The following is a 69,387-nucleotide window of genomic DNA, read 5'->3' as shown; positions in this document are numbered from 1 at the left end:
GTCCCGCCAAAAGCTGGACATCTGGTCACTAGTATAAACAGCTCTAATCAGACCAATGGCTTGTGGGTTTTTTTTTCTCTTCTGCTTAAAATCTTTTCTTCAGTGTCCAGTTTCTAAAATTAGCACATTTTGTTTAACTTGTGATAGCTGGGATTGCCAAAAAAAAGGCTTGTTTCCCATGAGAAGCTGTTTATACTAAAGTGACCAGACGTCCCGCTTTTGGCGGGACAGTCCTGGGCGGCAAATGTGGTGGTTCTGTTGGAGGCGGCGGCAGCAGTGGTAATGCAGTGCCCAGCTCAGGTGGTCCGAGTGGAGGGGGAGGCGGTGGCGGCGCTGCCATGTGCAGGTGCACCAGCGGGAGCTTTGGCGGCTTCACCTCAGCCGCAGCGCCGGGTGGCAAATGTGGTTCTGTTGGAGGCAGCGGCGGCAGGGGTAACGTGGTGCCCAGCTCAGGTGCTCCGAGTGGAGGGACAGACAGTGCTGCCGCTGCCACGGATGGGGGCACCAGCAGGAGCTTTGGTGGCTTCTCAGCCGCAGCGCTGGGCAGCAAATGTGGTGGTTCTGTTGGAGGAGGAGGCAGCATATAGACCAAATTTTTAATCAAGAACACCCCCCCCCCCGGTCAATGGTGTCCCACTTTACCAATGTTAAAATCTGGTCACCTTAGTTTATACTTAAGTAAAATCAGGAAACCTATGTGTGATGCTAATATTAAATATCCATGGTTTATTTGGTCAACTTGATTAAAATTTGAATCTTTTGTTCATGTACGTGGTATTCTACATCACCTGTGGGCATATTGTGTATACCTCAGGGGTGGGTTTCAACCGGTTCGCGGCGGTCCTCGCGAACCGGTTGGTCGGCAAACCCAGAAGTAAGTAACTTCCGAGAATGGCGAAGGGCCCCCCGCCCCCCCGCGCTCCTTACCGGTCTTTGAAGGATTCTGCACTTCCACGCAGGCGCATGGCACATACAGCGCCTGCGCAATTCTCCGCAAGGAGCTGGATGGCACATACAGCGCCTGTGCGAGTCTCCGTGAGCAGCTGGAGCACCGCGCAGGCGCTAAGACGCATGCGTGAACTGCGCGCGTGCACGAGGACGCCACCGGCCCTGTTCCAACCGAACCGGTTGGAACGGGATTAGCAACCCACCCCTGGTATACCTAATGGGGTTTATTATTTATTTACCATTTATAAAATGTATGGGCTGCCCATCAAGGTAACTCTCGGTGGCTTGCAATTAAATCAAATAATTTGGCAATTTAAATAATTTTGCACCCTAGTTTTTTTTTTTAAAAAAAACATCCCTGATTGACAAACCTATTTATTACAATTCTAAGCTAGTCACCAAATGTAACATAGATAATTATAGGTTAATTTTACTAAATACAAACATGAATACTACTTTTTATGTAAATGTGGCATGTGTAGTCATACAATTAGAAATTTATTAGTGCATTTTTCTTTAAATAGACAGCTAGATCAAAAGACATTGTAAGTAGTCATTATAAGCAGTGCCTGTTCTCGAATTTTAATGAGGAAACCACCTTTATTTTGAAGAGAGGATGAAAAAGATCAGAAACTGTCCTAGGATCTGTGAGGAACTAGTAATTAGTGCAGGTGTAGGGAGTCCAGGTTTATACCTACCATGATCCATACTTACTGAATAAATTTGAGCAGTTGTATTTCTTGGCCCAATCATCTCACATCATCTTTATGGGGGGAAATTAGAGAAAATAATGTGTGCTAATTATTGAGACCACGTCATGGTTGTCTACCTACTAAAAGATCCTGATTGGGAAGTCCCACAATTATACCTAAATTTTGTGCCATCACTATGCCAATTATAAAGTTTTGCATCTGATTGTTTCCTCAGATGTACGGTATGTAATTCAGGCATGAGCAGGTTTTCATGTGCTGGGTACTGTATTTTTTTTTAAACTTTTCTGTATTTAGGCTATAATCATGTAGTTTAATAAATAAAAACTGTTGAGTGTGCTGCCTTGAGCTGAAGGAAAGATGGGGATATATACATCTAATGCAGTGTTTCTCAACCTTGGCAACTTAAAGATGTCCGGACTTCAACACCCAGTATTCCCCAGCCAGCTGGCTGGGGAATTCTGGGAGTTGAAGTCCGGACATCTTCAAGTTGCCAAGGTTGAGAAACACTGATCTAATGGATATGTACGGTTGCACAACTTGACTTCCTTAGACCTTCTAATAGGTTGGAAATTCCTTAACATGCTAATTTCCAAATACATTGGATTTTGACTTCCAACACCCTTGGCCTGCAACATTAAGATTTTTTCCCCATGTTTAAAATAAGCATGGAGTGTTGCCACCAAAAGAAAAGCACACCACATGACTTCCTTGTAAAGCAGAAGCTGTTTAAGAATTCTTGAGCCAGTGTGGGAGTTCTGGGAGTTTTAAGTCCATAGATCAGAAAGGGCCATGGTTGCTCATGCTTGGTATATGGCTCCCACTATCTGTTGCCATTGTTTATGCTGAGTGGGACTAATGGATGTTGAAGTTTCAAATATCAGAGGACACTTGGTTCAAGAAAACCAAAGTATTAGGAAGTTCTTAACTCTGAAGCCTTTCACTGATCAAAAAGGACTATGGATACAGCATGTATAAAGTTTTCAAGTCAGGCTGAATTGCTGGTAGCTTCATGAATGTGTCTAGAGCAGGAATTCATGAATTCTGGGAGCTGAAGTTCAGAGGTCATAAAGGAGCCATAGTTATCCACCCCTGTTCTAGAACAGGGGTCACCAACCTTTCGGACCACAGGGACCACTAAATTCATAATTTTAAATCCCATTGACCACTAATATGATCTGACTAATGACCAGATGGATGGGCGTGGCTAGGTGGTCATGTGACTGGATGGGCATACTCAACTTGATGTCACTCATGTTGAAGGGTGCCTCGCTGGCTTCTACTTGCCCCTTCCCTCCCAGCCACTCCTCTCCTGCCTGCCCGGGCTCCTTAGGCCCCAACAGGAAGCAGTTGTTGGAATATCAGCCACCAGGAGAAAGAGTTGGCAAAACAGCTGGCTCAGTTCAAATTGGATCTTACTGAGGAGGCTCAGCAGAAGCATCTCACTGAGGACTACAAGCATAGGCTTTCCAAGCAGAGGGAAGACCTGTGGGAGTGCAAGGCCAGGTACTGGTGCTTGGAGGCTCAATGGGCTGAGATGGTCAGTCAATTCCAGGCCATGATTCAGTTCCACTGGAACAAGGCCCTCTGGCTCTTGCCACCAGCATCACTTCCCTCCACCATTCACCCCAAAACCCGTACCAGAAGACTGAAGTGGACCCCAAGTCAGAATTTCTGCCCCCCTTGGACCCGCACAAAAAAAACCTTAAGGGGGAGACTCTCTGCAGCAACACAAACGTTCATTGGGCTTCGGGGGGAGGAGCCTGCCGCCGTCGGGAGCTCAACGGAGCTCCTGTCAGGACTCTGGTTCGTATATCTTATAAGATCTATAGATATCTCCCCTTTCTGGCAGAAAGGGGCAGGGAGAAGGTCAGTCGTTAGGATCTCTTTGTAATTCATAGCTTTTTTTTTGCTGTGAATGGAGAAGAGGTTCAACATTAGCTGAGCCTTTACTCCGGCCAGTTTTCCGCGCTGCCTTTTTTGCAGCCCTAGGCAGATTGCCCCCCCCCCCAGGACAAAGCTAAGCTATTTAAATGTTAATCCGGCGGGGACCATTCCTGAGGAATTTCTTCCATTACTATTTAAAATACCAGCTTCAACTTCGCAAAAGGCTCCCTTTCTTTTTTAGCTGCGTCACAAGATGGCGATCTCGTAGCTTTTGTGTTTGATGTGACGTACTTAGTCAGCCCTACCCTCCTGAAGGCTTCTCCGTACTAATTGCTAAAAGATTAACTGAGGGGAGCAGAGACTTTGATTTTTGGCTCGCTTGATTGCTTGTCTTTTATTTTTACTCTGGAATGGCTCCCAAATCTAAACAGAAGCGCTTCCTTAATAACATATCTCCAAAAACTGCTATGAAGCCGCTACCCTTGTCTCCTACACCCTCCACGGGAGATTTGCTAACACAAGAATTTCTTCTCAAAACGCTTAATGATTTCAGACAGGAAATTAATCAACTGATATCGGATTTATATGATCAATTTGATGCTAAAATTGCTCAGGCAAAGGAGGATATGATCGGAGTAATGACAGTCATGACAGATTATATTGCTGAAACGGAGGACAAATTGGAACTTTTGGAAGAAACTAACCTTAATTTGATATCCAAAATTCAAACGTTACAACAGGAAATTGAAACTGCTCAAAGACAACTTGTCATGATAAATTATAATAAGACTGCCTTTGCAATAAGAGTTAGAGGACTGCGTGAAAACCAACAGGAGAATTTGAAACAGATCTTCTTTGAGGCTTTCAGCCGCTTGGTGGGAAGTCCGGGATTTAACTTTGATTGGCAGATTCAAAGAATTTACCGCCAGAATTCGTGGGTAGCAAAACAGCGACAGCTTCCGAGGGACATAATTATATACTTTACCACAAGGGAATCCAGAAATGAGATAATACAGAGGCTTTACGGAAAGAGGTTGAGAATTGTTGGACAGGACTTGATTGTTTTCAAAGAGATACCATCTCAAATATTAAGAACAAGGAGAGAGTACGCTTTCTTAACCGAAGAACTCAGAAATTCTCAGATTCCATACAAATGGGAAGTCCCAGCTGGTATTACAGTTACATTTGGCAACCAAAAACACCACATTAATTCTGTCTGTGAAGCCCGAGAATTTTACTACGAGACCTTGAAGGCGGGACTTCCTGATTCATCCGGACCTGGAGAGAGACAAGGAGAAGGAGAAGACAAACAGCGAGACACGTGGCTACAAGGCGGAGGGTGTTGCTTTCCTCTTCCGGAAGGGCAGAAGACTAAAGAATAAAGACTAAGCGATGTTCTTAAAGCTTTATGATTTCCGTCTGGGATAAAATGGAAAAGTGGTATATTGATGATGAGACATGGAGACTGAAAGAAGCGTTGCTGATTGTGGACACATATTGTATATAAGATTTGTCTGAACTCTAACTCAAATTGCGCATGAATTATTTTCCTAGGCGAGGAGAGCGGAGATTGCGATCTTTTTGAGTTGTGGTCTTGGACGAACGGAGTTGGGAGGCGCGTGGGAGAGGGAAGGGTAGCGAAAGTTTAATTAGACTACTTGGGGCTAGAATGCAAGCTGATGTTTGTTTGAGTTGCTATTTCAATATAAGGTCAAGAAAGATTGGTCGGAGAGTCTTCAGGAAAGTGGAGTAAATATGGGAGGAGCAATGGACGCGGATAAAATATATATATGGACATGGATAAAGGCAGGGTGGAAGGTAAAAAAATTTACATGTGGAGGTGGGTAAGGATAGAAAGGGAGGTGTTGGAAATGAAAAATGAAAGAAGTACTTGAGTTTAATGGTTTTATAGAAAGGTTTGGATATTCGGATAAAAAAGAGATAAATTAAAGGTTTGAATAGATAGACAAGGCAATGAGACTTTTAGTTGGGGAATCCTAATTGATCAACTTACCTGGCTCTAATACAGTTTGAAACCCTGCAAGTAGTAAAATAATCGAAATTTGGAATGAGCTACATTGTTTAAGATTTACAGATAATGGGAAGCTGTAGTGGGTTTATTGACCCTTCTCTGTTTCTCCTTTCTTTTTGGGTGTGTGTGTGCTTTTTTTTTCTTCTTTATTTTTTATTATTCTCTTTTTTTTTTGGCTTTTCTTTTCTTTTATTTTTTTAATTTTAAAGTTAGCTGGCCTTATTATACTCAAATGCTTGTTAAAGAATTATGCCGGGTATGGGACCTGCGAAGCCGTAAGGGGGTTAGGGAGGGGGGATTATAGGGGGGAGGGGGGAGGGTGGAATTACAGTTTCAATTCTTAGAACAATAAGAATTCACTTGTATACTGCGGCTCGTTTTCCTTTTCTTTTTCTTTTTCTCTTTTATTTTTTTAAAAAAAAAAAAACTGATGGATACACCAAAGTGAGGAGAAGAGGGAAAGAGGAGGGAGAAGTAAAGAGGGAGTGAGAGGGAATGTAAGGAGGGTGAGATGGAGGGAGGGGGAGATGTCTGAGGGGGAAGGGAAGTAGAAGAGGGGAATGCTGGAGGGGTGAAATGAAAGTTGGAGGGGGAGAAGAGAGGGTGTATGGGGGATTGAAGTGTTATGTTGGGGTTTTTTTTTCCTTTCTTTTTCTCTTTGTTTTTTTTGTTACGTACAGTATATAAGTGATTGTATAAAATGAAAATGAAATAAATAAAATGTATTTAAAAAAAAAAAATAAAGAAGAGATTAGACAAAAAAAAAAAAAAATCCATAAGACATAACAAACGTTCATTGCACGTATCCAGCCCAGGGGGTGTAGTTTGAGGACCCCTGATTTAGTGCAATATAAAAAATGCAAATAATTTTTCTGTGGACTATCAAAAAAAAATTCACGGACCACCAGTGGTCCAAGGACCACCAGTTGGTTATCACTGCTCTGTAATATATAGTTTTCATGGCAGCAGTATGTTGCGCTATCATTATTTTTCATAAGATAACAGCTCAAGTCCTCATTTATTAATTATATTTCAAAAGAAAGTTTCTCAATCCTTTGCCAGGAGCCTTTTTAATGAAAGTAGTAAGAGATTTTAATATTTTTGTATTGAGTAACTATGCCTACAAAGAGAGGGGATGGGAAGTGAAAGGGAGGCATATGCAGTAAAAAGTTTTCTACTTTTTGGCACGTTTAATCTTTCACCCAGTTAAAGAATTGAAAATAAGGTTTTTATTTAGTGTTGTTGAACGTAGCCCACAATAACAGAATAACAGAGTTGAAAGGGACCTTGGAGGTCTTCCAGTCCAACCCCTGCTCAGTAATAATAACAATCACATACATTGTAATACACACACACACACACATATTTAGATAGGCATTAATGCCAACAAAGTATTGCCTGAAAAATAACGTAAGTAAATGTCACCAGTTCTTCTGGACTTAGCTCTAAGATCTCAAAGGAAGATTACAAATCCATTTTCATTTTCTCATTTAGCAGTCGCCTTGTGGCTCCTTATAATGATTTCCTCGAGTCGTGAAGTATGCTGGGAAAGGATTCCAAGTCTATTCGTCCTTCAGGGAGTCAAGGCCTTCATGAAAATCAAAATGAGGACCTTGTCAGCTTTTTCAATATGCACAATTTTAACAAGATGAAACTGGCATAAGGAATTTTGGTAATGCTACCAAGCCATATTTTTTTAAAAAAAAAATCTGGAAAAGTCGAATCTTGCTACCCTAATAGGCCATTGTAATATTTCTAGATTAATTTCAGCATTAAAGTGAGGTAATTGCAGCACTTAGAAATTTATCAAAACCCCGAGGCAGATCAATGGGGAGGCTTTGAAAATGCTAATTGTACCTGCATGGGTAAGATTATGGTTGTAATAGTATTAACAACCCTATTAAGGAACAGGGAATTGAGGAGCAATTTATAATATTGCAATCATTCTCTGAAGAAGTGGTTAAATAAAAATGTAATATATAGATTATGTTGTTTTTATTGCTGTTAGAAGATGACTATTTATTGATGCTATCCGCCCCGATTTAAATATATCTCATTTATGAAAAATACTTTTAATTACACTTTTTAAAAAGAATCCTATAAAAGAGCAGACAATACAAGGAAATCTCTCTGCCATTTCAATCCCATTTTTCAACAGTTGTCACTGATATATTGTATGATGAAAATTAAAACGTAAAACTATCCACAATATTAAAACTCTGTTTAAGATCTAATTGCTAACTATTTGCAAGAGAAAATTAAAGTTACATGTCTTAGCTCCCTGGGAAATCCTGGGAGTGAGGCAGAAGCGCTCAGATGATCTTTCAGAACTGAAGAAATACAATCATGAGCCTTACGTTTCAAGAGTAGTCCTACATGTACGGGTGGCAATTTCCTAAATGTATAATGTTTAATTGTACATTTCTCCAAGCATGCACTTCTTGTCATTGTTGTCACTTGAAGATCCAGACCCAGCATAGTATCAAGGACGTTTCCAGAATGTTCTTCTAAATGTGCCTACTACTGATAGTCCTCAACTTATGTCTACAATTGGGACCAGAATCTCTGTTGCCTGGTCATGCCTGATTTTATGACCAATTTTGCCATGGATGTTAAGCATTGCAGTTGCTAAGTGGATCATGTGGTACTTAAGTGAATCTGTCTTTCCCCATTGACTTTACTTGTTGGAAGCCAGCTGGAATGATAGTAAATAACAGTCTCATGACCTTGATTAATACATGCTGGTTGCCAAGCACCCAAATTTTGATTATTTGACCTTGAGGATGCTGCGTTGATTATAAGTGTGAGGACTAGTCATATGTCACTTTTTGTAGTGCCAGTGTAACTTAAATTGATTGGTAAACAAATGATTGAAAGTTTTAACTTTCTCTTTGGAAAAGTACTCTTTAGTCTATTACATCCAATAACCTTTGAGGCCCGCAATACTTTACTTTTTGAGCACTTTCCTGTACTTCCAAACATTCTCCTACAGTACTCCTTTGGGTCCATAGTCAGGGCTGTCTTAACGCATGGGCCTGATGGACACTTGCCCATGGGCCACACAAGCATAGGGGGCCCATACTAATCTGTGTATGTTAACCCTTCATTGCACTTTGTATCATATAAATACAGCAACTGTATAGCTTACTGAGTATGCTTGTGTTTTTCAACACCAATTTTGTTGGAAGTGCCAATAAAATAAATATATGATTAATTTTATAGACCATTTACATTTTTATTCCTGTGAGTTGTTGTCATAGGAGCCCCAGTACACTGCTTTGCCCAGGGCCCATAATGCTGTTAAGACAGACCTGTCCATAGTATAAGGTGACCAGACGTCCCGCTTTTGGCGGGACACACCCGCCTTTTGACGCATATTCCCGCGTCCCGCCCGCTTTTTAAAAAGGCACGCTTTTTTTGGCGCGCGCAGCTCCCGCCCATCAGCTGCTGGGCTGGCTCATCGTTTCGTTCTATGCTACCTACAAATTTAAGCCAGCCCAGCCTGCCGCTCATTGATTTGATTTGCTGGACTCCAGCCAATCAGTGAGCTGGCCAACCAGCTCACTGATTGGCTGGACTCCTTAGCTGAGGGCGCATGCGCGAGTTTCCATTTTTATTTCGTCTTTCTTTCTTGTTGGGGTTGCAGCTGCTGCGCTTACTCACTGGTGGTGAGTAAATAAATAAATAATGTATTATTTTATTCTGATAATTTTATTGTAATTTTATTATAATTTAATTTTATTTAAGGAGAGAGGAGGAGGGGGGGGAAAAACACCGCCGTTGCTGGTCGCCGCGTGCTCCCTTCCTTGCTGGGGCGGAGAGAGGAGGAGGGGGAGGGAAAAAACACCTTTTTTTCCCTCCCCCTCCTCCTCTCTCCGCCCCAGCAAGGAAGGAAACTCCCCCCGCCGCCCGTGACACCCCTAAAGGGAAAGCGGGAAGCCAAACGCGGCTTTCCAGACTCTTTTCCCAACTCCCAGACTTTTTTTCTGGGTTCGGGGAGGAATAAGAAAGAAAACGAGCCCTTTATTCGCACCAAGAACTTTAACCGGGGCATTATAATTTTCTCTGGAGTTTCCCACAGGTGCGAAAACGGCCCATCCGCGGACAGAAGAAGTTGGGGAAATCCGTTCCAAGGGCGAGAATGCAACTTTTGCTCCCGTGGGGTTGAGGGGAGGGGGGGAGGGCAGCGCTCTGGAAAGGGGTGCAGGGGGGGGTGAAGGGTGGGTGGGTCACGGAATGCTCGCGCCCAAGTTGGTTGCAAACTCGCCCGGTTTGGGAAAAGCCGACCCCAAAAGCCGACCCCAAAAACCTCGGCCTGCCTTCCCAACCTCCTTTTAAAAAGAGAGAGAGAGAGAATTTTCCCAAAAACCTCGGCCTGCCTTCCCAACCTCCTTTTAAAAAGAGAGAGAGAGAGAATTTTCTCCGATCTGCCAGGTTGCCCAAAAAGCGCGTGGGAAAAAGGCTACTCGCCCCCCCTCTCTCTCTTCCCCCCCCTGCCCAGAATAAGCCAAGAAAACGGCCCATCCGCAGACAGAAGAAGTCGGGGAAATCCGTTCCAAGGGCGAGAATGCAACTTTTGCTCCCGTGGGGTTGAGGGGAGGGGGGGGGAGGGCAGCGCTCTGGAAAGGGGTGCAGGGGGGGGTGAAGGGGGGGTGGGTCACGGAATGCTCGCGCCCAAGTTGGTTGCAAACTCGCCCGGTTTGGCTCCGGGAGCGCCTTCTTCTTTTTCCAGTTCAGCAAGAGTTAAGGCGGATTTTGTGTGTGTGTGTGTCACAATTAGGTGCATAAGGGAGGGGGCGTTAAGAAGGCTGCGGGAGAGCTCTGCGTGTGTAAGGAAGGGGGACAGGAAAAGCCGACCCCAAAAACCTCGGCCTGCCTTCCCAACCTCCTTTTAAAAAGAGAGAGAGAGAGAATTTTCTCCGATCTGCCAGGTTGCCCAAAAAGCGCGTGGGAAAAAGGCTACTCGCCCCCCCCTCTCTCTCTCTTCCCCCCCCTGCCCAGAATAAGCCAAGAAAACGGCCCATCCGCGGACAGAAGAAGTCGGGGAAATCCGTTCCAAGGGCGAGAATGCAACTTTTGCTCCCGTGGGGTTGAGGGGAGGGGGGGGAGGGCAGCGCTCTGGAAAGGGGTGCAGGGGGGGGTGAAGGGTGGGTGGGTCACGGAATGCTCGCGCCCAAGTTGGTTGCAAACTCGCCCGGTTTGGCTCCGGGAGCGCCTTCTTCTTTTTCCAGTTCAGCAAAGAGTTAAGGCGGATTTTGTGTGTGTGTGTGTCACAATTAGGTGCATAAGGGAGGGGGCGTTAAGAAGGCTGCGGGAGAGCTCTGCGTGTGTAAGGAAGGGGGGACAGGAAAAGCCGACCCCAAAAACCTCGGCCTGCCTTCCCAACCTCCTTTTAAAAAGAGAGAGAGAGAGAATTTTCTCCGATCTGCCAGGTTGCCCAAAAAGCGCGTGGGAAAAAGGCTACTCGCCCCCCCTCTCTCTCTCTTCCCCCCCCTGCCCAGAATAAGCCAAGAAAACGGCCCATCCGCGGACAGAAGAAGTCGGGGAAATCCGTTCCAAGGGCGAGAATGCAACTTTTGCTCCCGTGGGGTTGAGGGGAGGGGGGGGAGGGCAGCGCTCTGGAAAGGGGTGCAGGGGTGGGTGAAGGGGGGGTGGGTCACGGAATGCTCGCGCCCAAGTTGGTTGCAAACTCGCCCGGTTTGGCTCCGGGAGCGCCTTCTTCTTTTTCCAGTTCAGCAAAGAGTTAAGGCGGATTTTGTGTGTGTGTGTGTCACAATTAGGTGCATAAGGGAGGGGGCGTTAAGAAGGCTGCGGGAGAGCTCTGCGTGTGTAAGGAAGGGGGGACAGGAAAAGCCGACCCCAAAAACCTCGGCCTGCCTTCCCAACCTCCTTTTAAAAAGAGAGAGAGAGAGAATTTTCTCCGATCTGCCAGGTTGCCCAAAAAGCGCGTGGGAAAAAGGCTACTCGCCCCCCTCTCTCTCTCTTCCCCCCCCTGCCCAGAATAAGCCAAGAAAACGGCCCATCCGCGGACAGAAGAAGTCGGGGAAATCCGTTCCAAGGGCGAGAATGCAACTTTTGCTCCCGTGGGGTTGAGGGGAGGGGGGGGGAGGGCAGCGCTCTGGAAAGGGGTGCAGGGGTGGGTGAAGGGGGGGTGGGTCACGGAATGCTCACGCCCAAGTTGGTTGCAAACTCGCCCGGTTTGGCTCCGGGAGCGCCTTCTTCTTTTTCCAGTTCAGCAAAGAGTTAAGGCGGATTTTGTGTGTGTGTGTGTCACAATTAGGTGCATAAGGGAGGGGGCGTTAAGAAGGCTGCAGGAGAGCTCTGCGTGTGTAAGGAAGGGGGACAGGAAAAGCCGACCCCAAAAACCTCGGCCTGCCTTCCCAACCTCCTTTTAAAAAGAGAGAGAGAGAGAATTTTCTCCGATCTGCCAGGTTGCCCAAAAAGCGCGTGGGAAAAAGGCTACTCGCCCCCCCTCTCTCTCTTCCCCCCCCCTGCCCGGAATAAGCCAAGCCTCAATGAAGCCAAGGCCGCTTTCTCTCCCAACTCTGGAAAGGCAACAGAGGGACTATTGAGGGGAGGGGGGGCTTCTTCAGCCAAGCACGCCGGAGTTCGCTGCTCCCCCACGTCGCCCTCACGCTGCCTTCCTTCTGAATGTCCCTTCTTGCATGGCTCCCCCTCCTCCCCATTCGCCCCAATTTGGCTGCCTGCGGATGAAGGGGGTGGGGGTGGGGGGGAGATGTGGAGGAGGAGAAGGAGGCGCTGGTGGGGTTTTTAAAAAAAAACTTAAAGGGGGGGGGAGAGAAATCCGTTCGCATGGCAGCCAACACAGCGGTTCTCATCGCCAGAGAAAAGAAAGTTTTGTGGGACTTGTCAATCACGGGGGCCTCCCCACTTCTTCTCCATCTCTCCCCCCACCCCACCCCCACACACCTGCGAAGCTCGCTATATTTCTGGCCGAGCGCGCCAGTTTTAAAGGCGCGGGGTCTCTTCCCGGGGAGGGGAGAGGGCGGCTGCGGGGGGGGGAGTAGCGTATGGTGCAAAGCTTTTCAATTGTGCGTCTTCCAAACTGCCCTCCCATCTCTCCGCTGGGGGGGGGGGGTGTTGGGGGCGCGAGGGTCGATTGGTGGTCCTTTTCCCGGTCCGCTTCCTTTCAGAGGAAGTCCCCCCCCCCGCATCTCTGGGATCGAATTCACACGTTCCCACTCAAGTGGACTCCCGGGTCTTGTGAATCTGGCCGGAGTGTTGTTGTTGTCCGTCCCCCCCCCCCTAACAAGCCAGGATTTAAAAAAACAAGGAAGCCGTGTTTGGAGTGGACACGGAGCCGTTCTCACGACCTTTCCCACCCTGTAACCTAAGGAAAAGGGAGTGTGGAAGAGAAGGAAGAGTTAAGGCTAGCCCGCGGCGACCAGCAACGCCGGTGTTTTTTCCCTCCGGAGGGGGAGGGAAAAAACACCGGCGTTGCTGGTCGCCGCGTGCTCCCTTCCTTGCTGGGGCGGAGAGAGGAGGAGGAGGCGGCAGGAGTTATTCTGGTGGGGGGGAGGCTCGTCGGCATCTTCAGCGGCAGCCCTGCCCCTGTGAAAAAACCCGAAGATGGAGCAGATGATGTCGCCACCACATGACTGGAGGAGGAATTCTGGGAGTTGAAGTCCATAAGTCTTAAAGCTGTCAGGTTTGAAGACCCCAGGGGTTTTTTTCCCTAAAGGGTTAGGGGTGCAAGGATCTTGTAACTTGACAGCTTTAAGACTTGCATGCTTCACTGCCAGAGTTTCTGAGCCAACGTGACTGGAGGAGGAATTCTGGGAGTTGAAGTCCACAGTCTTAAGCTGTCAGGTTTGAAGATCCCTGTGTTTTTTTTCCCTAAAGGATTAGGGGTGCAAGGATCTTGTAACTTGACAGCTTTAAGACTTGCATGCTTCACTGCCAGAGTTTCTGAGCCAACGTGACTGGAGGAGGAATTCTGGGAGTTGAAGTCCACAGTCTTAAGCTGTCAGGTTTGAAGATCCCTGTGTTCCTAATAGAAAGAGTTCAGGTTTCCAATCTAACTTAACCTTTGTTATTTCTTCCAACCAATTTTTGATCCTTTTCCAGAATTTTTTTGCCTCTTCACAAGTCCACCATAAATGATAATATGTGCCATGATGTATTGAATCACATTTCCAGAAATTTAGCGAGGTATTTGTTGAAATTTTGGCCAACCTTGACGGTGCCAGATGCCATCTATAATAAAGCATTTTGTACTGGTTTTCCTTGTATGGGATTGATAGTGTCATTCTTAAATTTATTCCCCAAAATTTTTCCCATTTGTCTAGTTCAATGTTATAGCCAAAGTTCTGTGCCCATTTTATCATTGGTTCTTTTACAATTTCCTCTTCCATTTGATACTTCAAGAGGAATTTGTATATTTTCCCTATCATCTTTCTGTCCAGACTTTGAATAATTTTATCCAATTCGCGTGGTTCTGTTTCAATACCATATATTTTAGTGTCTTTATTGTATTTAGTTTTAATTTGGAGGTAGGTTAGCCAATCACCTTTCATATTCTGATCTGCCAATTCTTCAATTGTTTTTAAATTTCCCTGTCTGTCAATTAGATCTCTGTATCTTAGAATTTTGTTCCAATCTGTAAAATTTGGGTGTGTCGTTCTTTCTGTTGGTGATAGCCAATTTGGGGTTTTCACATAGTGGATTTTTTTGATTTTGAGCCATTGTTGCAGTAAAGTTCTAATTAAATGATTTTGAAAGTATTTGTGCGTTTTATGTTTGTCATTCATTCCATAAGAAATTATGCCAGCCTGCCTGCAGGTCATAGCCTTCTAAGATCAGAATTCTTTTATTCTTTAACTCAATCCAATCCTTCATCATTGTCATTGTTACTGCAGTTGCGTATATATAGGCTCCCTGTGTGCTTCAATCCATCCCTACGAAGATCTGCTGACTCTGCCTGCCTGCTGGTAAGTGAGCTGGGTTTTTTCTTTTATTTTTTTAATGTATTTTAAAATAATATTTTATTTATTGTGCATATGATTTTTAAAAATAGTGTTATTCTGTGTTGATTCTTTTTTTAAATTGTCTTAAACTATTTAAAAAAAGATTCTATCCAAAATAAATTGAAACAAGCCATTTTTAAAATTTCTATGCACAATACTTTGAAATGGACTCAGGAGTCATGATTGACACTGAGTGAATTTGCACTTTTAATAATCAGGAAGATACAATGGCATTGAAAAAAGTGACTGATGACCATTTTTCACACTTAGCGACCATTTTCACACTTAGCGACCGTTGTGGCATCCTCATGGTTACGCGATCAAAATGTTGATGTTTGGCAACGGATTCGTATTTCTGATGATAGTTTGAAATGGTGACAGTATAAATTATTGCTGGTGAAATACTTAACAATGGTTTTTAAGGATTTCTTTTATTTATAGAATACCTTTTTTATTATTTTGGGGGGATTTTTACTTTTAAATTGTTTATAAAATGTATTTACTACAAGAAATGTTCCTTTTTGCAAATGTGATCTTTGCAAATCTTTGTGATGCAATATGTTCAGACCAGGTTTATGTGTCTCAAAGTGGCTGCTATTCTATGGGCAGGCCAGGTTGGTGCAAGGCAGCTTTGCCAGATTTGGTGTGTTTCACCCTCATTGAATTTTATATCGTATAAAGAATGGAAGGAGGAAGGAAGAGAAAAAAGGAGGAAGGGAGTGAGTGAGGAAAGAAGAGGATGGAAGGAGGGAGGAAGGAAGGAAGAGAGGAAAAGAGCAGAAGACAGATAAGGTGAAGGTAGATAAGCAAGAGGAATGAAGGAAGAAGTGAGGAGTCTCGAGGAGGGGGAAAACATTTAGTGACCAAAGTTACAATGGCATTGAAAAAAGTGACTGATGACCATTTTTCACACTTAGCGACCGTTGCGACCATTTTTCACACTTAGCGACCGTTGCGACCATTTTTCACACTTAGCGACCGTTGCAGCATCCTCATGGTCACGTGATCAAAATTTTGTTTGGCAACAGATTTGTATTTATGCTGGCTTCAGTGTCCCGGGGTGACCTTTTTACAAAAAAATTTTTTTTTAATCAACCCCCCCCCCCCCGGTCAAGGGTGTCCCTCTTTTCCAATCTGAAAATCTGGTCACCTTACCATAGTAGTCATTTTCTGAAGAAACTAAATTGCCTTTTTGACATCCTCTACCATAGGATTGCACCATTTCCTAGACCTGTTCATTCCTTCTCTTTTCAGTAAGGAAAAAGCTGGAAGCAACTATGAAACATATTGGTTCAAGTTTCTCATTCATTTGTTAAGGTTACAGCGTCTAAAATTAATCTCCCAACACCACCTTTTGCTAGGACTCAAAAGCCACAGGTCCCTCAACCCTGGGTAAAATTTGCTAAAGAACTGTTATTCCAGTGCCTTTTCTTTGAATTGAAAATGACATATGGCCAGATATATTCTACATGTTCCTTGCTGCAATTAATCTTTGTGTTCCTTTGATTAATTACTGACATATAAAGTACAATATCCCTCCCCATTTATAACCTCAGAGTTTTGTCTGTTCTTTCTCAATGGCAGACATAGAAATACCAAAGCTTATCCATTTTCAGATGAGGTTAACTAATTACAGAAAAATTGATATCATTTTTAAACTGCATGGTTCATCCTGCTTTCATTGTCTCCTATACATCTGGTTCATACACATCTTCTCTTTACACTCTTTATTTATCAGGGATTTTTTTCTGGTTTTCTTTTGTGTTACAATTTTGATTAATCACATTTATCTTCCTTGGTATCCATTAAATCTTTCAACTTTCTTCTGCCATTTTACATTGTATTTTTGTGTATGTAGTTTTGTGTATAGTGCAATTTCAACCAAACTTGATACACAGATGACTTACTCTCTGGAGAAAAATATTGTGGGGGTAAGGCACCCCTAGCGCCCCTCAGAGTGTGTTCAATTAAGATACAGCCTGGGGTCCCTTTACATGGCTTCTACTGCACAGCCAGAAGAGTTGCCATGGTAACAGCTCCACAGTACTCCACAATGGACTCCTTCTGGTAAGGGGAAAAATCCAACATTAGAAATTATGCTTGATCCGGAAATTATGCTTTTCCCTCTATAAATAAATATCTGGGCAATGCTGGGTTATCAGTTAGTTTATTAATAAAATCTTGCCAGGCATCTTGTTTGTTAAAGCACTCAGATATATCTGTGAACCCTAAAAACACACATCTTGGCCTATTGTTCGACATAAATGATTTTTAGAGCATCTTCCTCTGTCTGATCCAAGAAGTAGTGTAAAACCATAATTACTAGTAACCTTTATAGCACAATCTTCTACAAATTGCTAATTATTTCAGCAACCCTCATCTTTATATGCATTTAATCATTTAGTCCAATACAGTATATGGAAAAATCAACTTTTTGTATTGTGTGTTTTATGTAAAATAATCATTTTATTCCTACTAAGGAAAAATGGACTTGTCTCGCTTGATGTATTTGTCTTGCAAAATTGCAATGTATAGTTTAATATACTGTGCAAACACAGTCATTTTGCTGGTATAAATCACAATGGCTGCTGTCATGGTAAGTTTAAATAATAAATAATGTTTTATAACCACAGTAGCTGTGTGTACACAACATATTAAGTTCATTTTAATCTACATTTATTAGGTCGATACAACATACCATAAGCATCTGATAAGCAGTGGTGTCACTTTGTCATATCATGACACAAATGAGATCAGTGATGTAATTTGCATCATTTGTGTAATGATGTCATGATATATGTGATGTCATTTGCCTTCCTGCACTCACCCAAGCAATGATCCAAGTGGGAGTAATTATTCCACAGTAATAATATGGCATAGTGTGACAGATTGTCCAACCACTTTATCTTATCTAGTAAGACATGGGCTATATCAACTATTGTAAAGTTCCTGGCCTTATGAGAATGTGGAATTTAGGAATCTTAATATATAGATAAACAGAGGCAGAACCAATTATTGCTACTAGCTCCAAACCTGAATGAAAGGATTATCTTTTCATAAAGTATAATTTTTTGCTGGACAATTGAGTTCTACATACTGCAAATTTGATTCTGGCTAGATACAGAACTCTTGAAGCTTCTGTAGGTGTTCATTTATAAACAATTTTTTAGGAATACCTGCATGACTGTAACACCTACAGAAAATAATTCTCCTAATACGCAACACTTACAAATGCAATAACCTCTTTTCTTTTGAATCTGTATAGTAAGTTTGTATAGTAAAATTTGTTGGTCCATGAAATTTATGGGTCCAACACAAAGCACAATAGAGACTATTCCAAAACCAAGACAGTCTGAACAAAACTCAGCTCCTTTCAATTCCAGCTCAAGGTTTTGAAAGAATAATTTATACAGACTTTCAGAACAACTTCAAGTTATACTTGCAACTCAGTGGATCCATTCCATTACCAGTGGTTGGAAATCAAGCAAAAGGTTGGTGTGACACAGAGCTATGCTAAAAAATCATTCTTCATTGGAGCTTTTATTAAGTTACAATAGATAATCTGGACCCATTTCTGTATAGGAAATAACATATGACGAAGAAAGCAATTGTGCAAGCTTGTGATCATTATTAAAATTCATAATAACTATTCTAATTGCCTGTTACTGTAGGAGAGAGATCTTGAGAACGTGACTATTTTACAGTAGGGCAACATTTTTTTAGAGATGATTTTATTCCACCTATATTGTATTATGACATTTGTTAACCAAAGAACTGGCCTTAAAGACTAGATATCGCATATTGAACAACAACACTGAACTTGCAGGAAGCACTGCATAAAACAGTGGATCAATATTCATAACCTGGGTCTATCTGCAGTGAAACAAAGATGACTTTTAAAAATTATAAGCATCCTTCCTTTTTTCCAATGTTATTTAAGTTGATTCCAATGGTGCATGGGTTATATATAGATTGCTAATTGTAGAAATGCATTGCCATTAATAATTACATTTCTTTTTAAATACCCAGTTTTAGATTGTTTGAAATTAATAAATGCACAGCATTGCTAGTTCTTACATTTTGGCAAAGTTACAAAGCTAAGAGGTAATGCATTACTTATTTAAAGGATTGCCTTGGTAAACAAGAAACAGCAAACCACATGTCATGTCCTAAGTGCTCAGCTGAATCATTTTTGGCTGTTAAACAGCAGAGGTGTGGAGGAAGTGAGTGGGGTTTTTCCACAACTAAGTTACAAGGAAACAGCAATTATTTGCATGATGCCAGGTTTTCTTAGAGCAGCACTAGCTTAGCATAAAATAGTGCTAACATCAGATGAAAAATGATGATGCTCTCAGGAAATAGTAGTGACTGAATTGGCCAAATTGCCATAGGTCATCCACTTTAAAGTAGCCTAAGCAATTTACATACCACCATGCAGTGGTGGGTTGCTGCCAGTCCTTGCCGGTCCTCGCGAACCGGTTGGTCAACAGACCCAGAAGTAAGTTCCAGAACGCCTGCCCCACCCCTGGCCCTGTATACCCAGCTCAGAAAAGCAACTCCGGGAAGGTCCTTTGGTGGCGCTGCCTTGTCTTTCATAGCCGGGTCACGCTGCTTTGTCCTTGGCTGGAACACGAGGAACGTGAGGGGGACCAGCGGGGCCTCGTCCTTCTGAAGAGGACCTGTCCCCAAAGAGGGCAGATGTGGTGGCATTGGTCTTGGGATGTTCTGCGGAGCCCCCCAGGGAAGAATGCCGCTGCCAGGTACTTTTAACCATATATTTTGCTCCCATGTCTGCAGAATGCTGCAAAAAACCATGAATACAGGACAGTTGTTGAATGTTTCAAATGTGATTGGAACACTCAACAAGGTGACCACAGTATGTGTGTGTGTGTGTCTGTTTCTGTGTCTATGTGTTTGTGTGTGATAGAGACAGACAGACAGACAGAGGCACAGAGAGATAGAGGGAATGAGAGACAGACACAGACACAGAGGGAGGGAGGAGAGAGATACACACACAGAGAGAGACAGACACACAGAAAGAATCACATAGAGAGACACAGAGGGAGGGAGGGATGGAGGGAGGGGGAGGGAGGGAGAGGCAAAAACACACACACACACACAGAGACAGACAGACAGACTCACACAGAGAAAGAAAGAGAAAGAAAGGAAGAAAGAAAGAAATAAAAAAGAAAAAAGAAAGAAAAAGAGTGAGAGAGAGATGAAAGAAAAAAAGAAAAAAGGGACAGAGAGACAAAAGGAAAGAGAGAGAGAGAGAGAAAGAAAGAAAAAGAAAGAAAGAAAGAAAGAAAGAAAGAAAGAAAGAAAGAAAGAAAGAAAGAAAGAAAGAAAACAAAACACATGGCCGGCAAGCCACTCCCACCAGGTAACATGGCTGGCAAGCCACTCCCACAAAGGAGGCCACACCCACAGAGTAGGTTCCAAAAAATTTTGAAACCCACCACTGCCATCATGTAAGTACCAGACAGTGCAACCTTCAGCAAGGTACTCCAAAACGTATCCATAACATAAAAGCCGGAAGATCAGTATTCAGTTTATATCAAGTACAAACAACCATACCCATACCTCTAATGTAATAAGTCCAGGCTAATTTCCTGCTTGAACCCTCCTCCCAAATGGGACGGTTGCTCTCCAAAAGTGTTTGAGGAAACTTGTGCATTTCCACTATGGTTGAATTCAACCTCTATCAGCCTCAGGTAGCATGGACGGCATTGAGGGACACTGGGAATTGTAGGTCACTGGGAATTGTAAGACACATGCTCTCCACCCCAGTCCATACAACATACAATTTATTATCAGGGAATTAAGTTTAACAACATATTAAAGTTAAGAAAATGTATTTAAAGACACCATTATGTTACACGAGATAGATTCCATTAGAAAAGCTATGCTGGCATTACTTTACAAAAGTAGCATTCTTACAGTTATAGATCTGGAACAGAAACAAGTATTTTCAGTCAATTAAACTTTCAAAATAAAAGTAACATCTTTTAACACACAAAAAGCCAATCTTAAATGTAGGAATAAGTCTTGTGCTGGAGAGACACAGAAAAAAATATTTTAATATACACATAAAAACAGGTATAGAAACAGGGTTGATAAATTAAGCTAACTATGTAGCTATGGAACAACTTTGTTTCCTTAAAAAACACATGAAACTGGAACATTTCAGGAATAGATTATAGCATTAGGATTTTTTTTCCTCTGAAGCTTCAAACATATCCTCAGTCTTCATCTATTTTCCATTTTGCAATTGGGGAAGATTCAACAAAGCTATTGTTTTTACCTATGATTATTATTAGAAGGAAAAATTAATGCCTCCTTCCCTTCAAACAACAGGGGATAATCTTATCTATTTTTCATTTCCTCAGTATCAAAATCTAAATTCTGCTTTCAGATTACATCATCTATGAAACCTGATTTATTTGCATTTCGCCCATCTCCTTAATCTCAACTTTCTCATATTTTCCAGTCCTCCATTTCCTCATAAACACAAACACAATAATCCCAATTAAAATAGCCACGAGAACCACCACAGCCACTGCTATAGCACCAATTTTCAGGAATTGCATTGAAAATTCTGGGGGGATTTCATCCACATAGTAAATGAGGACTTTTTCAATATCTAACAGTTCTCCTTTGACCGTGATATTAAATTTATTATCGGAGGCAAAGGGGGAGTCAAGTTTGATGTCTTTTTCAAAATAATAGGCTACATCTGCAATATCCACATCTCCGTTAGACTTCTGCGAAGCATTCTGTTTCAAATCAATTTTGATGAATGGGTGATCATATTCAATAGATGAGATGAAGCTTAGAGGAAGCTTGTACCGGTCATGAATGAGGTCCTGAAGACTGCTGGCTACTTCAGACTGGGAGAAGGGAGTTTTCCGCTCTTTGTGCTTGAGCTCAATGAAAATCCAGTTTGTTCTAACAAGCTCTTTGCATTGTATATTTTTATCACCCTTATCCGTTCTCCTGACCCCAGCACTGTTCACACACCAACAAGTATCTGTACGATTGCATTGCCTGGCTTTGAAGATGCCATCGTTTTCACAGACTGGATCGTATAGCCCATCATTGTCCAAAAATCCAGTTTCAGGCTTTGGAAACGCCTTGCCTATGGGAGCACTCACCTCTGCCTTCATAAGCAAACATTTAGATGTCAGGGTTGAACAGTTTACTTTGTGATTTGAACCCAGACTCTTGCAGACACAGTTGTTTTGCTGCATGGCACAGTACGTCCGTTTGTTGGTTGCACATGAGCAGCTATCCTCCTCTGCCGATGCAGCCACAACCATCAAAAGCAATACAATTCTGAAAGTAGCCTCCATAGGTTGGAGAAAGATGAGCAGAAGTTGGCTTTAGAAAAGAGCAGGTGAATACAGCAGCCTAAAGACAAGATCCATCCACAGCGAGAGCCTCCCAGTTTCTGTGTGACTGAATGCAACTCTTGCTTCCTCTCTTTGAAAATGAATGTCAGACCCACCCAATCAATTTAGTTGGTGACTCACAAAGAAAACAGGTCATAGGTCCAAAATCATACACCTTCTTCCATTAGGGTGTGGTAGCAACTCTCATTTCTTTCCTCCTACTAAATGAGGAAGTGCAGGATGCCAAAAACACAGAAACCAATATAACACAACTATAAGCTCTTTTGTGAATTCAAGCACACCTGCCTCGTGGGCTTAGGTAATAACATGCCGGGATACATATTAATGAAAAAACATATTGCATGCTGGCTGGGGAATTCTGGGAATTGAAGTCGTAAAATTGACAAGGTGGAGAGACACGAAGGTAGGCTCATATTGACTTCAGGACTCAGTACACACAATGGGCAGAACTGAGGGATGAAGAAAAAAACTGGCTCTCTTTCAAGTTTTTGAGGATTCCGTGGTTCTTGAGGGTCAATTCTTCTATGATTTAAGATGAACAGCCCTTTAGTTCTTCCACTAAACAGTGATAACCTTGCAAATACGTGATAGTTCAGAGGAGTGTTAAGGGGAATATTTGGTATCTCTTGAGATGATGCAAATGCTCCAGCCAGTTACATCTTCCTCTAATATGAAGTGGATTTTTGATGTCCCTGACAGAGTAATTTCACACAGCCTCTCCTTATTCCCTTAAAAAGTGTACCTCTGGCAAACACTGACATCTGAGTAGATGTCCACCAGGGAACCATGATTGACCAGTGCTCTATGGCAAATTGGGTTTTGGTTTGGCAGAATATGAGAAATGGCCTTTACAGTCAAATGGTATTTGGTGAAAGTTGCTCCCAGTCTCACTGACCTTTAATACCTTGCTCTTCTCTGAATCACAGAAGTGCAGCAAAGGGGACAAGGATTTTTTAACTATATATGTATATAGTTATCAAGGGAGGGATATTTCACACATTTCAGCTCCCTATGCAGAAAATATATTTCAGTCCTCTTCCTCTATCTTATAGCCTTCGTACTTCTCTGATGCATGTTGCTGATGTTAGTTATTGTTGCTCGTGTTAGTTATTTCCAGTAAGTTTTTAAAAATTGGATCCCAATGCTTTTTAAAACAGTTTATTTATTATTTGTTAAACAAATTTATATGCCCCCTCCAATTCACATGTAGGTGACTATTGCTTTGTCATAAGAACACCTACATATTCTTAAAAGCTGCAGTACTTGGCTTTGGGTGGGAATTTTTATTTTTACTGCAAACGTCCAGAGTTGCACTATAAGAAACCAGTCTTGTAATATTTTCATGTCACATATCAAAAACTTTAATTTGTGGCACTTGGATATGTGCTAAGATTTTGCTCTGGTAGTCTTTGAGATACTGCAGACTGAGAATCCTGTAATAAGCCAACCTTTGTCTCTGCACTTTTTACACACAAGTAATGATTAACTAAAGTACTTCAATTACACAGTTTCGGAGGTGTGTATGTGCTCATGTTACTCATTTATAGTAGCAAAAAGAAGAAACTTGTGGTACCTTAAAGAGTAATTAAAGTTGTTATTCTTTAAGTTGCCACAAGACACTTTCTTATTTTAATTATTCAGTTTGTGCTGTATTATGTCTGCCAACTGATTTGGGATAACTATCTCTGAAACCAGTATATTGTTTCCATTCTGTTCCTCAATAATTCTCCAATGCTACTCAACAAACACTATTGCTTGAGCTCTTTCTCCTCCAGGTGTTACTTCCTCCTACTCTTTTATTACTGCCAAAACATTCCTCAGTGTATCATTAGAAGTACTGGCTAGAAAACTGTGCGGCTCTCTGAAAGCATCAGGGGGAAAAAACAGGCAAAATTTGAAAGCAGCTTTCCCAAGCACTCAATGCAAAGCGACGGAATGCCAAGCTGGCTGAAAATGTTAGGCTCTGCAGAGTGCCAGGATGTCAAACAGATTTTGGGAGAGCAAACAACTTTCTTATTTCAGAAAAGAACTAAAGCATAGGAAAGAGATAATTGAAGGAGAATAAAAAGCAGGATATGATAATTTCCACTTTTATGAGAACTGGGTATCAGTTCATTTATTGTAGTATTTCTGTGCATGAAACAGAATACGATCAAATGCATGATAGTCCTCAACTTACAATAATTTGTTTAGTGATCTTCTGAGGTTGCAATGGCACTGAAAAAAGTGACTTATCACTATTTTTCACACTTTTGACCGTTGTAGTATCCCCATGGCCATGTGATCAAAAGTCAGGTGCTTGGCAAATGGTTCATGTTTATGATGGTTGTAGTGTCCCAGGGTCATGTGATTACCTTTTGCGACTTTCTGACCAGTAAAGTCAATTCATTTAACAACTGCAGTATTGACTTAGCAATGACGGAGATTCACTTAACAATTGTGACAAGAAAAGTCATAAAATGGGGCAAAATTCACTTGACAAATTCTCTCTTAGCATAATAAATTTTGGGGTCAATTGTGGTCATAAGTTGAGGACTAACTGTACTAGCAGAGATGTCTGCAAGAGCATAAAACACAGGTGTCCAACCTTGCATCATTAAGACTTAAGGACTTCAACTCCCAGAAATCCCCAAGGTTGGTATAGAAGAAATCAAGATGGTGGCTGTGACCATGGGATTGAAGCCCCACCCCCTTATGGGTATTACATAGAAGCCATGTGAAAAACATCTGGGCTTCAATCCCACAATCACAGCTGCCTTCTTGACTTTTTTGACTCACACACACACATACAGAGACAGATACAGACACACACACTGCAGGTGCTATGATTGTGGAATTATCTACAAAATATCCTCTGTCCTGAAAATTCCATGCAAACAGAATCCTAATATAGAAAGGAGGAAGAATTCTGCGCAGTAATAATTGCTGTGTTATTTTATGGGCTAATTTGTGCTTTTCCTGTGTATATTCATGTTTTCCCATGTACACATGGCATGCCTCTTACCCAGGATTACATGAATGACTCTTGTGAGCCCAGCCCCCTCTGTTTTGGTGTGCCCCTCCTGCCATAAAAATAATAATAGAATATTATAATGCATATAATGGAATAATAGAAACTTATATTTGTATCTGACTTTCAACATCTTCTTCGTGTTTGTACAGAAAAATGGGAACAGTATGTAGTAGAGGCATTATTTTGTAATAGTGATTTGTTGTTGCCAATTATGTCTGCCACCTCTGATTAAAGATACTAAATTTTAGTATTCACACTACTCTTAATTATGAATAAGTTGGTTGGTTTCGAGGTTCACATTTTGGGTCCAAAATGTAAATGTTACTTGCCTGTCTTATTAAAAAGCATAATTATAAGTAGATATTTGAAACGCATGAAAACCAACAACTTAATTTTTTATTTTTTTAAAAAAGTAATGACAGATATGGTGTCTGTTGTGCCTAAAAGAGATGTTGGTCCTGCACCCATCTGCTGTTTGGAAAGTGCTGTTTAACAACTCAAGTATAATGTTATAGCAGCAAAGCTTTTAACCACGAAGGGGCCACTTTGGATAAGATCTCTTCTATATATTAAAGTTGACTGAAACCTTCTGCTTTACTTAGTCTCAGCTCTCCAACAACATCTGAGTATAAATAACATTAGCTTTCATTCCATAATTACTACAAAGATTAAAGGTGGGTAGGCAGGCAGGCCGGCAGGCAGGCAGACAGATCGATTGATCATTATATTGGGTGGTTTCCTATCCCACAGATTTCCAGGCCACCTCAGGCAAACCAAAAACACAAACCAAATCATACAATGAAACTATCAAGTTAAATCCAACATTGGCCCAGAACGAATGCAAAAGATGCATGGGGGAGGGAAAAATATTGTAGATTAATTCTATCAGAATAACAACACAATAATCCATCACTGTCAGAAGAAGCTAACATAATAATTCTGATCAGCCTTGAGATAAAGAAAATTACTTTGGCTTTTTTAAAGAAAAAGCATGCACTCAAAGCTTTTTACAAAAGCATCGTAATTAGTATTAATTCATCCTCTGACCTATGTAGAACCAGGAAGACTACGCAAGCAGTATCTCATCCGTAGAAAAGATGTTACTTTACAAATGTTGAGGGAAACAAGAGGAGCACAGAAGCTTGTCACCTATTCATTTAAATTCTCCTGTAATCTGTCAATTACTTTGTATTTTTAAGACAATATACGGACTGTAAAGCTTTCCAGCAGGCATCTGCAACTGAATCAAGAGGACACATCTTTCCGTAAATGCTTGTTTTAACGTGATACCATGCTGATTTTCCACAGCTGTTCCATTTGCACGAATCTATCCAAGAAAATTGTCTCCATAAGGTTCTTGTTGCCTGTTTTTCAGGACAACGGGTGGGGTCTAGAGATTGATGGCTTGGCATCTATTTATCTTGCTTTTCATGAGTTATTTAATAATGGGTCAAAAGCAATAAGGAACCATCCTTCATTGGAAAAGACAACTGGTTAAGTAAGTCCTTATTTCCATATATTTACATGGATTAAGGATTGCACCATTTATTTAGCTGTGCAATTTATCCTTGCTTCAGTCGAGAGAGACTTTAGGAGTTTAAAGATATTTTTTTTAATAACCTAATGAAAATAATAACATAGCATCATAATGTATTACATTATTGCCTTAAGTACTACCTCTAGCCCTCATTGCTCTATAGAAGTCTCAAACTGAAGGCCTGTGGGCTGGATGCATCATGCACAGGCCACACCCACCCTGGCTCCACAAAGACAAAAAAACTTAGTGATACGTTACATGATGCGATCGAATTTGAACCGTGTGCCATAGCTACTCCTGAAGGGCGTTCCAGAAAACCCAGGTTTTTACTAACCTCTGGAAGATCCTAAGAGTAGGGACCAGCCTCACCTCAGGGGGCTGATCCAGAGCCAGGATATGGGAATTTTCAAAAAAAAAAAAAAAAAGCTTGCTGCTTCATTTTTAGGCAGCCCTATAGAATTATCTAGAGGTAAAATAGGCAGCCTATAAATGTTATGAATAAATAAATAAGTAAATAAATCCATGTTTGGAACTTATCTAATCATCTTAGTTCTTAGAAATGGTCTTCTTTATTAAATAATATTGCAGGAGAGGCAAAGGAGACATTAGTGAGCACACAAACTGGAATTCAGTGTTTCAGATCTCACCATGGACGCATAAGTACATATGGATGCATGTAAGTATTAAAAAAATCTGGAATATATGGGTTTCACAGGGTCTCCTCAAAACAATTTATGGGACTAATACAGAAAATTTATTCTGCATACAGCTTCCTAACATTTTCATTCTTCTTTCCAGAACTTCCTAATCAAAATAAAGATTCATGTTCAAATAAAGACTTTCCTCCATTATTTCTCTGTGGTAGATAACAAGATGCTTAACAGTTGAGCCCCTCTCTTGATAAGGAAGTATACCTGAATTGGTTTACAGCACAAACAACTTGATAATTTCAGTCACAACCATAGTTGTTCTGAACCACTAATTTCTATCCAGGAGATTGAAACTGAATACCAGTTTCAAATTCAGGATTTTCGCACAACTCTAACATTTGCGTAGACTTCAATGTCTTTGCTTTCTTCCTCTTGCTTTAGAGTTATCTTGCAGTGCTACATAGAACTCTTTAAAGCTCTTCTGTACTGCTGGGCTAAAAGTCTAGGTGTCCAATCTTGGCAACTTTAAGACTTGTGGACTTCAGTTCCCAGAATTCCCATCAGGCATGCTTGAAATCCACAGGTGCTAAAGTTGCCCAATTGGATCCCTCTCGTATAGAACATGTAGCCTTAGTGCATACACATATCAGATTTCTGAAAAAGAACAACACTGACATTTAGAATATTTTTTTTGTATGGCCTGCTCCAGTGGTGGGCTGAACTGGTAGTGGTTTGGCGGCTGGGTTGCTGGAACCAGCAGCAACCCAGACCTGCCATGGCCCAGAACTGGTTCTCCGGGCGGCGCCATACGTGCTGCCATCTTGTTTTTTTGCTTCTGCGCAGAACATTTTTTATTATACTGCACATGCACACGCAGCGCGCTCATAAGCGAACCGGCAGCAGTGCCTGCCAGAACCCACCCCTGGGCTGCTCCTCTGAGCTACCAGTTTAATTACTTACCCAATAATTCCAGGATGAATCAGCTAAATTTTATCTTCCCTTTTGGCCAAAAGTAACTTGAGAATCTGCCATCACATGTTTTTGATTTGCCCTTTTATAAAACCAGATGCCATTTCCCAGATCTACTTTACCAACTGGCATCATATCATGTTCTATTGACATATTCCTTTCCTACTTTTTCCTTTTCCTCCCTATTTTCATTTCTCATTTATGCTGGGTCACAGCCATTTAGGTGAGTTACCAAGTTTTGTTTAATGTTCATATTTACATCCTGTGTCTCATTCAATCTAAACTTTTACTCCTGGTAACTGAACTATTTGAGCTGAATCTTTATCCCATCCCTTGAGTTAAAAAAATTAATCATTATCTACGGTAGATAGAAATTGTGGGGATTGTATGGAAGAATTTGATGGAAAGCTGACCACTTTAATAATTATGAATTGCAAGGATGGAATCCTGTATCCTTCAGACATTTGTGTTGTCTGTTGTGAGCAGTCAAGCTGTCCTCAGAAACATCAGGAAGGTCATGTTATCTATCCCTTGATAATGTCCCCTTTCTGGGAAAGCAAGTTGTCTTGGAGAGACAAAAATAAACCTGCCCCAGCTTTTCAATGGTGGTACCATCCCTTTAAAGCATGTTCAGGAAAGTTTCCCTTTCAACTTGTCTTGTTTCTTCTACTCATTAAAAGCAATCATGGGAAATCCCTTGACATTGATTTTCTACTTGGTCCACTATGCTTTTTCCATGGATTCAAAGCTCTCATCCAGAACCAAACAAACGGATGAAGATTTCAACCTCCGACAGACTGCAGGTAATCCCTTCTTTTTATCTCTTCCCTCCAACTCCACAAAAGTATCTTTTTGTGTAAGAAAAGAGCTCTCTCTCTGATGTTATAGTTTGCATGAAAATGTCAGAAAAGGCTTATGCTCAGGTCTTTGGAGACCAGGTCAGAGTTCACTTCTGTCAGACTGACTGCTGGGCAGTTGAATGGGAAGTACATCAACATCATTGCCTATCTAACAAAATGAAACATAATGTAGGGAAAAGAAAGATACTGGTACAGATTAGGTGAAATTTGATTCAACAGCACTAACTGCAAGATGGATCTTGGAGTGCTAGTGGACAATTACTTAAATATGAGCAAACGTCAAAAAGGCCAACATAGTCCTAGCCTGCATTAGTAGCTCTTTATAGGACCTTGGTAAGACTACACTTGAAATATTGCATCCAGTTTTCGTCACAATATATAAAAAATGTTGAGACTCTGGAAAGAGTGCAGAGAAAAGTAACAAAGATGATTAGGGAGATGGGGGCTAGAACAGGTGCAGGAATTGGGCATGAGGACTAGAGGTGTTAGGATAGCAGTGTTCCAATACTTGAGGGGCTGCCACAAAGAAGAGAGGCCAACATATCTATCAAAGCACAAGGCAAGGCCACCAATAGTTGGAAACTAACCAAGGAGAGAAGCAACCTAGAGCTAAGGAGAAAATTATTGATGAGAATAAGCCAGTGGAATAGTTTGCCTTCAGAAATTGTGAGGGCTCCATCATTGGAGGCTTTTAAAGAGACACTAGACTGTCATTTGTCTGGAATGGTATAGGGTAGTGATGGCTAACCTTTTTGTCATCACATGCCAAAACCCATAATGCAATGTGCACGCAACCCTCCCATCCCCACACATGCATGGACGCCCGTGCACCCCACCCTGTGCATGTGACCCCCCCCATGGATGCACATGAACCCCCACACATCTCCTGCATGTGGCCCACCCCCACGCATGTGTGTCAGAGACCCAAAAACCAGCTGGCCAGTGGGAGGTTCTCATGCATGCAGTGGAGCTGAGCTGGGGTGACAGCTCGTGTGATTGCAGAGGGGGCTCGCCATTTTGGGTGTAGGATCTTTTGCTTGAGCAGGAGTTTGGACTAGAAGACCTCCAAGGTCCCTTCCAACTCTTGCTATTCTGTAAGATCAGTTCCAGTAAGGACAGACTTTCTACTGATTAGGGTGCTATTCCTATGGGTGGTAGCAAACCCTCAACCTTATGCCTGAATTGTTTCCTATTCTAAGAAGCCAGAGGAAAACTAGCAATATGACCACATTAATCAAGGCATGTGTTTCAGTGCAGTATGTAAACAAAGCTTTTGATTAGAAATTACTTGTGGAGCTTTAGATGCTAGGTAGAGAATGTCAAGTATATTATAGCTATATTCACATAACAGCTGCTATATTCCGGCTTTCCAATTAATCAAGAAATGGTGTAGGATATGCAAAATATTTCCCATTCAAAAAATTCCCTTTCCAGTTCAAACAGTTCCATCCCAAAGTGAAAAGCAAGTTTCATATAGTACAACACGAAACAAGTTATTTTAGTCATTTTTAAAAATAGTGTCAAGCTCCCAAATTAACTGAATCAGGCCATTTTGTTCTTACCAGCTTTTGCAGGAAGCTTAGTATAAAGCAAAAAGGTGAAATCGACAGAACAATTTCTTTTAAGGCTTTTTCTGACCCAACATCCATTTCACAAAAAATAAAATGATGATGCTCGCTTACAATTGTCAAGTCAGCTACTTCTCACAAAGGGGGGGGGGGGGGACACACCAACCACTTACAAGAAAATGCCAATTTCACTAGAGCAAACAGGAGACATTTGGAGAAATATAGCACAACCACCATTTTTAAAAAATATCAGTGTTGCATCCAGGTGTATGCTTTCCTAAAAAGTTTTTCTGCTGACAGTACAGATTCTTCCTTCACATAGCCTCAAAATCTATTGTGATGGCTCCTCCAAACATTAAGGACAGATTTTGACAGCTGGGGAGGTGAGGGAGAAAGGGAAAATCAGTTTCATTAGTAGTCTGCTACAGCAAGATGACGACTTCCACCCCATGTAAAACACACCAAATATGTACACACACTGCCTATAGTCATGATGGCAAACTTATGGCACTCGTGCCAGAGGCAGTACGTGTGGGCACGGGAGCTGTCGCCCCAGCTCAGCTCTGCCACTTGCGTGCCTACCAGCCTCCCACTGGCCAGCTGGTCTTCAGGTCTCTACTGTGCATGTGCAGGGCACATGTGTGTGTGGGGGGGGGGGGGCACACACACATTGCATTTTGGGGATTCGGCACTTTTTGGGCACTCAGTTCAGAAAAGATTAGCCATCACTGGCCTCTAGCAATCTCTCACTGCAAAAAGCTCTTTGCCCAACTCTATTTATCCCATAAATATGTGCTCTGCTTGTTTTTTGTACAACATGTTTTAAAGGAAAATGCTGGCTGTAGCCATTCAACTTAAAAAAACAAAACTTCTACAGGCCGAAGATGTTTTTGCAAATTAAAAATAGCAGAGACCACCGACTGACACGTCACCTGCATATCCCAACTCTCCTGTTTTTAATTTTGTTTTAAATAAGAGGCAGTAGCAGTCCAATGGTTTAAGCTTTAAGCTGCCTTTTTTTTCTCAGAATGAGTTGTGGGAATAGTGAAATCCCAATCCCATTATTCAAATTTCTATGATGTGGAAAAGTGAGATTTCTGGAGCAGGTTCCTCCCAGCTATATGGTTTTATAAAATAGTGTTTTTGTTTAGTTAAATTCTGGGTAATTAGAAAAGAGTGCAGTACTATTCTCTAAACCCCAAAGGAGTTTATTAGGCATCAGTTGTTTCATAGCACCCTCTAGTGGCTTTGTCCCAAGTTTGAAGCACGATCAATTACGGCCTTTATGGGCAATAACTATTCTGCAGCAAGTTATAAAGTCTCCATGAAAAGTCATTATAAACAAGTTGTTTCCAATTACAGCACACGTTTACTCAGGCACCCATTTTTAATGCCCAGTGATAACTTCTTTACGCAATATTTATACATGATGAATAGTTAACAGGTTTTCTTTTTTTTTAATCCAAATTTTGCAGCATGTGCCGCTAGAAACCTACAATTGTGCTTTTAAGAGTACATTTGCAATTGACAGCATAAGCCAGGGCTGATGGAACTGCTTTGCCCCACAGCTCTGAAATGCAATCCTACGAGTCAAACACAAAGAAACCTACCATGTATTATGTTTCTTTTATATGAAAAGTTTCCCTTTAGGCCAATTTGAAAAAAAGGAAATCTTTTAAGTATCTTCACACCATTAAGAAGATACAACATTGCCAGGAAAAGCCCTTTCCATTATTTGAGTGGTTAATTCCTTCCACTTCATCATAAAACTGCACACGCAATGGGCAAATATACCTTTTACATGAAAGTAAAGTAGTTCAGTCATTCTTTCTGTACAAAGGCTCGCTATTTACAACATTTGTTACACACAATATAAATGTAAACATTTTTTCAATAAAATTATGTTGCAATGACTGCAAATTCCATATATATATTGGGAGGTTTTTCTTTCCTTCTAGAAATCAGTGGTTTCAGTGCCATGCTAGGGTCTCAGTAGGATCACATACAAGCCATTATATCACATGCAACTTGATTGACATAATAGCCTGGGGACGGAACAAATGTATGGATTAGACTTCATATCAAAGCAACTCTATATGGCACGGTATGATATGAGAGCCTTACATGCAATTAACTAAATCAAATATATGCTGAGAAAGCGCTATAAATTCACGACTCAGCAGTACTTGCACAATTTGCACACCACCATAATCACAATTGAAGGAACTTGGCTTCACAATGGAACAAGAAAGGCTAGGGTGAGAATACAGCACATTAGCCTGGAGATGATGTTCAGGTTAAAAAGAAATAGATCTGTAAAGTCATTTTGCAGCTTTCGATTATGCCTTTAGACATAGTATTTCTCCCTTGTATTATATCTGCATTTTATGTTGTGGGTTTAGAACTTGGACAAGAATTGGGGGTTGTTTTGGAGGGGTTTTGGGTATCTTTTCTCAGATCCATACCATTAAGAACATCCTATTCTATAGACATACTAAATTCCACAAACCTGTTTCTGTTCAATTCAGTTCCACACAATGTGGTGCAAAGATAAACCCAATCTTAATTTCCCCTTCAAATACTGTCGGCATGGATCAACAACCGAGAAATGAAAGGTTGAGAATATACATAATTCTGATGCATTTTTAAACTGATTGCTGCCTTTTCAGAAGGATATGGTAAAGCTTATTTTATAAAATATGGCATTAGCTTGATGTCTTATGGAGATTCTGTCATCCAGATCATGGTTGTACCAAAAGTGCTTTTTCAAGAGGCAACTGGACTTTCTGGTTTTTCTTTGAAGATGTTTCACTTCTCATTCAAGAAGCTCCTTGGACTTCCGGGGCGGGACTTTGCCGTTGGCAGCGGCTTAATGGAGCTGCCCCCAGATCCCTGGCTCGTTATCTGCCTAAACACCTAGCAGATACCTCATTCTTCAGGCAAGAAGATTGCAGAGAGAGATCCAGCTGGTAAGAGCTTTCTTTGAAGTTTGCAGCTTTTTTTTTTGCTGCGAACAGAAAGGGGGAGACAATCAAAGCCGAGTCATGCTCCGGCCAGAAATCTCGGCTGTTCTAACAGCACAAGGCAAAGAAACCCCTCTTAGGACAATTTTTTGAGACATTTATCTGAAACTAATACAAGCAGAGCCTGTACCTGAGAACTTTATTTGCTTTTTCTAGAAAAAATCCTAGCTTCAGTTTAATAAAAGCTTCCTTTGTGCAACTGCTCCCAAGATGGCGTTTCTGTACCCTCCGCACTTGTAATAATGGTACATTCCTACTTCCCTGGCAAGGAATCAAAGGAATAGCCTCCCATTAATTAATTAGCTCCACTTCTCTGAAGATTTTTTCTTATCAACTTCTAAAAGTTTTCAAAGACTCTTTGCTATGATAGAGACATTCCAAACAGAGGTTTTCTTTTTTCTTTTTGCTGAATTGTTTTGGTGTAATGCCAGTCTTTTGAAACCTTCCGTAAACTCTCTCCGAAAATTGCTTTGTTATACTGCTCTTTTCTGAAACCTTTTGAAAAACTTCTAAGAACAAATAAAGGGGGACTTAATACTTTCTTCTCTCGCAAGCTACATAACGGGCCAGCAGAGTTTGAATAATTGCTGAATAATTGTTTGAAGAAAAGAAATAATGGCATCAAAATCAAAGTCGGGGAGACGTTCTTTTAGGAATACACCTCACGCACCTGGCACAAAGTTGCAGCTTTCATCCTCTACGCCCCCTACTGGAGACTTGATAACGAAAGAGTTTTTTCTTGAGACTCTTAGAGAATTTAGAGAGGAGATAAAGAAATTTAATGCAGACTTATGTGATAAGCTTGATACTAGGATTGCCAAAACAAAGGACGATATGGTGGGACTTGTAACTGTACTGACAGAATACGTTGATGGAATGGAAGATAAGCTAGAGGTACTTGAGGAAGCCAACACTAACTTGACATCCAAAATTGAAGTGATGCAACAAAAAGTTGACAACGCAGAAAAATAAATTGTTATGATACACTATAAACAGATGGAGCTTACATTAAGAGTCAGGGGGTTGCGTGAAAACGAACAGGAGAATCTGAAGCAGATTTTCTCAGAGGCCTTTAATCGTCTGGTGGGAAGACCGGGAATTAACTTTGACTGGCAGATCGAAAAAATTTATCACATTAACCCTTGGGCGGCAAAACAGAGACAACTTCCTCGAGATGTAATTATATATTTTACTACAAGAGAGTCTAGAAATGTGATACTACAAGAGTCTTATAATACCAGGCTACAAATTGGCGGAGAGGATTTGATTGTTTTGAAGGAAATACCACCCCAAATGCTAAGGGCCAGGAGAGATTATGCTTTTCTAGTGAAAGAACTCAGAAACCGCCAGATACAGTACAGGTGGGATGTGCCATTTGGTATTATAATTACATTTGATAAGCAAAAATATCGTCTCAACTCTGTATGGGAAGCCCGAGATTTCTATCACAAGACCCTGAAGGTGGGACACCCTGAATCATCTGGATCTGGAGAAAGACTACGAGAAGGACAAGATAAACAGCAAATTATACAATTACAAGACAGAAAGCACCATTTCCTCCTTCCGGAAGGGCAAGGGACCAGAGAACAAGGACCTTGCCGTACGACTACCAGACGAATGGGAAAACAAGGCAGATTGCAACAACCTCAATAATCATCGGCCATTGATCAAGGAGTTATGTCTGAACTCTTTACAGAAGAGAAAGAAAATAGTTTACTATCTCAAACAGTTCAAGAATGATATAACTTGTTTGCAAGAAATTCATATTAAATTAACTGATCCAGAATATCTGTTCAACCTCGAACTTGGTCAACACTTTGAGACCTCTGTTACGCAGGAGAAAAATGGTATAGTTGTATACTTAAGAAAAGACATTAAGGCTGAATGAACTGAAGCAGATCCCTTTGGAAGATATATCGCATTAGACTTAATTCTAGAAGGGAAAAAGACTTGATGGATAACTTTGAATTTTATACAAATCACTAATGATTTATCTTCTAGGGTGAAGAAGACAAAGATTGCGGCGAGGGTTCTCTTGGATCATAACCCAGTCTGGACGGAATTGGGAAGGGTAGTGCAGGCAAGAAGGTCTTGGAGGCCGAATGGGAGTTTATTTTGATATGAAAAGAATATTAATGATTGTAAAAAAAACAAAAAACTGCTATCTGAATACTTTGTTTTGAATATGAATAAGGGTATATTCAGGGAATTTGTAGGAGATGTAAGTAAAGCATATATGAGAGGAGTATTCATGAATACAAAAAAATAATATAGACATAAACAAGGGTAAAAATGAAAAGAGTTGGAAGAGGATATCAAAAGAAAAATCTTGAAATGTATCCAAATTGTGTTATAGAGGAAGGAGGCACAAAGGGAATAAAATTAAGGGTTTAGAAACAGACAGATACTTAGATAAAGAGATAAGGCCCCTAGCTAGAGAAGAGTACAGGCAAAAGCTGAATCAATAAATAACTTCTGGGGAAATCCTGCAGGTAATCAAACAATTAAGATTAGGAACAATGTAAACTGCTTAAAGTTTGTGTAATGGTAAGAAGCTGAGTTCAATGCAGATTTCACTGACTTTTTTTTTCTTCTCTTTCTTTTTTCTTTTCCCTTTTTTTTCTTTATTAACTTTTTTTCCCCTAACTTTCTTGGTTTTAATACATCTTAGACTGTGTTTGATAAAAAGTTATACCGGGTACGGGCTCTGGGAAGTCGGGAGGGGGGAAGGGAGGTGGGGTCACAGGGGGGAGGGGGGAAATATAGTATGTGCCAGATTTTAAAGTAACATGATTGCACTTGTATACTGTTGCTTTTTTTTAAATTTTAGTATAAAAATAAGAAGCTGAATATATCGATAGATAGTAGAAATACACCGAAGTGAGGAGCAGAGGGAAAGAAGAGGGAGGGGTAGAGAGGGTGGGAGAGAGGATCGGAAGGAGGGTGAGATGGAAGGGAGGGGGAGAAACGAGTGATAGAGGGGGAGGGGAAGTAGGAGAGGGGAATGTTGGAGGGGAGAAAGGAAAGTTGGAGGGGGGAGAAAGAAAGGGTGTATGGAGGGCTGAAGTGGTATATTGGTTTTGTATTTTGGGGAGTACAAGGATGGCTGTGTTTATTGCCCAATGTTATATGGCCCCAATCATGCACAGTATATATGTGACTGTATGAAATGAAAATGAAAAATGAAAATAAAAACACTTGAACATTAAAAAAAAAAAAGAAGCTCCTTGGATGAGAAGTGAAACGCCTTCAAAGAAAACCCAGAAAGTCCCGTTGCCTCTTGAAAAAGCACCTTTGGGATATGGTGCAGCTTATTTTATAAGATAGAAGAAATGCACATGACAGCCTCTAGGGAATATACATTAAACACAGCATGGTGGTTTTTCCTAAATAGAACGACAATATAATTATTTCAACATCAAGCTTTGGTCCAAGTAAAACATTATCACTTCAATTTTTTAGAGCGGTGGACAGCTTCTACTTAAGTGGTGGGCTGGTAAATGGTTCATTTTCCTGCTGTATAACTGTAATTTTAGAAGATTAGAAGTTATGCCAGAGGTCAGATAGTTCACCATGATTGCTTCATACGGTCTTTCATTAACAGTAATGTTCTTCAGCCACACTGGATTCAGTTACTCTCAACGATGGCCACTTCATTATAAAGTGGTCAATTTTTCTTTCCAGTGTTATCATGTTGACAGGTCATTTGGACACATGCTATTTTCCTCAGCAGTATCGGTCCATTCCTCACTTTGGTAGGCTGAAAGGAACAGGTTTTCTAACTGTGTCAGGAATTCTTCAGCAATGAAGCTATTGGCAACACTGTCCAGAGTCTTCCTCATGCACTCCAAAAGCTAGTTTTAAGATGGAAGAATAAAGACAAAAATAATGTCAGAGTTGATGAAATAACATTTAGGAGTTATGGGGTAGCGGGTAGAGCAACTATACATTTATTATGATTCTTTAACCAAAGCCTATTAAGACCTCATGCCCAGGTTTATTTACATACACTCACAAATGTATATCACACACACTACCCAGAAATAGCTATCATGGATTCAATGAATTGCTTTTCTGCAGTGAACGTTCTTCATGACGAATAGCCAATTTGTTAATGTAGTTGTTACTTCAAGGTATATGTGATTATATCTGAAACATGTCAAACATTACCCAATTCAAATATTCTATATATAGAAAGCCATATCAATAGCTTTGCAAACACCTCTCTTTAATCCAAGAAATGTATTCTCTGCTGCTCTGCCCTTTTTTTCCACTGAACAGAGGCAATTTTTGTGAGACTTGTTAAAGCTAATGCTTATTACATAATTTATCCATCAAAGTTGTACATAAGGATTTCTTGAGATAATGATAGTCCAAATTCACTCTGCAGCATGTTATAGTCTATGCGGAGTCTGAATTGGGGGAGTGTTGGTTAGTGACTGGAGGCTGCTTGGCAAATATTGTTTGAAAATGGTGCTAACCCTATTTTTGATTGGTCCACCTTATCACTCTGTTGTATGGTATGAATCAGCCACTTGAATGAATGATAAGCGTATATTTAGTTCCACTGAGTCAAATAAAGGAACCATCAACACATTTATGGAACTAGATATAATCTACTACCTGCTCCTCACTTTTCAACTAGTGCACAGAGAAGTTTGTTCGAGTGCCAAGTGAAATATCTGTAAAAACAAAACAAAACCAGGATCTCCCTAAGCCTGAAGAACCTCAACTAGAAGTATGTAAAATTCATGCAATGATCAACAGATCATTGTAAACAAAATCATGTAGACTGCAACTGATGAGTAAAGATAAAAGTGAGAAGACTCAGTGTGGGGACATTCATTTTTGCAAGGATCATCTGTTGGGGTAGAATTCTGGTCATTTTAAGCTATTTAAGGTTTAAAATTAAGACAGCCAGGCCATAAGTTTCTGAAGACAAGTTTAATCTACCCAAGAGAAGTCTATTTTGCCAAACATTCATTGATTTCGGTATTTTATAAGAGTAAGTTGCTTGGGAGCCTCAGCAAAGAAATGGTAAATATATGCAAATACATAACCACTCATTCACACTTTTTAGCACAATTTCTCTCACATTTAACAGATCCAGATTTAGATACACTTAGTACACACAACCAAAACTAATGCCATGAGTTTTCACACTTAGAACAAATCTACTAAAATCAGAACCCAACTCAAGATTTCTATAGTAATTAGACACAATTATGTTGCCTGAAATTTCAGGTGAGAAACAAAGAATTTTAGAATGATTACCTTCTGCAAACACGTTAGGTCTGAATCTCTATGGAAGATTTTATCCATGGGCACACAACTATTGAATGAAACATGGCAAGACAATGTCAGAGGATACATAAAAGTATTTTTTATTGAAATAAATACTAATTTGGACTAACTTGAAAGATTCCAAAATGCAAGCAGCTACACACCTATGAGACATCCTGTATTTTTCAATTATCCACTGTGTTTTTTCTAATACTATCTCCCACTGAGGCTCTTCCAACATTTGTTGCACTTCAAACTTGTATGGCAGGCCTGTAAGCCATTAAAACATATCATATTATACAGAATCATATACAAAAAATGCTGCTCTCTTTGATTTAAAGTTTATTGTTCACCTCCCTTTATTTGCACTGACAAAAAAAGCACAACACTGGTTTATAACATCAAGACCTTGATCTAATTGTCTTAATTACAGACCAAATTAGCTTAAGTTCCAAAATCAGGTTCAAATCTGTGTCGAATTGCTCATTTAATTGCTTGTCCATAGTATAATTGAGCAGAAAATGCATGCCTTGTTAATTTAAAAAATGAGATGTATTATACAAACTATAAAGCCATTTGATTATAACTGGAAACTTTCGACATCTTGGATACTCAAACCTTTAATTATTGAAATTGATATTAATTTCTTTTCCTCCCCTCTTTCTATCACAGATAATCCTATACTGCAATTTATACAAACTTCAATTGTCTTCATTCTTTGGATATCAATTTACAAAGGATTATTGATAATATCAAGAGATTAAAGGCTAGATACAGATTTTATAAATCCACAGGCAAGTTCTCTTATTGCTTAGCTTTTCCAATTTAACCAGGCTGCTCTGCTGATAATATTTTTAAGAACGGGGTTTAAGTAAATTACTCAAACCTGCAAATCTACCTTCTACAATTTCCCTGGACACAGACATTTCAGATACTTAGAAAGCCATATGTTCATTTATCTAGATTCTAGACCATTAAAAACAAAAAGATAATTTATATACTGTACTAGTTATTGAATGTAGTCAAGCAGATGCTAGCAACCATCTGACAGCCTGTGAACTTCAGATTGAATTTGAGTTCTAACCTTCTAGTACAAACAAGGAACAAAACAACTGAACTCTTCAGGTGTCAGAGGCACAAGGGTAATAATGCAGACTTTGTAAGTATGCTTTTTTTTTTAAGGACCCAAATCGAACAATATAATATAATTTTGCACCTTTTGCCTTTTTGCCATATTATGGGGAAATGTTCAATTCTGTTAGTTTTGGATAATTTTTAAAATATTTTTTAAATGTGTAATTTAAGTTTGGGGTGTAGAGATGACTCCTAGGAATGTTACGACCACTGACATGCCTATAAATTCTGCATTGCTAATCACAAAGATGGATCTAATATAATTGCAGATTTTAGTTAAATACTCTTAAAATTGGTATCTACTTCCACTTTTCCATATTCCTGAGCCAGCATGGGCATTTATGAGAATGGGGGGGGGGGGGGTGAGCAACTGGTCCATAATAAAGGCTGGTATTTAGTGGAGGGGGAGCCTAACTTACTCCAACCCCAAAAGCTTGCTTCACTATAAATGCAAACGCAGATCACAAATTCCTGTAACCCCAAAATCTTGGTGTTCAGAGTCAAATTCATTAATTCAGTTTGCAAAAACTAGAGTATACTTTTCTTCCCCACCCCCAAGGTTTCTAATTAAGCATAGTTTAATTATAATGACTCTTTCTCTTATCTCTCCAAAGCCTGCTTTTAAAACACATTGAAATAGAACCTATAACAGAGAGGATTATTTTAAAAAAAACACTTACGGTAGGATCCATCTGAACTAGTCTCATCACTAATTACAAGACAAGTGATCTGAGAATATGGAAGAGGATTATTTCGATTGTAAGGACTTATAATCATTCCAACAAACATTGAGCCACCTCTGGAAAAATAGCTCTGGAGAAAAATAAGAATGCAATCAACAAAAATATATACTTTTCCTTCTCTGCATATAATCAATCAGAATGAAAACGTATCAATAACAGTGGTATATCGTGGTTTTATTATTCAAAGTTGCATATGGCTAATAAATAAACAGCACTATTTCCAACTGTTATAATTTCTATCCCTTTTATTCCACAGGGATATATTACCTGGTATTTTGCCTGGGTATCAATATCACGTAGGGAAGGATTAGGGTCAAAGGCAGGATGAGAATGGTACCATCCAATGATACTGTAACCTCTAGCAGCAAGTATCTCTGATGCTTGAGTTTGAGATACTGGATCCATTTCACACTGCAAGCCTGTACTAAGGCTATTGCAGGGTTCTGCTGCACAGACCTGTAAGTTAATAAATAGGATTTAATAGGGATGCTACAGTTGAATGTTTGTTTTTTAAATTCTGAAGAACATGCTCTATTTTAAAATGGACATCTGAATTTCAAATTACAGAGATCAAGCTCTTAAGCAGATGCTCATTAATGGATACTTTGATATATTCTAGTTCAATTTAGTCCACTATAACTCATTTCTTGTAATAGAAAATTATATTCCAAATTATTCCCTGAAGTAACTGTTTCCGTGTTTCTCTATTTCCCTAGAGAAGACATAGGAGAGCATCCCCATAGTGTCTAGAATTCATAACAAATTGATAAAAGCCCTTTTTAAAATTAAAAATAAATACGGTACTTACTTCAACTATTCCATCAGTTTCAGAATATCTTCCACCTAACAAACCAATTACTTCTGCCATTGAAACATGAGCATGCTAAAAATACAGGAAAGAAATAATAATAATTCAAATATCATTCGTAAAATGTTGGCAATCTTTGCCCATTCTTATTCTCTCCCCAACATATATAGAAAAGAAAAAGTCAGGTAGAATTATAAAGATTGGGACACTTTATCCCAACTATTTTCATAAATATTGTGCTTAGACACACTAGAAGCCTATGTGATAAAGGTCTATGAAACAGTTACTACCTCTTGAATTGTTACAAATGAGAAAATTGGTACATTAGAAGTTACTGTCTTGACTAAGAGAGGGAAAGATATACTGGGATGGAGTTTTATTTATTATCCCTAATTGATAAACAACTAAAACAAGCAGGAAAATATGTTAGAAGATGAATCTTATATAAGGTGTCATATGTAAGATATCATATAAAGCACATATAATTGAGAAAAACATTTGCAGGAATAATTAAGATATTCTCTCAGAGACATCAAAACAACATATTTTTTTTAAAAATAACTTCCAATAAAAACAAAAATGGGCTAGTTCCACTATAAATCCATATTAAGAATCAGTTTCAGTTACATCAAGCAATAGTTAATATGCATTTATAAAGCACAAAAAGATTGTAATTTTATTTAACCATGACTTAAATCTTTCAACTAATTTAAAGCCGTTTTGTAAGGGATTTCAATAGAACAGGGCTTACCAAATCCATAACCAGAAGTGCTTCTGCAGATACTGTCACTTTGAATGGCTCCTGAAAAGATAAAACTCATAAGAAAAGTTTGCTTAAGGAGGCTAAAACATGTTCATCTTTCCAAAATCAGACTTACTGGTTTTTCTTCTGTGTAGGAACAGCAAGGGATCAGCTGAAATGGATCAAATGAACTACAGAATGAAAAAAAGAAATATCTTAAATTGCAAAATTAATGGAAAGAAAACATTTAAATGCTGCATAATTTCTTCATATTTTTAGTTTTAATTCCAATATCCCAAGTGTTCATGATTGGTTCAAATAAGCACTTTTATATATAAGAAAAAAAATTCAATGGACATATTTCAATCTTTTTACTGGAGTATGGACTTTATAGAATGAATTTAACTCAATTTAATCTTAAATTCTTCTGACAGGAAGCTCGCAAATCTAAAATCTCACCAGTCAATTTTTTTCCAAAGAGATTTTATAAATTAAAAAAAAACCTTTTGGTGTGTCTTTGTCCTTTAAATGCTTTTGATAGTTTATATTTCTGATCTTCTCTCCTCTTTGCTAGCTCCTCAGCAGAGAGATGCTAAAAACAAACATATGCATTAGGTAAACTACCCAATAACGAGTGTTAAATATACTTAGGCTCAAAGAAATCAGTGAGCTGGAGAATGCTTAATTTAGTTGTCCCACTAGCCAATGCTAACAGCTGCTACCACAAACTAGCTTTATGCCAAATGCACTTACTTAAGTGTCAGAAATGCACAAATCCCCTCTACAGAAGTCAAAACAATTTCTCTCAGTGAAAAGAATGAACATTCTGCATTTTCCCATTGGTAGACTGCGTAAGGACATTTTAAAATATTAAAATATACTATTCTGCCAAGTATGTCTGCTTTAGTTTTAGTCTGACCTTACTTATGGTCAATTCAAGATGGCATACATAACTAAGGTTCCCATTTCCTATTTTCCACACAGCAACAAAGATAGGTTGGTCTAAAAGAAACTGATCAGTCTAAAGGCATCTAGCTGGATTTCATGGGAGGGCTAGAACAACTGGTCTACAGCCCAGCAAATAACCCACAATACCAAACTGTGTCTCAATGGCACTTTGAACTGTTTCTACATAGGCTCTCTAATCCTTGGCTAAGAAAACTGGATAGTCATAATCAACAAGATCGAAGCATTCAACTAGATCAGTAACCATAGAGTGTTCAAAGGAAATTTACAGATATAGTAAGATGGCCACAACTCTTAATTTCTTATGAGGTATACAATCTCATAACACAAAAATCCCATACCTGATTTTAATAGTTAAATGCCATGTTCAATATTTTAATGGTTACATGAAAAATATTCCCTTTTCTGAACTTTTAAGGGGCTACAAGTCTATGGCCCCTAAATATTAATCTAAACCACCTGGCCTGGAAAAAAACCAGAAAAATTGGAGGAAAAACAGTTTTTTTCCCCAAACAGCTTTGGGGGAAAAAACATTTTTCCCAGTTTTTCTGTTTTTTTCCCCAGGTCTTCCCATCTGTACCCTCACCCAACCCTCAAAGTTGGAATGATATTCTAACAATCAAGAGGGACATCCTCCCATCAACCTCTGGACATGGAAAGGCCTACTTGGAGGCCTGGCTATAACTGGTCGAAGTGTGTTCCAGAAAAGGGTATCCTCTTAGCTACTATATTTTTTGGAGTATAAGACACACCAGAGTAAAAGACACACTAAGGTTTTGAAGAAGCAAATTTTTTAAAAAGTTTTTGTACTTTGCAGACCTCCCAAAACCGGCCCATTTTTCACGAAAACGGGCCGGTGTTTTTTTGTTTTTTCAAAAAAAGGGCATGAATAGCCTTCAGGCGGCTTGTAGAGTGGTCCTGGGAGGGGGGTAAGGCAAAAACAAGCAAAAAATGGCCCATTTTTCACAAAAAGGGCATGAATAGCCTTTAGGAGGCTTATAGAGTGCTCCTGGGAGCTGGGCAAAATTGAGCAAAAAACTTCTCATTTTCCGCTCATTTCTGCCCTCCCCAGCCCCCAGGAGCACTCTGCAAGGCTCCTAAAGGCTATGCACACCATTTTGGTGAAGGGGTGCAGGGTTTTGGGAGGCAAAAAATGATGTATTCAGTGTATAAGAAGCACACAGATTTTCAGCCTCTTTTTTGAAGGAAAAAGGTGCGTCTTATATGCCAAAAAATACGGTATATACATACTCAAACAAGTTCAGGAGTCTAAAATGTTAATTACCTCAAACGTCTGTCCTTCCAAATCTCTGGCGTCGCACCAGTTTCCCCATGGGTCTCTCACTCGCCGCCTCCTCGTACGCTGTACCAAACAGAAATGCACTCACACATCTACTCAAGTGCACCAAGCTCTCTTCATAATTTATGAAGGACTGTCACAAAAATATATGCAATGTACAGTGATCCAGATTGCCTCGCTCCTTACCAGCTGATGAATATAGATAACACATGAACTTTAGCTGACCCAATCTGACCCACTTTTACTCTTTCCAGCTTCGTTTCCTACTTCCGCATGCATCTATGCAATGCAGAAGAAAATTACAGACAACTCCTGTAGCAACAGCAGATGAAAGGGCTGGGGGGGAAAAATACCAGACGCCATGCTGGTCCTATTTTCCCTCTCTAGCTATTCTTTCCAATCTAGCATTGGGGGGAAAGTATATAAGTAGGCTCAAGTGTCTGCCTATTTAGTCAAGCTAGTCACACATGATATACCAAATGTGATGATGTCAGAAAGAGAAGCCAAGAAAAGAAAGAACAGCTTTGAAAATGGACTGGATTTAGTAGGAGACTGCAGAGAAAATGACTCCAGAAAAACAATTGGGCAACGATGCAGAATGTTGCAAGCTGCTTCATTCTAAGCCCCCCCTCCATTCATGTAATGACAAATTGAGCTGCTTTTAAAGGCGGGTGTGTGGGGGGGGGGGAATCGCCAGGCTTTCTCTCATTTGTTTTACTTTGTATTTATATAACCTCACTTTTTGCTCATAATCAACTGCCTCGCTTAGCAACGGAAATTCTGGTTCCAAGTACCATGATTAAGTGAGGACTAGCTGTATAGTGCATTAACTGGTCGCTTCAGTTTTTGCGAATGATAGTCATTTCCTCAGCCTCCAAAGTTAAATACTAGAAAACGAATAATCACTATTATATACCTGCCCAATGATCTAGTTGAGAGCAATATATAATTTAACAAAATCTCTGCAAAAATTGCATCCTGGTTAGAATGCCAATATATAATTTATGAAGTCAAAGAAATCTCACCACTGTGTCAAAAATGTATTCAAGTTTGTGTTCCTACAAATATGATTCCTACAAACGAATGCAGAAGAAAGAGAATGAAGAAAAAATAACCCAAAGAATCACAAACACATGAGCCTGTTTTCCATCTCACCATAGATTGTAGACGTTGCACAAGCTGATATGCATCAACAGCATCCTTGCCTTCCTTGGGTCGTACTTTGTCAACTGTTTGCGGTCTATTATACACAGCTTGCTCTATAAAGGTGAAGAGATGTTGCCCTTCAGTCTACACTTTAGACAGATGCTCAAAAAACAACTAACCCCAGGGTGAAAACCAAACATCTGATGACAATATTAACTTTGCACTTATTGTAATTCTATCATTCAAGTTAAAATTTCCATGCAATCATGAGGTTTATGTGACTAAATAGAGCATCACTTCCAAAATAAATAAATAAACAATCAATTTGCTCATTTACTGTACAGGGCGGGGCATAACCTTTTCCTAGGGGGTCACAGCAACACTTGTAATAACAACACAAATAATTCATACACCATTCGAAAGCCCATCAAAAACTGAGTTTATTGACACGATTTAATAGTCAGTATGACCACCATTAGCCCTTCGAACAGCATTCAAACGAGGTGGATAAGAACACAACAAATCTTCAAACAGTTCCGTTCGATTTTCCAGATTTTTCAACACAGTTTCCAAATTCATTCTCAAAGTTTCAACCGAATATCGATTTTGACCTTGCTCCTGAATCATCAGAGCTTCCACTTCATCCTTAATTATGGCCCCAATGTTCTCTGCCGGATTGAGATCTGGCGAATTTCCCGGCCAGACGTCATTGCCCCAAAATTCGACATTGTTTTCCTTTAACAATTGCTGAGTCGCATTTGCATGCATGCAAGGAGCTTTGTCATGAAGAAAGACAGCCTCACCAACCACCAAGACATTGTCTGGATCACTGAGAAATGGAATGACATTCTCCAATAAAATTTTCTCACGGAAATAACTGCCATCCCAGGATTCCCCTTTATCCTTCAAAACCCAATGCAGTTTCTTGGCTGTGAAAATGACGAAAATCCCGATGCAAGTCGGATTGCGAACGATTTGTCGATATTGTTCATGTTTGGCGATGTCATCGACGTCTTTAGCCCAAATTCGATCGTTCTGGAAATTCGGTTTTCGAATGGCATAAACGAAGAATTCGTCAGATGGCGCCAAATGAAGAAAATCTTCCTCGGTCCATTCAGACAACCAATCGCACAACCAAAGCCGATCTTGAACGTGTGTTTGAGTTTTCAATGGTTTGCAAATGACGTGGAATGGCTTCAAACCTTCTCGTTCTCGATATCGGCCGATTGTCCTTTGATCAACTAGTTTTCCACGAATTTGAAGGATTTCTTGGGCCACTTTTCGGTTTCCTTTTCGTTGTTTGCGACTGCCAGTTGCAATGATGGCTTTGCTTTCTTGGGACAGTTGCAGAGGACGCCCTTCTCCAAATTTTGTGAAACATTCTTGGGCTGTTTTGTTCCAATTATCAGTAACCCAATCCGGATGACGTTTCAATTTGTTTGCAATCCATTTTCGATTGATAAACGTCGCTCCAGCATCGCGAGCCTCTCGAAAGGCAATGCATTTTATTCTATCAATGATCCTTTGTTCTTCCGAATCGAATTTTCCAGCCATTCTTAAAGCAAATTTAACATTTAATAGCTCATTCAATTCAGTTTTTTATGGGCTTTAAAATGAGGTGTCGCGGAAGTTGTAAACTGCTGTCGATCTTGCTGTGACCCCCTAGGAAAAGGTTATGCCCCGCCCTGTATATGCTCTTTAGAATAGCAAAGCTTTGTAAAGAATGCCAGACTAAGAATTGTTACAAGTTACATAAACAATGCTACCTATGGAAGAGTATACAAATGTGGAGGCAAGATGGAGAGATATTACAATATAGCTGATTATTACACAACATTAAGGAAAATAATAAAATAAACTTTTGGGATCCGTCTCTAATCTATTATAGAGTACAGGCATCAGATCCAGTTAAGTCCCCAAACCTAACTGAAGGGAAAAAGAGACAGCAACCAATTTGCTTGTTTTAAGAGAAAACAGCAAATGCTTCATTCAAACTGCAAATTCTAGGCACATAAAAATCTACATTACAAGTAGATCCTTATGCATAGCTTACAGAGTTAAATCATGCACTCCACAGATTAAGCAGCCAATACCAATTAAGTTGACCAAGATATTAACCCCACTATTATTTTTCTTCTGGTGACATTATTACAAGATGTCATAATAAAACCTAATACATTTAGGATTCATATACTTCATCTTCCATATATTGCGCTGAACAATCATTGATTCCCTCATTTATAAGACAGAGATCTACTTCTGGCATCTGAAAAACCTTGACCACCTTTGTTGCCACTGACCACAAAGAAAATGTAGTGAAGAGAAATAAAAGAACTAATTTATCAAAAGACACTAATTTGTTTCCAATGTCTTAAACAGGGATAATGATTTTTTATTTCATTTTCTGGCACACTATTTATAAAGTATTTGTTATCACCTGACACACTTGATCTCCTCATATAGAATCCAAATCTATTATGCATACGCTCAGAACTCCTGATGAAACTTCACTTAGTTTTTAACTGGTCTTCAGCCCACAAAAGTTACCACTTATTAAACTATTCTATTAATTAAATAGGAAACTTTTTCATACAAAAAGCTGTGTTGTTGTTTTACCACAAAGGACATAGTAAAGCAGAAAAATACAATTCTGAGGTAATGAAAAAAGAGAAAGAAAAAGATCACATATGAGTTCTTGATTCTCTCTAGGATTGGCATCTGACCTCCAACCACAATAAGCATATTTTAAAAATGCTATTTCTAATCATTATTCTCTTTCCACCTCAAGTCTACCAGCGCTTTCTAAAAGAAAAGGTTCAGTAGAATTTTCTATGTCTTTGGTAGCTGTGAACTGCTTTGGAGACTCTTGAAAAAAACAAAGGATACAGATGTAAATCTAATGAAAGAGTGTTCTTTTTACCACAGCCGAAGTTAATTGCTCCTATTAATTCCAGGTAAGTATGTATTCGTCCAATGCAGTTGACATCACCGCAATTCTTCAGTCCTGGACGTACCGATGTCTTGTTCAGGTATTTTGGTTTGATTCTTTCCCTAAAACCAAGTGGAATCACAATTTGAAAATATAGATTTGACACACCTAAATGTATCTCATAATTTCAGGTGGGTGGGTGCAGTCATGAAAGCTATGGGATAGTTGCCATTCTTCTAGAGAATTTCTATTGAAGCGATAAAAAGCAATGAAAGGCAGCTGGTGACCTTGGGATGAAAATTCTCTCTCAGCCCAGCCCTACTTTATAGGGTTAATGATGTGGGCAAAATAGGAATTAGAGAATTAAGGTAGGTTTGCTGCCTTTGAGTCATATATGAAGACAGAATCATACAATAACAATAGTATTTCTGTAACAGCCATATAAAATAGATTGGGCCTTAAGTTTCCTGACCTGACTGCTCTACAGTTTTGCAAATAACTGTTATCAGGGTGCACAAATGGGGGGGGGGGGCAAAGATGGCTACCAAGTCATGTATTGTAAATGACCACCACACAACAGTGCAAGTTTATCAAAAATATCCGAACTCTTAATTACACAAAACATGTTTGTTGCATACCCTATCACCGATGGCATTCTTTCCACCAGCAAGGTGTGTGCCTTAATCAGATGCCCTTAAAAACAGCAAATTTATTGTACAAAGGAGTCAGATGAACCTGAAGTGACGCTTCCAGTTCATCAACAATGCTTACCATTGATCCAAAATATAATTTCTAATTTTCAAATAGCGCTCAGGTGTTTTGGCTTGACGCCCAACAAAAAATTCTGGAATCGCTTGCTTTTCTTCTTCCAATATAATGCCTTTATCGATTACTATTTCTTGGTCTGGTGACTTAAGCTCCTCTGCATCCATCCGGTTTTCCTCCCCAAGGGGTTCAGAAGAAAGGAAATGAATGTCTCTGTCAGTTATGTCCTTTGGTTCGTCACAAAGCTCTGGGTTAGGAAACCAGTCGGGACTTTCAGAAGTCCCTGTTCCGTCACACTTCTGATTCTCTGTTTTTATAGTCCGATGCTCTTTACTCTCAGAACAGGATATTGCATTTTCATCTGTGTTTTGCTCTGGTTTCGTAACATCCTGGGTTAAGAGAATAGCAGGCATGTGTTGGGCAGAATCCAAAACAGGTTCTGTCCAATTGCTTGGCTCGGATGGGCTTTTTGGAACATCTAATATCTCAGACTTTCTAGATTCTTGCTGATGTTCACAGGATAAAAGTTCATCCATTTCATCTGTAATGTCTACTTCTTCGTCATCTGATAATTTTTCAATTTTCACTGCATTTAAATTAGGGTCCGCTCGACCTCTTAAATGCTCTAGTGCCCATGTCACCTTCTTCCTTTCAACATCCTCATTGCTTTGTGGAAAAGGAGCACCGATGTGCTGCTGCTGCTGCTTCACTTTTTCTACGCCATCACTTTTTGCCTGGTTACATTAAGAAGAGTTAAGCATTGCACAACTAAATTAAAAAATCAAAACGAAAGAGAATACTTGTTAAGACATATACATAGAACCAGCTACTTCTCAGTGTTGCCCCGTTCTCCAGTTAACAATTTCCCCATTCTCCAGTTAACAATTCCAGATAGTAGCAATAGTCAGTGTTTTCATCCCAAGGTAACAATGCATTAGATGATAGAACTGCTTCTATATACAAAATGAGCGGGGGAAGGGGGGATCCAGACACAAAAACTTAACCAGGTGTTCTCAAAATTTCAATAGAGAATTTGGACATTTGAAAGAATTTGAAGCTCCATGAGTGATAGTCCATTTGTGTGATGCTATATTTCACTCAGTGGCTCAATTAATATTAATTAAAAGGGAAGATGGACACTAGATAGATTTGATCAATTTATTTCTTATAGCTCAGTGATGGCTAACCTTTTCCGGACCAAGTGCCCAAAGCTAAAATGCAATCCCACTCCTTACCCCACCCCCATGCACGCACCCCGTGCATGCGCGGCAGAGACCCGAAGACCAGCTAGCCAGCAGGAGGCATGTGCACATGCATGGCGGAGCTGAACTGGGGTGACAGCTCGCATGCCCAGAAAGGGCGCTGCGTGCCACAGGTTCACCATCAGTTATAGCTGATCATTTCTTTTTGTCATCCTGTCAAGTAAAACATATTTCTAATTTACCTTGTTCTTAAAGTATTGTCTGGCATAGCTCTTTACTTGAAGAACGTTGCGTCTTCCAATCATCATAGCGATTTTTGTCCATCTTCTGCCAAATTTAGCCTAGCAAAAAAATAAATATAAATTCAGAAGTGGAAATATAGAAGAGATAGCAATATATCTAAACATGGCTATTGCAAGGGACTGTAATGGTACATTTATATGTGGCCATGACCTTGGAAGACAGGAAGAAGAAAACAGCCTGGTAAACAAAATGTGAGTTTGAAGGAGGAAGGGCTTGTAAAAAAGACCTCAGAAGGGACCCTCTCTGGTTCTCAGGAGAGTAAAATTGAGGGGTACTTTCAGACTTCCAAAATTTTGTTAATGAAACCTTACAATAAAAATAGATCTAATATCGCTGATGGTCCTTCTTGATTGACTACCTCTCATGGCTAACAGTTATAGAGGTAGTCCTCCTTTACTGAGCCGAGGTGGCACAGTGGTTAAATGCAGCACTGCAGGCTACTGCTAGATCAGCAGTTCAGCGGTTCAAATCTCACCGGCTCAGGGTTGACTCAGCCTTCCATCCTTCCGAGGTGGGTAAAATGAGGACCCAGATTGTTGGGGGCAATATGCTGACTCTCTGTAAACCGCTTAGAGAGGGCTGAAAGCCCTATGAAGCGGTATATAAGTCTACTGCTATTGCTATTGCTATTGCTATTGCTATTTAGTGGCTAACTCATTCAGCAACCATTTGCAGTTACAATAATGATGAAAAAATATTGTGACCAATCCTCACATTCAGACCTTTGTAGTTCTGAAAAGCAAAGGAGTGTTGAAGTAAGATCATAAGCTGCAGTTGTTAATCCCAATTGTGGTTGCTAAATGAGGACTACCTGTACTGCCAACAAGTACTATGGTCACACTCTGAAATATCATGGAGACCCCCAAAGTGAACCACAGTACTTCCTTGTCAAATGAGTTTTTTTAGAATTTAATTCTAAGATACACTTTTCCGGCAATCTCCAGAATGGAATGATAGCTTTGCTAACAGAACAGACTAAGGAACTTAGAGGAATTTAAAAAAAATAGTTTTCAAACTCAGTTGTGTAAATCCTTATTAGGAAGCTAAACCAGATTATATCTTACTCTCAGAAGATAAAGAGTTTTCCATCTTCCTTCTCAAATTTGCTGTAAGTGATTGGGAATTTTTGGCAATAGTGTGATAATCAGTACAAGGAATTGCATTTCCCTGCTAAAGCATCTTAGAATCCCTTTTGGCTTGCAAAGCTTACCTTATCTTATTCAACACAGAATGTTTTAATGTTAAGGCTGAAGGATGGCTGATTATCACCAAACTTGCAATAAATGATCCAAGTAGAATTATAGATAGTCCTCAATTTATAACCATTCTTTTAGTGTCTGTTTGAAGTTAAAACATCACTAAAAAGTGACTTTTTTCACTCCTATAACATTCGCAGCATCCCCATAGTCATGTGATCAAAATTAGGATGCTTGGCAAGTGGCTAATATTTATGATGGTTGCAGTGTCCCAGGGTCATGCGATCAACTTTTGGGACCTTCTGACAAGCAAAGTCAATAGGAAAGCAAGATTCACTTAACAACTGTGCTACTAACATCTGCGGTGGCTCACTTAATAAATGTGGCAAGAAAGATCATAAAATAAGGCAAAACTCACTTAATAACTGTTTTGCTTAGCAAAGGATTTGGGGCCTCAATTATGGTCATAAGTCAAGGACCACCTGTACTTTCTTGTTCCTTTTTAAACAATTATGCAGTATGGTTGTATTTTAAAACTGTTTATATGAAATTATAGTGTTAGTAATATTTACCAGTCCTTCTTCAAACTTTTCCTTTTCTTCTGTTGTCCACTTCAGTGAACTAGTTGTTGATTTTGTAGGTGAACGAAGCCTATCAGAAAGCGAAACACTTGATTTCATACACATCCACTTAAATAATAAAAACAAAACTTTTTATAATCAACTGCCTTTACAAAAAATACTTGTCTAAAAAATAGACATTTCTTAAACAAGGATTTGGGTTCAAGATAAAAGACCCTGTGACTTGCAGTATCTTGCATATAGGATTTCCTAACACTCCACCATTCTGTTTTGGGAGTTGTTAATGTGTAGATGGTATTAAAAATATTTTGCCCTGATAGAAGGGTCTTACCAGCAACATATAATCTTGGATCCAATCCAATATGAATGCAAGAAATTCAATTATTTCAGAGTGTTTATAAACAACACAATAAATTCTACAAGCATAAAACAACAATCTTCAACTGAGATTTAGCATCAGAAGTACATACGTGATTTTTGTTTCTTTCTTGTGTGGACTATGAAGTAAAAACAAGAAAAGTAAATTTTACTTAATATTCTACATTTAGCAGACATTTGTAAAGTTATCTTTATAATGTGTACATTTTTAAAAAGTTTTTCAGGATTCTGATTACTTTCAGCTTTTATTTTCAATTTTAATTTTTATACCTTGTCGAATGAAATTATGTTTTAAAATATTAAATTCTTGCTTTAAAAAATTAACAATGTTGTCAGAAAGAACATTAAAGAACTGGTGGCCCACCAGAGTTTTATATAGCAAATGTTACCTTTTTGTACATTTTTTATCATTTTCCTTCGGCTCATGCCAATTTTTTTCTGGAAGAGACTTGCTAGACAAGTAATATCTGAAATATATTAAGGACTTCAGAAAGTACAGGTATGTGAGAGAAAACTTTTCAAAGGAATGTTTGGGCAGTTATTTATTCAAAGCAGTGTCACTGAAACCCAATCAATGTGCGTATGTTGTAACACTCATGAAGTATTGTCATAACACCACATATTCTTGCACAATACTTGGTTAATGAAGAAAAATAATCCCACATGTATTTAATCAAATTTCATTGAAAGCTTAATGTGCTTATTATTATAACTGAAACAAAAGAAAACATAGATAAGACACATAAAATTTCTCTGTACCACCACCCATGTTCAGTGAAATTAGAATAATTTTACTTTCAGACTTCTTTCCTGCAGAAGAAATAATAAAAAACAATATTTGTAACTCAGGATTGAAATGAAGGGTGCGCTCTGAGCTTGGTTATTCACTTGTAGGTAAGTTTCAGGACATGGAAAAAGCAAAAATCTACCCAGGATCCCCAAAAACTGGTGGTAGACAAAACAATCACAGTACATAACCCAAGTTCTTCCTTTTCACATAGGACAACTGAATTTATTCAAATAAGTATGTCATATTTATGAAAAGAAGCCTTCATGTTTTATGTCCTTGTAAATCTAATCTACAAGGACATAAATAATAATCCTCTTTTTCCACAGAGGATTAGGACACTATTGGCAAAAGAAAGTATCTTGGGAAATAGGTATGAGGAACAAATTGTTATAAAGCCAGTCACAATCCTTAATAGCTGCCTTCTGATTACAAATCTGCATTACAGCTCTTTTTCTCACTTTTTAGTAGGAAAAGGATACTCTTCTTCCAGAAGCATCTTCTCAATGACAGCCTTGTTTTCTTCACTAATTGTACTATCAAGACTCCAAGGCTAAGAGAAAAAATAGCAGTTATACAACATTAATTTTCATAACAAGAAGTGGTATGAAGAGAAAGAGAAATCCTCTGAGATGCAAAGTGAAAAAAATAGGCATATTTGTAGGAAAGCTCAGAAAACCTGAGGTAAAATTTGGTTTAAAAAATAATATAAATTAGTAAAATTTCATCCTTTGCTTAAAAACTCAAAAAGGAACAGGGACAACAATTATAATAAGCATGCCTCAAAAAGAAAAAGACGTATACATAAACATACTGCACATAGCTAGCTATGTCCCCAGGCTTAAATATTTTTCATTAACACTGCATGTAATATTTCCTTTCTGCCTATGGTAGTTTATACACCAAAGTACATGGAAATTAAAAGACATCAAAAAGCATTTGTCCCAAAATACAAACAATGAGAACTCATTCTTCCGTTATATTCTGTAGTTTACTTACAAGCACCACATCTGTTCTCCAAGTGGAATCAAGGTAGTGATCTTGAAGTAAACTGGATGATGGATATTGATAGCTTCTGAAACAAAAAGCCAGAGAATAAATATTATCCCAGGCAATGTATTTTAATATTTTTAAATGTTGTATAATATTGCCCTGCCCTTGATCTTATCCATTTGTCTTTACAAGAGCATATGGATTAACAAATAATACAGTAGAAGAACAGGCCGAACTAGAGAGCTGGGTTAAATGTTGCCACAAGAGATCTCAAGTTCAACTCCCTCTTGAATTCTGTTGATCTTTATCTAAAGCCAAATTAACTTTGACCATTAGATTCTCATGTATAGGTAGCAATAATAAACTCTTCTATACTTTGGACTCAATGAATGCTCCTGGTTATTTGCATCCGACAAGTCCTGGAAAAATGATTACATTATTTTATAGCAAAGATCCATAATTCCTTATCTCATGAGATAAACAGTGAAACTTTCAGTTATTGTTGCAGCAGTATGACATATTTAGGGCCATCTGAACTGAACAACCAGTAGTTCGAAAAGATCATCCATAAAAATATCAGAGTCCTGGGGGAGGAGGAGCCAACGTCGCAATGTTACATCGTGAGGACTCGACAGTCCGAATCCGCTAATGACACTTTTGCCCCTGGATGGTCCGGCAGGACCTAAACTGTCCCAAAGAGACGGTGACTGGGAGGACAAGACCTTGCTGGTCACAGGGACATCGCAAAGTCCCTGATCGACCCAAGGGAAGTGCTTCCAACTGGCGGCAAACAGGCAGCCCTCAGGCTGACATAGTTGGAGACTCCAGAAAGAAAGAGAAGTGAAAGTGTTCCATCTGGTGGGGTTTTTTTTCTTTTCTTTTAGAAGATTGCCCTAAGAAACTTTTTTCTTAAGCTAAATTAGTCCTTTAAGTAAGAACAAAGCGGCGTACTTAATCCCTAATGGACTGCCTCAGAAAGTTTTTTGCTCTTGCCTGTAACGATGTTTTGTGAATTGAAGTGATTGCAACATTTCCTGTATTTTTTTTTACTACTCTAACTTTTTGGGCTTAAATTGAAACTTTTTTTTACTTTAATAAACTTCTCCTTCTACTTGTTATAATATCATATTATATTTGATGACACTGACTTTGCAACAGAAGGGTTTGGAACTTGTTTTTAAAACCTGATAAAGACTCAAGGCCACAGTCTACTGCTGGAGCGTGTGGAAAATATTTTGGCAAGAATTGGAAAAGGAAAGAAAAAAACTTGAACCCTTCTTTTTTGAAAACCATAAAAAAACATCTACTTAAGATTCAAAATAAAAATAGATACATTCTTCAAAACCTTGTGACAGGCTAGAGTGGCAGAAAGTACCAAACTCCTCTCTTTGCTTTTTCCTTATATTTCTTTTTACTCTAAAAAATGGATCAATAATCAGATGAAGAAAACTTGATAATTCAAAACATTTTGGCTGGACTTCAAAATATCTCAGAAGGACTTGAGAGATTTGACAAGAAATGGGACTATGGGATATCACAAAAAAAGATGATGGGGTTGCAGCCCCAGAAATTAAAGAAGCGAATGAAAATATAGAAAACAAAGATAAGAAGTTAGATCAACTTATTAATGGAGTAAACGTGAATGAAGGTGGAAAGAAGGGAAGCTGGAAAAGTGACTTTGATAATTTGGTGCTTCATCCCAAACCCCAAGATGCAGGAGAAAAAGAAAAAGCGAAAAAGATGGATTTAATAAGACAAATCTATCCAGAAATAAACCTGACAACCAAAGTTAAACTTACATTAATAACAACTCAAGGGCAACAAAACTACATGAGAGATCTTTTAAGATACAAAGTGCGGAGAGAAGTCTTAAACCCTGGAAAGGTTCTGGAAAGGGAATCGACACAACAGCTGGCGAGAGACAAAAGACTATTTAGTTACTGGAAAGACACTGGTTAATAATGCTAGTTGATGAAAAAAAGCTAGTTAATTATTGATGATTAATAAGTAGAGATTTTAGTACTTTATAGACTGTTCTAGATTACCATTGAATATATATTCGTTAAAATATAATTTACTATGATATTGATAGTGAAATGATAACCTTAATTAGGATAAATAACCAGGCCATAAAAATGTTAATGTATACTTTTGGTGATTGATAATTAGAAATGTTAACATGTCTTAGATTGTCTTAGATGCTTAATGTTCTATTTTCTTAGCATGTAATTAACTAATTTGGGATTGAGGGAAATGACCTATAAATCTTATTAATAAATCATTGTTTAAAGATGGCTATAAAGGTATAATATTGTGTGAGCCTGTGGAGAGAAGAGGTGAGATAAACAGTAAATAACTTTTAGTCAACTACAATAATAACAAAGAAATATTAATGGATAATATCTAATGATATATACAGGTGTGTTATGGGGAGGGGGGAAATGCTTAGATATCTTACTTAACTGAAGTTGTTTTACAATATGTCATAAAGATGTAATGTTATTGGAGATCTATTGAAACTGCAAATGAATGCCAGTATGTGGTTGTGTCTTTAAATATAAATGATTCTAGATAAAAACATGTTTAAATAATGGTAATTAAATGAGAATTGTGGTACAGGGATAGTAAAATAAACAATTTTTTTCTTGGCTTAAAATGTACAACTCGATTTGAATGAAGTATATGTAAGGATGGGAAGAAACGCAGGGAATATATTTGTAACCAATCGATACGCTTTCTACAAGATGTAACAAAAGATGATTCTTTTTTTGTGTGTTTTGTTTAACTAAAACAAAAAAATTTCAAAAAAAATATATCAGAGTCCTTTGCACACTGTGTATCAAAATGAAAAGTTAACTATACTGTTTAGATACTTAAAATAATAAAATAAAATAAAATAATTTTAAAGAGTAGGAACAATTCAAATGATCGTTGGAAAACAACAAAGTATGGAAGTGGAACAAAAGGTATGAAATATGAAAGTCTATGAAAAAGTCTATGAAAAGGTAAATTATTTTCACAGAGATAAAAAGTAATCTATGAACCATGAGATGCTGATAAACAACAGATAAGGAAACAAGATAAGATTTTATCAATTATTCCTGAATTTATCAGTCTTTACAACTTCTAAACAATGGTCAAAATTTGTATGAGTAAATAATGTTCACCCTTCACACCCTCCAAAGAAGTCTATAGATATTCAACTTCCATCCTTATCTCTGTCACACTGAAAGATTACTGGGAAGGAGACACAGATTTAATTTAACTGTTATAATTTTTAAGAAGCTCATCAAGTACAGCTTATAGTGTAATGCTATGTGAAAATAACCCTGGAAAGCAGAAAAAGCTGCAGCCTAGTCACTCATTATTTTTGTCCTCTAGCAATCATAAGAGAACAGAATAGATAAATTAACTTATAAGACTGCTTTACCTGACTATGGGAGACCGACCGAATGAAATATGGTCCCCGAAGACGAGCCAGCAAACCTAGATCAGTGTTTCTCACCTTTGGCAAAGACGTGTGGACTTCAACTCCCAGAATTCCATGGGCCGTATGGCTGGCTGTGGAATTCTGGGAGTTGCAGTCCACATAATTTAAAATGGCCAAGGCTGAGAAACACCGAGTCCTAGATCCAGGACAGTGGCACGACAGACTTCAAACAGCCCCTGCCATGGGGAAAAGGTCTGGGCGAACGGCATTGCGCGAGGCCTTTCCTCCAAAACAGAACCATCTTCTCGATTGCTAGGCCCCAACCCAACGCCCGCCCTCTCTTACCCTGCCTGCGCTTCCGCAGCGGGTCCCACCGTCGAGTCTCCCTCGACATCAACATCTAACTCTTCCACAGCCTCCATACTGGCACCTCCACCGGATGTCGCGGCGACGACAGAGGAAGGGAGTCAAACGTGGGCTGGCGCGTCTTCCGCCCTGGAACTCGGGCCTGGGTGACGTTATAGGAGGTGGGCTCAAGACTCGCGCATGCGCAAAAGACGACCGGCTACTCGTTGGCTCTTGCTTCCGCCCTCAGTTGGCTATGGCGAAGGAAAACGTGATTGGGCTGGAAAGGTGCTATATAGAAAGACCCAGTGTGGTGAGAGAAAGAGCTCTAGGAAAAAAAAATCCAGTCCGGTTCCAATTCGGGAGAAAAAGAATAAAATGGAGACTGGCTGATTGGAACGAAGGTCTCTGTTTATTTAGATACCAGAAACTTCAGTGACAGCAGCAAATGTTTCTGGAGTGGCTGACCAAATGGTTGAGTGCCTGGATGGATGTTTATAAGGTTCCAAAGGATTGTGCAATGTGCCTTTTATTATTTCAATGGTGGGCATTTTGTTTATGAATAGATTGGCCCAGTCTTCCTGAATGGATACCAAATCTGCATTCCTGAAGGCCATCAAGTTTCTTAGTTTGAAGCTATTTTCCTATGGCAGGAAGACTGGAACTACTTTCTGCCTTTATTAAGATTTTTCTCCTTTGGGGGTACATAGCCTAGCCTTTTTAATAAAGACTATTTTGATCTGGGGAGGAAGAGCTTCCTACAGAGCAGAGTGAAACTGTGTGTGTGTGTGTGTGTGTGTGTGTGTGTGTGTGTGTGTGTGTGTGTGTGTGTGTGTGTGTGTGTGTGTGTGTGTGTATATATATATATATATATATATATATATATATATATATATATATATATATATATATATATATATATATATATATATATATATATATATATATATATATATATATATATATATATTACAGTTAATGTTAACATTGCCCGCACCGTCGTAGCTCTCCAAACAGCATGTAGTAAAAGCAGAAGTCCCACTGGAGTTTCTGACAGGTCTGGTTTATAGGAGTCTGGATTAGGTCTACACACCTCCCAATGTCCGATGAGAACTCACAGGTTAGGCCTCCTCCGGGTGCCGTCGGCCAGACAATGCCAACTGGCGACCACTCGGGGGAGAGCCTTTTCTGCTCCGGCTCTGTGGAATGAGTTACCAGCAGAGATCCAGACCCTTCCCACCCTTGCGGCCTTCCAAAAAGCCACTAAAACCTGGCTGTTCCTGCAGGCCTGGGGTTGCTGATTCAAATCAGGTTCAACCCCCAATTAAACCGGATATATGTTGGGTTTTTAAACTGTTTGTTAATGTTTGTATCCTCCCCCTGTATGTTATTTTTTTATTTCATTCGTATTTGTAAGCCGCCCTGAGTCCCCCCGGGATTGGGCGGCATATAAACCCATTTAAAAGCTAAAGAGCTTTTGCCCCCCTTCTCGAATGGTATGGTTGTTGTGTGTTTTAAATTGTGTATTGTTATGGTCATCTTTTTATCCCCTGTTTGTACCCCCTTCCCTGACCGAATTGTGAGCCACCCTGAGTCCCCTTCAGGGAAAAGGGCGGCATATAAATGAAATTAATCCTAATCCTAAATTACGAATTACGAATCACTTATTCATGTGTTTGTAGACATTTTCATTCTGTTAGACTGGAGTGGCAAGATGACGCTATACAATACAATACGGCTGCCAGATCTGGGCTGCAAAAGACTGTGCATTTCCTGAATCTCTGCTTCCACCTAGGGGTCTTTCCGATGTTTATACTCCTAAAAGGCATTCCTGGTTCACCAGTTGAGAATACCCTCCAAACCTAGTACAACTTACAACCACAATTGAGCCCAAAATTTATGTTGCTAAGAGAAATGTTTGTTAAGTGAGTTTTGTGCCATTTTAGGACCTTTCTTGCTACAGTTTATTTATGTGTTTGTTTGTTTGTTTGTCAAACATGTACAAGATAACAAGTATAGGTATGAACATAAATATGAAGAAAGGAAGTAAATCAATGGTGGGATTCAAAAAGTTTTACTACTGGCTCTGTGGGCGTGGCTTGGTGGGCATGGCAGTGGAAGGATTCTGTAAAATCTCCATTCCCTCCCGATCAGCTGGGACTCGGGAGACAGAGAATAGATGGGGGCGTGGTCAGTCAGAGGTGTTATTTACTGGTTTTCCAAACTACCATATTTTTTGGAGTATAAGACGCACCTTTTTCCCTCAAAAAAAAGGGTGAAAATCTGGGTCCGTCTTATACACTGAATACAGCATTTTTGACGTCCTGAAACCTCGCCCTCTTTGCAAAAATGGCCGTGCATAGCCTTTAGGAGGCTGCCAGAGTGTTCCTGAGGGCTGAGGAGGGCAAGAATGAGGGGAAAATGGGCTGTTTTTTGCTTGTTTTTTCTCTTCCCCCCCCAGGAGCACTCTATAAGCCCCCTAAAGGCTATGCATGCCCTTTTTTTGACAAAAAATGGGCCCGTTTTTGGGAGGTCTGCAGAGATTAAAAACTTTATTTTTTAATTTGCCTCTTCAAAATCTTGGTGTGTCTTATACTCCGGTGCATCTTATACTCCGAAAAATACGAAAAATACGAAAAATTTCTGCTACCGGTTCTCTAGAACTGGTCAGAACCTGCTGAATACCACCTCTGAAGTAAACACAGATAAATGGGGACAGTAAGACAGGGATGGTAGGCATGTTGGTGCGCTTATGCATCCCCCTTTACGGACCTCTTAAGAATGGGGTGAGGTCCACGGTAGACAGTTTGAGATTGAAGCCATGATTGTTTGAGGCTGTAAACGTTGTTAAGTGAATCACTGCAGTTAAGTTAGTAAGATGGTTGTTAAGTGAATCTGGACTGCCTATTGACTTTGCTTCTCAGGAGGTTGCAAAAGTTGATCAGATGGCCCCAGAACACCGCAACCGCTATAAATATGAATCAGTTGCCAAGCATCTGAATTTTGACCATGGGGATATTGCAATGGTCATAAATGGGAAAAATGGTCATAAATCACTTTTTTTCAGTGCTGTTGTAATTTTGAATAGTCACTAAAGGAACTGCTGTAAGTCAGGGACTACTGTACCTGAGTCATGGCCCCCAGGAAAGATTCATCCAGAGAGGATGAAGAGGAACCAGGACAGATATTGGAGATTGAGGGATTCTGAGGCAAACAGCAGTGTTATTGAGGGGGGGGGGGAGCGGCTGCAGCAAAGTTCCTGTTCAAAGTTCCTCTATGCCAGAGGTCTCCAACCTTGGCAACTTTAAGATTTGTGGACTTCAATTCTAGGAGTTAGTCCATAAGTCTTAGTCACCAAGGTTGGAGACCCCTGCTCTAAGTAACCTCCAAGTTCACTGGAGCAACAGAGGATGAGAAACCAGAAAACAGAAAGCTCCAGAAGGGAAGGCTACCGAGAAAGTCTTTGGAAAAAAAGAACCAGGAATCAGAGTTTGTTCCTGAATAGACCGGCAATCTGAATTGGATCAGTGCCACCAATTAATTTAGAGCAGGGTAGTTTGAAACGATCTAGTGTGCTATTAACAAACCCTTGCCTTCTGTTTTTCAGTGATCGGTAGATAGAATCCTTGTCTTATTTACCTGGACCTAGAACTGATTTGTACTCCAGTTTTGTTCTTTCTTTGCCCTCCTGTATTAGGAACTGCTTTATTACTGAAGCCCTGGACTTGTATTGAGCAGCTACCCACCCATTCTTACATTTTCATAAATCTCTATTGATGGAAAAAATGCTGTCCTCATTGTGAATCCTTCTCTTATCTCTGTTTAAATCACAGAAGACATCTGCATTTCCTTCCAAGTTTATGAGTGACAAAACCTAGCATGTTTTAAACACCATTGTTGGAAGAAATGTCCTTCTGGGTTCAGCTCCAAGTGGGGAAAAAGATACTGGAAACATGGAGGCTGCTTGGAAAGATAGTTTAATGGTGGACATGGCTTGAGGTCCTGGAGAAAAAGGTGACCACATGCTTCCAGATGTTGAGTGAAGAAGAAGAGAGAGCAGAAAAAGGGACTTACTGGGTTTTTTATACTCTGTTTAGCCCCACCTCTGTTTTCTGTTCCTGTGTAACAAATGTATTCTGATTGGTTGTCAGACTCCCATGGGACCATGCAGGGGCAACTCTCTAGGTTGGGTTTTGAGTCCAAGTTTGGTTAAGTTCCCCGATGTTCTAATATTCTTCATTTTCAACATTTCCTAGGATATTTCATTCCTCTAGGAGAGGAGTGGGTGCTAACTTCCCACACCATGATGGTGCCCTTGAATGCTACAAGAATAAGGGAGACAAAATATTCTGTTTACACTGGTACAGAAAAGGACACATCAAACCCCTCTCACAGGTAGAGGTTGAGCTGCAGGCAATATCATGGGGACATAGCAGGGGTGGGTGGAGGAAGTGACGTTGCCAAGCCATGTAACTTTACCTCAGTGCCATTTGTATTACAGCCTGGCATTTTGAACCAGAGGTCTCTGACTGTGCTTCTAAGCTGATCTCAAGTTCAGAGAGCTGCTTTTGAAAAATCAGCTCAGTGAAAATTGACTAGTGTTGGTGCCTGCATGATATTATAGAAGGAAAGAGCCAGCTCTCTCTTGCTTAAGGTGACCAGACATCCCAATTTTGGCGGGACAGTCATGATTTCTAACCAATTTGTCCCGTGTCCTGGGGCGTTTTTAAAAAGTCCCGATTTTCTGGCTTCATGTTGAAAGCCCAGTGGATTTGCTTAAGAAATCCTAACCAGGGCAAGACAAAAGACACTCTGTCTAACCCTCTCTATGTCTCAGTACTTTCATTGAAGATATTAAAACGTTAAAGCAAGAAAACGGAACACCCCCCCCCCCGCCGGCCCCTTTTACTTACTTTTATAAGAAAAGATGACCCAGTACCATAGAGCTCCAGGAAATACTTTGGCTAGAGAAGTAGCGACTGTTCCTTCCTGGATTTCCCAGAGGGGAGGAGCACGGAGATTGGAGGTCGGCTCGTGTGAGAAAAATGGTGGCCAGGTTTCTTTGAAAAATATTTTGCTGGGACTAATTTCACTATTTTAATTTGCTCAGTTCTTTGTATTAACATCTACATCATTCTGGATTGACTTGGAGTGCCTGTCTGCTGGTAAGTGAGCTGGGTTTTTTTCTTTTATTTTTTTAATGTATTTTAAAATAATATTTTACTTATTATGCATAGGATTTTTTAAAGTAGTTTTATTCTGCGTGGATTCTTTTTTTAAATTGTCTTAGACTATTTTAAAAAAGATTCTATCCAAAATAAATTGAAATAAACCATTTTAAAAATTCTATGCACAATACTTTGAAATATATTGTGCATAGAATTTTTAAAAATAGTTTTACTTCAATTTATTCTGTGTGGAATAGTTTGAAATGTTTTACTTCAATTTATTCTGTGTGGATTCTTTTTTTAAATTGTCTTAGACTATTTTTAAAAAGATTCTATCCAAAATACAAAATACCAGCTGCAGTTATTCACTTAAGAACTGTGGCAAGAAAGGTGGTATAATTTTAGTGACCAAAGTTACAATGGCATTGAAAAATTGACTGATGACCATTTTTCACACTTAGCGACCATTTTTCACACTTAGCGACCGTTGCAGCATCCTCATGGTCACGTGATCAAAATTTTGATGTTTGGCAACAGATTCGTATTTATGATGGTTTCAGTGTCCTGGAGTCATAAAAATTTTATTCAAGCCCCCCCCCCCCCCCTCAATGGTGTCCCTCTTTACCAATCTGAAAATCTGGTCACCTTACTCTTGCTGCTTTACCATGAAGCTGCTTCCCTTATCTCTGGACTCTTTATAACACATTTCACATTAAAAAAAGAGACAGGGCAAAAGTTTGTGTTCAAATGGAACCTAGTTAATCTTATTTATCAAATTTAGAGCCCTAAAAAGCCTAGAATCAGAGTGGTTCTATTCTGTACACATTGCACAAACCCTTCTCCCACCTCTGAAGCATGCAAAAGCCCAGGCCTGCTGGGACATGTGGCTCTTTCAAAGCCCACACATTGCCCTGTTGTAGGATTAGGGATTTGGAGATCTGCCAGATTAAAAAAATGGGTTTCTCTTTTCATTTGCCACTTCTCCGAAACCACGGGATTAGAGAACCCGGTGAAAGAGATCTCTTATTCCTCTGGGCACAGAAGCAAAGGGAAGACAGTTCTGACATGGTTATGTACTTCTTCACCCAAGCAGAGGGCAGAATGCTATAGCCCAGTGATGGCAAACCTCTTATCCACCGAATGCCCAAACTGCTCATGCGCGCATGCCTAAACGAAAAGGTGTGCATATGTGCAAATGCACTCATGCATGAACATGCCTGCGCGCATGTGTGGATGTGTGCACATTTGCAGCAGAGACCCGAAGACCAGCTGAACAGCGGGAAGAGGGGCATCCCAACACCAGCAGCACAGCAAGAAGTTCTTTCGTGAGCTTCTATTTTGACATTTGCAGGGAAACAGAAGCTCACAAAAGAAACACCATGGAGATCTGACCTGGGGCGACAGCACACGTGCCAGCAGAGAAGGCTCTGCATGCCACCTTTGGCACGTGTGCCATAGGTTTGCCATCACAGCTATAGCCCATTAAATTTCCACTCACCTTTGCCTGTGCAGTTTAGTGACTGGCAGGCAGCTAAGCAGCGAAGGCAGAAAATTATAGGGACTTTCCAATCTCTTTACCGTTCTTAGCAGGGCCAGCATAATATGAAGATCAATTGGAAGGAAAATTAGTTCCATTAGCTTTAGTGAAAGACAAGCAAGATTATAGTAACAAACATGCTCTGTTGTACTTGAAAAGCTTTTAAAAAGTGTTGGTAAATGTGCAATAGTCAATCATATGCATACAATTGTTCTATTACACTAAAGCAATCATATGTAGCTATAGCCAAAGTTCTGAAGTACTGTGTCCTGAACTAAGAATTTGTGCTTTAACTGAATAAGAGTTTAGGCTGGTAATGTGTTTCATTAAAAGCTCAGAGACTGTCATAGTACAGAGCTACGGCATCTGCATTGAAGTGGCCAAGTCCAAAAACACTAGAGAATTCCTGGAAGTCTGCCACTTGAACAACAGGCACGTAGATATGCAGTAAACAACATCTACATACTATTCAAAAGACACAAGAAGCCAAAAAGGAAAAAAAAAAAGACCAAAACACCACCTCACCAGTAATCAATACCCAGATGAACAGTGATTAACAACAAGATTAACCAACGATGAAGAAGCAAACAATGCCCCAGTGAAGGAACTGTCAAACAAACAAACAGTAACCAACAGCCCAATCAAGGAACCACCAAGACTACTCCCACCTACACTGACAGGGCAAGCCATTAGAATATAAAATGAGAGCAAACCTTCCTCCCTACTGACACTGATGATGTTATCTATTTGGTAATGAAATGTCTGCAAGAAAATAGCCAAGCTCAGAAAATACCCAGGACCTCACAGTTGAAGATTTTTACCAGCAGACTTCTGACGATTATTTAGAAGAATATATGGGTAGTCTTAGGACCACAATTGAGCCCAAAATTTCATTCATTGGGGATGCTGCAATTGTTACATGTTAAAAAAATCATGTCATTCTTTTTAGTGCAGTTGTAACTTCGATCTGTCACTAAATAAACTGTTGTAAGTCGAGGACTACATGTATAGGGTTTTATTTCCATGTAAATCATTCCAAGTTAGGGTGTGAAATAAGAGGCATTCTTGTCCTAAAGAAAAGAAAAATTAAGTAATATTTCCTTAATTGCCTGAAAACCTGGTGTAAAACTTCCTGAGTTTGTCAACAATAAGAGTGTGTATTACACATATGTGTAATAAATTACAATACAGAGGGAGTAGGAGGCACCATCAGTACAATTTGGCTTTATTAAGAACAAGTTTCAAAACACCGAATATAATAATGTTTCCATTATATAAAATGCATGGCAATGCTTTGTGTTTAAACTATCAAACGCATTCCGTTACGGTTTCTGGAGTCTAAACAAAAGTGTTTTTATCTAATACAGTAATGTGGTAACTAGCTTCCAGGTTTACTCTGGATCATATCCATTTATGTGTTAATATGTTTAGTAATAAAACTTTATCTTGTGCTATACTTGGTGCTAACATCAACACATTTTATAGGAATACCACCAGCTAATACCTATATTTCATTGCTGAATATAGGGTAGTTACAAGCTCTATAGTGTAAGCAGTCTTATTTATTTATACTAAAGCCAATAACCTCTCTTTCACCTCTCTGAAAATTGTATCCCTGGAGCAGCTATTGTCCATTCAAAAACAACAACGCCATATTAACAAAAATAGAATGGGTCAGTACATATAAATCAAGATAAATGAAATTAATGATTGCAATAATTTTAGAGCTAGATCAAAACCGTAAGCAAGAAGTGAGTAAAACCAAGAAGAACACAGGCTAGAAGGAAGAAAATGTCTTAAATTCCTACAGCATAGCATTTTGCAGGTTTGTTACTATGATCACAAAACAAGTTGTCTATAACTGCCCTACAGAAGGCAACTTATTCTATATAGTATGATGCACGTAAACATTATAGAGAATAACGTCAGTATTTTTAATGTAATCTGCTTAGAACACCGTTGCTATTGTAGAAAGATGTATCTTTAACATAATCTTAGCTGTGTCTGGAGTTGTGAGTCAGATTGTGCAAATAAATAGGTGAGAAGGTTTTATAAGGTTGCTCCCCAGATCAAATTTACAATCCTCCTTCCACTGCCACTGGGGCATATATTTTTTTTCTCAAAAGAGCCAGTTAAAGATAAAACAGACATGCTTCATCCCTGCAGTGAAAAGCCAACTATTGATTGACTGAGAAGATGCAGTAGTCTGTGAGTATAATCTATGAGCCTAAACATCTGGAGGACATCAGGTTGGGGCAAACTACCAATCTATATCTACATTAATTAGATCTTTCACTGGATCTCTTAAGTTAAATGTAGAAGGTGTATCTATAATACCCTCTTTGCAAATCTACTTTATCAGTAACATTTTCTTTTTCAAAAGATTAACAATTTGAGCTTGGTGCTCTGTGACATTGGATTCTGCTACTTGCAATGGGGTCTTCTTCAAGCTATTAGTAGCCTGCAGATTTGCTTTATCTCCTGCAGACCAATTGAGCAGTGCTCTTACAGAATCAAAATGACCAGCTTTGCAAGCACAGTGCAATGGGGTATCTTTATTGTTGTCCAAGGCATTAATAGCTGAGCCGTTGCTCAACAAAAAGTCTATCAGATTGCTGTGTCCATGTTCGGCTGCAAGATGCAATAGTGTCTTTCTCCAAATATTTTTGTCATTGATATTTTTATTATTGCCAGTCACCAAAAGTTCTTTTAATATCTCCACATTCCCACTGAGAGCTGCATAATGCATTGGTGTGCAACCATCCATGTCTTTGCTTGCAACCTTAGACTTTTTAGCTAACAGGGCTTTCACTGCATAAAAATGGCCTCCCAAAGTGGCAAAATGAAGTGGACACTTTTTCTCTTTATCCGTTGCATTTGGATCAGCCTTGAAATTCAGAAGCAGCTCCACCATTGCAGGATTCCCCATCTCAGCTGCAAGATGAAGAGGTGTCTTTGATCGCTTATTCTTGAGGTGGACATTGGCTTTATGTTGCAATAACTTTAGAGCCACGTCAGTGTGACCTTTTTCACTTGCCAGGTGCAATGGCGTGAACAGGTCTGTGGTGACCGCATCAATTTTAGCTCCTCCTTCAATGAGTAGGTCAACTAACGCTCCTCTATTGTATATTGCAGCAACATGGAGGGGCGTTTGATTTCCTTGAGCTGTGATGTTAGGATCTATTCCCTTCTGCAGAAGCATCTGTGCAATGGAGAAAGCCCCAGCTTCAACCACTAGGTGTAAGGGGCTGCTTAAGTTAGGGGCCTTGTCCTTCAAGTTGGCCCCCTTCTCAATAAGAACTTTGGCTGACTTAATCTTCCCCGTTTTACATGCCATAAGCAATGGTGTGTACTGCTCTTCATTGCGTACATTAACATCTGTACCTCTCTCAATTAAAGCCGCCACAATGCCATGCAGATCTTTTTCTATGGCTTTAAATAGGGATGATACCATGGATTCAGATGATAATTCTCTGGCATATTCCAGCAATAATTTGAAGAGAGATTGGTTGTTGCTATTAAAGGCCGCCTCAATTATGCTGGAATCCACTTTGGCTCCACCTTCCAACAACACTTTGACAGTCTTCTCATGTCCCTGAGATACAGCATAGCTCAAGGCCGTTTGGCCTCTCTCATCCCTGGCGTCAACCAAAGCTCCATTTTTCAAAAGGACTTGAACTAGGTCACTGTCATCCTTGAGAGCAGCCATGTGCAGGAAGTTGTGCTGATTCCTGTGCCGTCTCGCCTCTTCTTTTAAGATGTTTTTTAGGACATCCGTGTGCTGGTTCTGGTTGGCCAAGTGAAGGGGGGTTTTGCCTTCTTGATCCAAACTGTACATGTTGGCCCCAGCTTGAAGTAGCCTGTTCACTGCTTTAGCGTGACCTTTCTCAGCGGCTCTGTGCAGTGGGGTTCTTCCTTTGTTATCCTTGACTTCTAGTTTGGCACCTTTGCTGATTAAATAGTCAATTATTTCTGTGTGCCCATGAGCTGCAGCAATGTGTAAGAGAGTCTCATTTGCAGAGTTTGTTGCATTCACATTACTCGGGTTTAAGGCT

General features: G+C 39.6%; 3 protein-coding genes across 3 annotated transcripts in view; all 3 read right to left on the bottom strand.

The window, feature by feature from the left end:
- Positions 1-20,353: 20,353 nt before the first annotated feature.
- Positions 20,354-22,261, bottom strand: TACSTD2 (tumor associated calcium signal transducer 2). The gene has a single exon (XM_014072210.2). It carries the CDS (start codon positions 21,914-21,916, stop codon positions 20,990-20,992), a length of 927 nt encoding a protein of 308 aa, XP_013927685.2. The 5' UTR covers positions 21,917-22,261; the 3' UTR covers positions 20,354-20,989.
- Positions 22,262-36,869: 14,608 nt separating this feature from the next.
- Positions 36,870-58,790, bottom strand: MYSM1 (Myb like, SWIRM and MPN domains 1). The gene is made up of 20 exons (XM_014072211.2): positions 58,628-58,790; positions 54,859-54,934; positions 54,342-54,412; positions 53,462-53,539; positions 53,165-53,191; positions 52,686-52,764; positions 50,857-50,955; positions 49,419-50,146; positions 48,639-48,769; positions 45,728-45,831; positions 44,558-44,635; positions 42,810-42,898; positions 42,443-42,497; positions 42,316-42,366; positions 41,565-41,639; positions 41,024-41,212; positions 40,694-40,826; positions 39,044-39,149; positions 38,871-38,928; positions 36,870-37,450 (listed from the first exon to the last, which is right to left on the bottom strand). The coding sequence occupies exons 1-20, from the start codon at positions 58,702-58,704 to the stop codon at positions 37,286-37,288; spliced, it is 2,469 nt and encodes an 822-aa protein (XP_013927686.2). The 5' UTR covers positions 58,705-58,790; the 3' UTR covers positions 36,870-37,285.
- Positions 58,791-66,540: 7,750 nt separating this feature from the next.
- The window catches only part of LOC106545188 (CARD- and ANK-domain containing inflammasome adapter protein), a 3,712-nt gene continuing 865 nt past the window's right edge, over positions 66,541-69,387 (bottom strand). Inside the window, exon 1 of the mRNA XM_014061665.2 lies at positions 66,541-69,387. This exon is cut by the window's right edge and continues 865 nt beyond it. Within this exon, the coding sequence (XP_013917140.2) occupies positions 67,683-69,387 (1,705 nt within the window). The 3' untranslated portion in view covers positions 66,541-67,682.

The sequence above is a fragment of the Thamnophis sirtalis genome, unplaced genomic scaffold (assembly GCF_051295495.1).
Source record: "Thamnophis sirtalis isolate CommonGarterSnake01/CBP01778 unplaced genomic scaffold, rThaSir2_p1.2 scaffold_7, whole genome shotgun sequence".
Classification (NCBI taxonomy): domain Eukaryota; kingdom Metazoa; phylum Chordata; class Lepidosauria; order Squamata; family Natricidae; genus Thamnophis; species Thamnophis sirtalis.
This window is presented reverse-complemented; position numbering and strand designations above follow the sequence as displayed.

Excerpts from the sequence above, each read along its gene's own strand:
- TACSTD2 (XM_014072210.2), bottom strand. The coding sequence starts at position 21,916 with ATGGAGGCTACTTTCAGAATTGTATTGCTTTTGATGGTTGTGGCTGCA.
- MYSM1 (XM_014072211.2), bottom strand. The coding sequence starts at position 58,704 with ATGGAGGCTGTGGAAGAGTTAGATGTTGATGTCGAGGGAGACTCGACG. Across the intron at positions 50,147-50,856 it reads GACAATACTTTAAGAACAAG|GCAAAAAGTGATGGCGTAGA; the intron begins GTAAATTAGAAA and ends TAATGTAACCAG. Across the intron at positions 37,451-38,870 it reads ACCTAACGTGTTTGCAGAAG|CTTTTGGAGTGCATGAGGAA; the intron begins GTAATCATTCTA and ends TCTTAAAACTAG.